At 43.6% G+C, this 72,089-nt stretch overlaps 2 protein-coding genes, 1 long non-coding RNA gene and 1 pseudogene across 3 annotated transcripts; 2 read left to right on the top strand and 2 right to left on the bottom strand.

The window, feature by feature from the left end:
• Positions 1-20,420: 20,420 nt before the first annotated feature.
• Positions 20,421-23,048, top strand: LOC121848119 (annotated as a pseudogene).
• Positions 23,049-24,266: 1,218 nt separating this feature from the next.
• LOC121848132 lies at positions 24,267-25,269 on the bottom strand. The gene is made up of 2 exons (XR_006084863.1): positions 25,131-25,269; positions 24,267-24,687 (listed from the first exon to the last, which is right to left on the bottom strand). It is a non-coding gene; the product is annotated as an uncharacterized LOC121848132 (long non-coding RNA).
• Positions 25,270-35,558: 10,289 nt separating this feature from the next.
• LOC103174520 (acetyl-CoA acetyltransferase, cytosolic-like) lies at positions 35,559-40,892 on the top strand. Its single transcript, XM_042331831.1, has 7 exons — positions 35,559-35,576; positions 36,730-36,847; positions 38,139-38,282; positions 38,995-39,117; positions 39,214-39,368; positions 39,801-39,911; positions 40,354-40,892. The coding sequence occupies exons 2-7, from the start codon at positions 36,748-36,750 to the stop codon at positions 40,522-40,524; spliced, it is 804 nt and encodes a 267-aa protein (XP_042187765.1). The 5' UTR covers positions 35,559-35,576; positions 36,730-36,747; the 3' UTR covers positions 40,525-40,892.
• A 372-nt stretch (positions 40,893-41,264) lies between these two features.
• On the bottom strand, positions 41,265-44,275 carry LOC121848103 (T-complex protein 1 subunit alpha-like). The gene is made up of 5 exons (XM_042331832.1): positions 44,145-44,275; positions 43,251-43,374; positions 42,490-42,682; positions 42,154-42,317; positions 41,265-41,858 (listed from the first exon to the last, which is right to left on the bottom strand). Exons 1-5 carry the CDS (start codon positions 44,242-44,244, stop codon positions 41,642-41,644), a joined length of 798 nt encoding a protein of 265 aa, XP_042187766.1. The 5' UTR covers positions 44,245-44,275; the 3' UTR covers positions 41,265-41,641.
• Positions 44,276-72,089: the final 27,814 nt, after the last annotated feature.

Genomic DNA, 72,089 nt, shown 5'->3' with positions numbered 1-72,089 from the left:
CTGCGGGGCTCGAAATTACAGCTTGGCTCAGGGTGAAAATGCTACCAGCTGAGCCCAGACAGAAATGAGAGGCTGGAAACATCTTTCTCACCAGTCTATTCAAATGGATATTGCACAGAAATTGGGTTGGAACAGTTATGTTGAAATCAAATGACAGTAGAGTGAGCTTGCAGAAGCTGATCGTGTTCATGCTGAGGTTTCTGGTCTCAGCCAGGAATGCGTGTGTTAATATATATATATATGTACATTATATATAATTATAGAAAAATATTAAATTATTTTCTTCCCTCGGGTTAGGTTCCATTTGTGAAAAACAAAATTCTTGAGTCAATGGGGCATGCTGGGCAGCAGACTTTCTCTCAGACCTGATTGGCATCGTCTGGTCTGCCCAAGAATCTCCCAGAATAAAATCAGTCGTTCACTTCACAGCTCTTTGTGGGGCATTGATGGGCACAAGTTGGCTGCCATGTTCAGCCAGTTCACTACACACTATATTTCACATTAAAATCCCGAGAAGCAATTTGAGACATCTCGACAATGAGCTAAAGCTATAAATCAAAAAAATGTAAGGAGTATCATCTTGAACCAACTGCAGAGAGCAACTCACATTCTCCTTTCACTTTACGGAGTTCTTCCTCCTTATACTCCGTGCTGAGAGAAAGAAAAACCAAAAGGTTCTTACTTAGACTAATTGTATATTACTAGGGTCCAATGTACAAATCAGCTCAGTGTAGTTAGAGCGGGCCCCTGCTGACTGATAATCATCACACAATTTACGGTGCGCTCAGCCAATGTTTACTGCTGGTGGTGAGCAGGATGTAGCCAAATCTTACTGAAACCTTTGCTCAACATATCCGTGTGTTGCAGGTCACAGAATGCACAAATACTGAGACGGCCAAAATTAATTTCTATCTGCTCCAGTCCTGTAGCTCAGTGGTTAGAGCACTCGCTTTGCAAGCGAGAGACCCGAGTTCAATTCCAGGCAGAGGGCGAAACCTTGGGCAAGTTTCCTTACTCCACACAGAGCCTAATAATAATCCCTCCAAAAAACTAAAAAACAATAATAAATTGGTCATTTTCAATCTACGACTGTTTGTGGGACATTGCTGTGCGCAATTGGCTGCCGCGTTCGCCCACAAATATACAGTCAATTCACTTTACAGTGTGTTCTGTGAAGCGTTTGGGACGTCCTCCCGACGTGAAAAGCGCTATATCAAATGCAAGGATTATTATTATTATTATTATAGTTGACAGCACCTTAACAATATCATCAGTGTGCTCAAAACACCTCGCAAAAAGAGAGGCTTCAAAATCCACAGGTTTATATACACAGCTCATTAATCCCACAGATCAGAACTTGAAGGATGAGACAATGCCATACACCAGAAGTCTGCAAACAGTGAGTGAGTGAGAGTGAGTAAGAAGGCAAGTGAGTCTCGACACAGGATTGGGAAAAACAGCAAGGTTGATTTCAATACCGAACCCATGCCATAAATTACAGCAGATCAAGCCCTAAACCCAGATTTTTAATGTGTACAGGAGAAAAGTATCCCCCCTCCCAAATCCCACAATAAAATTTACTATTAAAACTTAACAAATTTTGGAAAATACATTCAGCATAAAACAGCATTACAGTTTTGACCAGTCAGGTGATTCACTAGTGATCGTGTGTTGTGATAACCCGTTTCCTCATAATGCAGTCATGTGCTGTTAGTCATCCTGCAAATATCTTATGTTCTATATGTTGTTAAACGGTTGCTGGAGATACTGAGGAAGTGGATACTGTATTCTTAACAGATGCAATTTTGCAACGAACTTCCGATTTACCACTAGACAAATGAATTCAGGGCAGACTAGAAAAACATAACTAATACTGATAGCACTCAAAACAATTTATGGTGCAGTATACCTCAACAACTGTAGTCTTGAGAGATGCTGTGTAATTGAATCCCTACACTGAACATATACATCCTTATACCGCACAACACAATAAACTAATTAATTGGAGATAAAGATCAAGGACCTTGATAATTTAGTAAGATGTCTGATGTTGTTAAACCCATGTTGATAATGTGGAGCTGTACAGTCCCATTGATTTATAATGCTAGTGATCCTTGCACTCATCGCATCTTTGAAACATCTCAAAGAGAATTTACTTTCAAATCCAGTGACTCTATTTGTAGGCAAAATAGAGTCCTGTAGCTCAGTGGTTAGAGCACTCGCTTTGCAAGCGAGAGACCTGAGTTCAATTCCAGGCAGGGCGAAACATTGGGCAAGTTTCCTTACTCCACACGCCTAATAATAATCCCTCCAAAACCAAAAACAATAATAAATTGGTCATTTTCAATCTACGACTGTTTGTGGGACATTGCTGTGCGCAATTGGCTGCCGCGTTCGCCCACAAATATACAGTCAATTCACTTTACAGTGTGTTCTGTGAAGCGCTTTGGGACGTCCTCCCGACGTGAAAAGCGCTATATCAAATGCAAGGATTATTATTATTATTATTAAAAGTGGCCTTGCTCTGCCCTACCTCTGACTACTGCAATCCCACAAACTGGCTGCTCCCTCCATTCAGCCTTAAGAAGTCTTAAGAGTTATCTTTTTGACCACACATTCGGTCACATTCCACTCACCCACATGAGGGACATGATAGACACTGTAAAATGGAAATTGTAGAATTTACTAATTAATACATTTATTAATTTTAATGAATTAAAACACAGAGCAGCGAGCAGACCAGAGAGCAAACCTAGGACCTTTCAGGTCTGCTATATATACCTGACAAACCTGCATGGAAGCTGGAGCTGGTTTAAGTAAACATCAGAAAGATGATCACATTTTTTTAAAAAGCCACAACATGAGCAGAGTCTTATAGCAAACTGCTAGTCTATTCATTTAGAATTTTTTTTGATAAGAGCAGGACATTGGACAACTCGATTGCATAAATATAAATTGTATTGATGCACAGTCCAGCTGTTGACAAGGGTCAGAAGAACACAATATTTGGAAGAAACAAAGATTTAGACTATAGCTCCAATATAATAATAATAATAATAATAATAATCCTTGCATTTGATATAGCGCTTTTCACGTCGGGAGGACATCCCAAAGCGCTTCACAGAATATACTGTAAAGTGAGTTGACTATATTTGTGGGTGAACGCGGCAGCCAATTGCGCACAGCAATGTCCCACAAACAGTCATAGATTGAAAATGACCAATTTAATTATTGTTTTTGTTTTTTGGAGGGATTATTATTAGGCGTGTGGAGTAAGGAAACTTGCGCAAGGTTTCGCCCTGCCTGGAATTGAACTCAGGTCTCTCACTTGCAAAGCGAGTGCTCTAACCACTGAGCTACAGGACTCCACAATATAGAGAAATACATGAGAAAGAGTCCGATAGAATGTTTTTTGGACCTCTGATGGTGGATTGGCCTCATAAAGCTGATAAGTAAACCTACTAGATAAACAGACGAAACATAATAACAATTGGATTTTCTAGCTTGCAAAAAAATTAGATTCCAGGTACACGACAGATTAAGCTGCAAGACAAAGCAATGTAAATGCTAAACATTTTCAGGATGAATTTGTTTAAAAAAAACAGTGAATACCCTCGGACCATTTCCGTCACTGCAACAGAAACAGTCAATGCCCAGAGTAGGGTTGGTGGGTATCGACCAATTTCTGCGTAAAACTAAGAAATCAGTCTTATTTGTACAAATTTCCAATTCTCTCAATGTCTTCATTCTCTGAGCAGCTTTAAGGGTGTTATTTCCACACTTGCACACCAAAAAAAAATTCTGTGAAAGAATGTTTGTCACTTCCCCAGTGATCACTTTTTCGCATCTTTCCCTGAAACAGAAATTTGTTAACGTTGCCTCAGTTTTATTTAGAATAATTCTCACACTTGTTACAACACCTAGTATGCTGGAGCACCTCACGGCACTTCAGAGGATATTTGATGTCGAGTGTTGTGGCTGCATTTGTAAGCAAACGTGACAGCATAGGCCAAGGTCCAGTAAACAGCTGTGAAGTGAATGATCAATTATTTTGTAGGACTGTTGGCCAGGACACTAGGAAAAACTCACTTCTCTCTTCAAGCAGTGTCTTGGGACTTTTAATATTCACCTAAACAGGCAGACAAAACCTTAACCTTCAGTCTCAACTGAAGGACAGTACCAACAACAATCCAATGTTCCCCAGTGCATCGCAGCAGCTGCCGAGATTGCAAACTCAAAGTCTCTGAAGAGGTAGTGCAAGTTTCTGACCCAGAGTTGCTCTTTGAGCCACATTAATGCTTAACTATTACTTTACTTTATATCCAAGTAAAAGAATTGAAAGCTGCTCAGACTGATGCTAATATTGAGAACTGGCAACACAGCGCAAAAAAAATAAGATGATACTGAATCAAACAAGCATTACAAGGCTGTGAATACAACATTTGATAATGGATTCTCAGAAAATCATCCCCAGGGAACTGCGCTAACTGCAAACCTGCTTACTTCTGGGGGATGTATTAGGATCTTTGCCTGATCCATGATAGCAGAATCCCCGCCTGCTGAGTTCACCGCTGTGGTCTGCTTCCTCATTCTAGCAAGAAGCTATTAGAAAAGATTACTGCTCCGAACGTTAGCACCATTGCAATCAAGCTGCTCAGAACGGACCAAAGCAGTTTTACTTTATCTTGCAAAGTACAAATATATAACTTGTATTTATATAACGTCTTTCACTCAAGATAATGCCTTGGAACACTGAAATATAAAACGGGACGTTTAACTACTGGGTTTCAGAGTTCAAGATAATAGGGGAACTATGACAACAACAACAAAATTACATTTGTAAAGCGCCTTTCACGTCGGGAGGATGTCCCAAGGCGCTGGACAGACAGAGCTACGGACCTGAGCTGGGGGTGGGGGAGGGTGGAGGGCGGGGTGGGGGGAAAGCAGGGAGATTGAAAGAACGGTCGAAGAGGAGAGTCTTGAGATGGGTCTTGAAGGTTGCAAGGGAGGGGAAGAGGTGGAGGGACTGTGGGATGGAGTTCCAGATGGTGGGGGGAGTGGTGTAAGGCCCGCCCACCAACAGTGGAGCGAGCAAGGCTGGGAACGTGAAGCAGGCTGGAGCCTGCTGAGCGGAAGGAGCGAACAGGATGGGAGGGAGTTAGGAGGTCGCAGAGGTAGGGGGGAGCAAGACTGTGGAGGGCTTTGAAGGTAAGGACCAGGATCTTGAGCTGTATCCCCTGTGTGATGGGAAGCCAGTGAGGGGGTCACGGAGCCTGGTGCGTGAGAGGACACAGACTGCAGAGTTCTGGATGATCTGCAGCCTGTGGAGGGAGGAGTTGGGGAGGCTGACAAGCAAGGTGTTTGCATAGTTGAGCCTCGATGTAATGAAGGCATGCATGAGGGTTTCGGTGGTCTGCGGTGTGAGACGGTGGCGGAGCCGGGCAATATTGCGGAGGTGGGGGAAGGCAGAGCAGGTCATGGCGGAGATGTGGGGTAGAAAGAATAGTTGAGGATCAAACAAGACTCCAAGGTTCTGGACTGGCTTAGTAAGGTGGAGTGTGCAACTATGGATGGTGATACTGTCAGCGCCTGAGGTGAGGAGGCGCTGACGGGAGCCAATAAGAAAAGCCTCAGTCTTGTTGACGTTCAACCTATTCTACTCTGAGGGGAACCCAGTAACTCGCCAGCAAAAAGTAATCAAGTTCCTCCTTATGTACAAAAAAAGTGCCTTTCTATTGTATTTTGAGCTTGTGGAAGAGAATTCCATAATATCAGTTTAATGTAGGTGGTTGAGGGAAATGGTATTTCAGTTTCTGAAAGCTCTGGAGACCATGGAACAATAAAACTGGTCATTCACTTCATGACCGTTTGAGAGATATCGCTGTGTGCAAATTGGCTGCCATATTTGCAGTCACACCACTTTACAGTATGTGCTGTGAAGTATTTGGGGATGTGTTGACATGAAAGGCACTGTAGCAAATGGAAAAGTTATTATTATTAATTATTATTACTGCAGATTGGCCCTGCCATAGCAACAATTCCCCATCAAACAACCAATATGGGAAGACAATGTTTAACTGAATGATTGGGCAAAACAAAACTGTTAGTTACCATGGCATCAGCACCAATATATTGCTAAACTGCCAGTTCACCCAACCACAAACCACTTCCAGGGCTCTCTGGCTTGATGTGCAGGATTTTACAATAAGATAATTTTAAGAAGATGGTGAATGCTAACAGGAAGGGGAAAGTCTGTTCTCTTTTACTAGATAAACTGACTCAGCTAGACCATATTCATCATGGGAGAAGGGGAAAAAAAATCAGATTAATCACAGGACATCCATAACATTTATAGAAATGCAAACCAGCTCAGTGATGCAATGGATGGATTCTGCTTATAAAGTTTTCTGCCCGATTTAGTACTGAAAGTTTCCTTTGTTAAAAAAGCTACTATGAAGAGTGCGCAGAATCTATCTCAGCTAAGCCTGTGTCAACTTTTTTGATGCAAACAGATATTAAAGGCCCCTGTTTCAAAAGAGTTTTTCCATAGTGTCCTGGCTGATTGTCCTTCAGATGAACCTATCTTTCATGTCATAGCTTGTTGAGTTTCTTCTTTAAGCCTGATGGGCCAGTTTGTAAATGATTTGAGGTAACTATGAAAGGGGCAGGTCCACAGATACATGCTTCCGAAACAATGAATTCAACAACTCAGAGTCAAGTTTAGGCAATGTAAAGGTTTGATCAAAACCTGAAGTTACTCAACATCTGACTCCAAGTTAGAAATAAAAATATGTTCTCATATCTCAAGTAGTCCTTCTGAAAACACATTCCATAATCAGAACTGTCGAGGACTTTGGGACGTCCTCCTGATGCGAAAAGTGCTATGTAAGTGTAAATTGTGTTATATTTAAAAATGTTTAAGCTCAGTGCAAACTAAACAAATATTTTTTAGCATCATTTACATCATGTCGAATGACCAGCTAGTAACTATCCTCCTTGGGGGTCGGGATGGTAAGCGGGGTCTCCTTGGAGCTGAAATGGCTCCAAGGTGACGTGAATGACAACAGAATATGGGAATCAAGGCAACCCTCTGTGGCGGTTTCTGTCATCCGGTTGCTGAGCCAGTCGGGATCGCTGTACTCTAAAGCACTGGAAATGACAGTGCATCATCAAGACTTGGAAGGACAGAGCAGTCACTGGGGGCAGGGAATCATCCCATTCAGCTCTTGTAACCCTGCAAACCAAAGCCCTTCAGGGTAGAGTTGTCCTAACTGGACAAGCAGCAGGAAAGCATGCCAGACACCTATATCAATGGTAAGCTCTGCAGGTTTTGATGGTTTAACTCCCAGCAGTACCCAATGCACACTCTGGAATCCCCAAGCCTTGGCTCTTGCCAACCTGCACCTAATACTTTCCAGAATTAGGTAAGCAGGATGTGACCCTCCAGGAAGAGAGTTCGCATTCGATTCCAACAATCTCTCTCTGGGATTTCCATGTGTAGGTGGGTTGAATGGAATTCTCAATCTAGTTTGGATCCTCTTGAGCATGGGGATGAGTGTCAGACATGTGTCAGACACCCGGCTGACCGCCAAAACTCTCGATCATTTAACCTTGAATTTAACCCTTTTCATAGGAGACATTCCTGTGGTCCCATAGACACAGAGATTATGGATGAAAACCATTAAAAATGCTTTTTATCCACAAAACCATATATTCTTCTGTTAAAAAAAAGCACTAATTGTGGGAAAACATTTGACATATTTGGTGATAAAAAAATTTAAAATTTGGATTATTTTGGAAAGTCAAACAAAAAACAAACAAAAAAAAGCAAATGTTGTGCTCACATTGTATGTCAGAGAAGAGTACAAAGTTTTTCACAAGACAATTCCAATTAGCTCCTTGCATCCTTTGAGCATAGGCAAAATTGGGAGCGATTCTGGCGCCAAGCAACTCCATGTTTGGCAAAAAACTTGTCCTGACGTGCACTGCATACAAACAGTGCCACACGCAGGGTATCTATGCGCTATCGTAGGATTCAGAGATCATCCATGACATGATCTATTTTCAGAGCCGAGTTCTTGCAAATCATAATCTATTTAAAGCAAGAAATCCCAGCTTGTTTCCTTAAGCCTCAAGGAATCCCATTAGATTCCACAACTTAAACCCCATCTGGACTCCGCTGGACCATTCTTGCAGCCCATTAGACAAGATGAAAGAACCAAGTGCTCTCTTTTTCACATTATAACAGGGTCGCCTGCACGGTTCAGTTCGTCAAATCATGAATTCATATGTTCTGTAAACCCTGCTGGAGAAACTACAAAATAGTGGTTTCCATAAATGGCACTTAGCTGCTCATCCATAATAAAATGTACTTGTTACCAGAAGAGCAACCATTTAATTCTCCTGATTGCTTCCCATACCCATAATGTAACAAAAGTGTTTTAGAACATAACAAAATGCAAAGAAAATGAAACAATTTCTTGAAACAAAAAAAAATCTGTTTTAATTGTTCTTTTCAGTTTCCAATCTCAACTTTATTCCCAAGTTTTAAAGCTTATTTATCTCCCATTGGAATTGTGCCCTGTGAGAACTCATTTCAGCTAGACATGATTAACAAATCTAGCCTGCAGTCAACCCAGGATTCAGGAGCTCAAGAGAAGTATTGAATCCAAGTGTTTTCCATCCTCCTGAAACTGTTTCACATGTACGGAGTTTACTACTAGTTTTCATTCAAGATTCATATTTTCAAATTGCTCTCAAATTCCTAATTGGTACATTCAGGACTCAAAACATCTTTATTAATTATGCCAAGTCACTGTGTAAATAAAGAATGCTTTCAATTTGGATTGATCAACAGCTCTGCAAACAGAACGTTGAAAATGCCACTTCATAAGCAATCTTCCCCAAGTAGTTAATAACAGAAATAAATAACCACTATTCTGGGTGAACAGTTAATCCTTTGTAAAGTTTCATATGAATCAGCTGACATTTGCAGGCAAAGTACTTACTTATAAATCTTGATCAATAGTTTACAAAACTAAACTTGTATAGCGACTTTCACATAAGAAGGACGTCCCAAGACGCTGGATGTAGTGATTATAAGATGGTGGGATCTAGTTAACTGGCAAATCACATTTTCTAGGACACCAGCATGATTTGCCTTTAATCCTTTAGTGCTTACCTAATCAGTACAGAGTTTAAAGAACTGCCTTGATTGCAGAAATGTAATAAAAACACAAAATAACTCCTTTAGAAACTAGTGACAACGTGGGCAATTGAGAAGGACAGAACACACCACAGAAACCTATGGAAATACATGGGTAAATTTCCAAAGCACACTGCAAAACGTCAGATGCTTAGAGACCACACTGCTGTGTTAATAACAATAATCTTTGCACTTGATATAGCTCCTTTCATGTCAGGAGAATGTCTCAAAGTGTTTTGCAGGATTTACTGTCAAGTGTAAGACTTTGTATTTTGTACTTGAAAAAAAACTTTTTGTTAATATTTGTTAATATCTGTATTCCTCTTACCTTAGACCTGCATTGCCAAACACAAATGTATTGGCAGGATCATCCCTCAATACTATAATTACACTTCAACGGATAGTTTTCTAAACAGGATTTGAAGGCAAAGCAGGAGCAGTTTTTATGTTTAATTGAATGCTTTATCTGGATTTTACTGATCTCTAATGTTTGTATTTTGCCATGTAAATTCATTCAAACTGGAGCCAACTTTTCAAATCCAGCTTAACGGGATTCAGTAATTTTTGTTGTCAATTTAATCACAGAATATATAATCATTTCTAAGCAGTGACAGTATTAAAAATCCTTGCATTTAATATTGAACCTTATCACATTGAAATGGCTCAAAGTGAGAAGCACAGACTAAGGTTTCTGTAAATTTCTGCGACTATTTGTAGACAAATGTGTCAGCCAATTTGCACACAGCAAAATACCCCCAATCTGCCACAAAGTCAATCTGGAGGATAAGATTGATAAAACACCAGGAGAAACTACTTTCTGTTTCGAATAGTGTCATGCAATTATCAACATCCACCTGAACAGGCAAGCAGGGCCTCTGTTTAATGTCTCACCCAAAAGATGACACTGGTTGTCAGGAATCGATCGCTCTGTCAAAGTGCACCAAGACCTCGAAACAGAGGTGTAGCTGTCAATTATATGACGCAGCCTGGACTTTGTCATTCCATATCTATTTCGAGGTGTGCTTGGAAGAATATTAATTTGATAAACCTGAACAATTGAAGATTTTTTTTTCCCACTATATATCAGCAGTGGATCTATGACCTTTAGTCAATATCCTGACAATGCAGCCTGCATTGCCCTTGACATGAGGCCAGGGCTGAAACAGCTGATTGTCCTGTGCTAATTCCTTGCAGAATGTCAATACTGTATTTACTGTAGTTATTTTGAAGCATAAAATCATCATCAGGTCACAAGCACGCTGCTGTTAATAAGACAAATGGACAATGTGGCTCGATATATAATTACATTTCCATGTATTACTCTGAGCTGGTTTTGTAATACGCAAACCACTGTTAATGAGGTAGGGCTACAGTAAGGTTTCTTGCTCTTGCAACCTCATTTACCACCTCCTGATTTTTAAAGTAAAACAAGAAAAAATTAGAAATGATCTTGCTCATACGATATATTCCATTCTATCTGGCATGTTTTCCACATTGCTAAAGTTATGTCTAAAAAGCATCTAAAACCACATTGAATTACATGGTAACTGTAAACTTGAAGCATTCACTTTGTCCAATTTCTTGGAGGAGAAAAGACTTGTAGCCTTCTCTGCCACTGCATCCAGAATCAGGCCCCACCTCTCTCCCCATGAATCATTGAGGTACAACAGCAAATGCCTCAGAGTTTGATGACCCTCACATTTAAAATGATTATTTCTAGTCAGTCTGTGCAGTGCAGCCAGTATCACAGGGTGAACTGGAAATACAAGTCACTGCTTATTTGGTTAGATTGTGAACTGTGCACTGTGATAACTAACTTATGGACAGATTGGTATCAGACCACTGCAATCACCGGGGCAATTTTTTTAAAAAATATTCTTTAACCTACTGAACTTCAGTTTTCTTTTGAAGTTCTTTAATCCTGAAACTGAAAGAAATATTTTGTTGGTTGTTGCTTTACCTATCCAGAATAAGTCAAAAAGTTCTAATCTGCATGAGGTGAGCAAATATGGTTTGGATGAACCAAATGCATTGTGTGACCAAGTTGAAAAGTGCTTTTCTCTTGCGAGCTGGAGCTTGAGTAGCATGGAAGCCCCTCCTCACAGAAAGCGAAAGGGATCAAACTCGCACACATTAATGCAAAGTCAAGTAATCATATCTTAAGACAAGAAGTAAAGCAAGGTCAGTATGATGCTCCTTTTTCCTTCGCCCCCTTTCGAGCCCCAGAGAACTTCCTTTCTGTTATCTAAACTAACACAATATTAGAATGAATGATCCCCTGATTTTCTTTTCACTCCCTGTGTTACATAAATAAATGCACCGAACATTACCTTCCAAAACTTTGGAGGTTAAACTCCTAAAGAATAACTTTGAAGTACAAAGGTGAAATGTGGAAATCAGAATTCCTAGCAAGTCACTGCACTGGGGCGGGTGACACCAGTAGTTGTGCTTAGTCACAAAGAAACACACAAAAAGAGGTGATATCTGGGAGTGACTGGAAGGTACTGACTCATTCCCCCACCCTCTTGAACAAGCACAGGTTCACAATAAAACAAAGGTCCACAGATATTGCTGGCCTCCCAGGTCTTGCTCAAATGGTCAGATTTGAGCCAAGATCACACACTCTGGAAAACAATGTAATTGTTGTGGTGAAGGGAGGGGTCACCACAGTCGAGTCAATTGACTTTACCCAACACGTAGCTGCTACAAGCCTTGGCTGATGCACGAACAGAGCAAAGTTCTCTCCACCAGCTTTCTCCTTTCTGGTTCCAAGCTCCTAAGAAACCGTTGGAGTCACTTTCTGTAACCCATGTGCGAAGTCAAGGATCAAGCAGTGAGGTAGATTTGTGGTAAACAACGGAAGCAACTGTAGAAAGTTAGGGCTCCAGTCTGCACTCGTCTGTTGCTGAGCACTCTGAAGGTGGAATCAGCTAGACAGTCGGGCAGTCTATTTGCCAAAGCCATGAGGAACCTGGATAGATTAAGCAGCTAGTGCTGATATGCAGCATTGGACTTGGACCTCCATGAACATTAGGGTGGCTGGCATATCACTAGCTGTCCTGTGTAGGTTTCTCCCCTCCACCCTGAAGGCTGATGTCCCTCAGATAACTGATAAGGAAGCTCCGAGTCTTGGAACAACAGTTCTTGGAAGGTTTTAACTGGAGTCTAAGTCTGTGAATACACACTCATATCTAGGGTTTAGAATCCACCTTGATTGGTTTGCAGAGAGGTACATTGCTGCTCAAGCTCTGCACATCCAACTAGTGAAACCATGATTCAATGGAAAGGGATCTATGGCTGAGCTGTTGGCAGGAAGATGGTAACAATGCTCTCATGCATTTCATGCTGAGCTCTGTTTCCCACCAGGAAGGTCACAGGAAGTTTCTGGTACCATCTACTTTGAGGGCTCAAACCCACGCTTGTCAGATGTTAAATGACCAACTAGTGATGACTCCTGGAGTGCCAAGAGGGTTTCGAGCTGAACTGGGTCCAAGCTGACCTCTTGGAGCCAGACAAGAACTCTAGTCTAGTTTCTGAGCCAGGCGTAGCCCACTGTCATCAGCTGGGCTTGGAGGGCCACATCAATCACTGCAGAACAGCTCCTATTAACCCCGCAGACCAAGGATTAGGAAAGATTGCTTTCGATGGCAAGTTTTGCGTTGTAGCTGTATTGCTGTTAAATTCCAGCAGCCCCCCAAAGCACAGTCTGAGGTCCCCAATCCTTGGCTCTTGCCAACCTCTGCCTAATACTGTCTGGAATTAGATAAACAGGATGTGTCCCTCCGGAAGGACAGTGTATTCCATTCCAAAACAGGAGAATTTCTATGTGTAGATCTCACGCATAGAAATATTTGGTTTGGATATGTTTAAGCATGATGATGAGATTCTACACGTGTTCACACAACCAACTAATGAAAAAAATCTACCAATAATGTGGCTCTGAAGAGCATCTCCAGCTGGATATTGGCCTATATTACAAGTTCTCTGAACAAGATTAGCAATTTAGTGCCCGCTTGTTCTTATGACAAGTTTTGAAATGTGGACTCCCATCTACTTAGACCTAAGTGAAACCCACCCACACTCATTGTAATACAAAGTAAACAGCTGTGGCTTTGTAAAACTGTTTTCAAAAATATCACACATCATAACTTTCAATTCTGGATTACATTGCAAACTTGCATTACATTTTTTCCAGTGACACAAATCTGAATCGAAGCCTCCCAAGTCCTCACCGTCAGTCCTGAAGCAGCTCTAAAGCATAAAAAAGGACAAATTTTACATAACGCAATCTTTACCATTCTTTTATCAGAGCAGTTTTAGTGAACTTTGCACAAGCATACAAAACGTTAGCATTTTGTTATCAAACCAAATACTGATTTGATGCTTTGTGAAAGAGAACTTCATCAAGGTCATTGGCCTCACAGGCTCAATGGTCATTCACCCTCGGACTCACAATGGCAAATGAGAAGTAATGATATTAAACAGCCTGCGATATGTTAAGCTACACAAAAATTGAATGCTCTTCTCTGGTGAAAAAATAAGTAAATGTTGCTGCCTACATTTTGGAGAACAGCAAACGCTCCAAAACTTACAAGACATGGATTCATTCATCATTATCAACCTTTAGAATCCCAACATGTCACACTTCATAACACGTTAATACCTCTCTCCACAAAATATCTGCCCCAACTGGCATTCTTTGTTTGCACGCCTAAATGGTGATTCAAGAGGAGACTGTGGGACTGGGTATCAAAGCTATGCCCAATCCTGTCCTCACACAATGTCCATAAGGGCTTTGCGCTAGGGGTCACCAGATATTGAACCAAGTGAAAAGCATGTTATTTTTTTATCCCTCTCTCTGCCACTTAACTTGGAAACAAATCACGACATCTGGCTCTGTGAACCAATTCATGCTCACACACAGCAGAATGACCTTACAGCATCCATTACATTGTCAAGTTTCCTTTGATTTGTAAAGTGTTCTGGGACGCTACACCGTATGAAAGGTGCTATGTAAATGCAAGTTGTTGTTGTAACCAGGTATGTCTGTGCTTCTCCAAAGCTAGTGACATGTTTAACATTAGCAAAGTATAAATAAATAATCATTGCACTTGATATAGCTTCTTACCACGTCATTCAGACATCTCAAAATGCTTCACACAAGCTTTTGTGTATATTTTCCCTGCTTCTCTGTCAAAGGCCTACTGTAAAGTGAATTGACTGTATATTTTGTTGGAGAAACATGGCAGCCAATTGCACACAGCAATGTCCTACAAACAGTCATGGAATGAGTGCCCAAATTTATTTGGGAGATTTATTGGCTAGGACACCGGGCTCTGTGAACCAACCTGCCCCCTTCACGTTCCCCACCCTCTGGAACTCCATCCCGCAATCCCTCCGCCTCGCTCCCTCCCTTGCCTCCTTCAAGACTCGTCTTAAGACTCTCCTTTTTGACTATGGTCACCCTCCTTCCCCCCTGAAAAGTGCTATACAAATGTAATCTTGTTGTTGTTTTCAAACAATGCAAGGGACCTTTAATGTCCATCTGAACAGGCAGACGGACCTTGGTTTAACTTACCATCCGAAGGACAGAACCTCTGACAATGCAATACAACCCCAGACCTGCGTAAACTTGCCTTTCTTAACACCACCCTGAACATGTACTATCTTGTCATGCTGGCTTAGCGTTACCTGAAACCATTATAAGGTTTGCTTTCTCTATCATATTTACCATCTATGCCTTGCATAATGTTTCTTCTAAGATTTATTTGAAGATTAAAGAGCAAATTTAACTATCTTATAATGAGTCTGCAAAAATGTAATTTACGTGTTGAACAGGATTTATCCCAGCACGCAACTCCGAGGTACCCCACCCCCATTGGCGGGGGGGGTGCCTTCTGGCACACTACCCCCACTCTCTGGAAATCTATCCCACAGTCCCTCCGTCTTGGCCCCTCCCTTGCCTCCTTCAAGATCCATCTCAAGACCCTCCTCTTCAACCATGCTTTCAATCACCCTGTTTCCTCCCCTGTCCCCCACGCTCCCCAATGCCGACTGCTCAGCTCCAGTCTGAAACACCGACTGTCCAGTGGGACGTCCTCCCGACGTGAAAGGTGCTTTACACAAATATACTTATGTTGTTGTTCTTGTGACCAAACTCCCTTATTAACAGCTTGCAGCTTCTTTCCCTTTGACCAGACACGTGTCCATCTCTCACCCTTGATACCCAATGACATCATGCTTCACTGTCAAAGGCCTTTTGGAAGTCTAGCTGCACTACATCAAAGTCCAAGGATGGCCAAACAAGACCTACCATTTCTGAACCCTCATTGGTCATGATTTATTAGGTTATTTGCATACCGTTAGTCTTCCATTTTACTTGAAATTATTCCATTAGTTTTCCAATTATTGAGTTTAATCTGAGCTTCAGTTGTATCCACACTAGATTGGAGAAAGTTAATGCCCATCCAGGACTTGAAGGCCTCCAGCCTACAAGCACGCACAAAAATTGGCTGATCAATGAAAGTGAATGTCTTTCTATAGACAAATATTGACCACTTGAAAACCAGCACTCAAGATCAGGGAGGAGCCAGCTGAATACCTTGTTTGTTAATAAGTCATCTGGTCCTTGCCCTCAACAAAAAAAAATTACATTTACCAAGTTTTTTTGTGGTCAGCCGGGTGTCTGACACATGCGGAAACCCATGCTTAAGAATGTCCAAACCAAACTGAGAATTCCATGCTTCCCACCTATACATGGAAATCCCAGAGATAGATTGTAGGAATGGAGATTAGTACTTTCTCCCAGGAGGGACACATCCTGTATACCTAATTCCAGAAGGTATTACGCACAAGTTGGCAAGAGCCAAGCTTGGGGACCCCAGGGTGTGTGTTGGGGTATTGCTGGAGTCTAACCAGCTAAAACTGTATAGCTCGCCATCAATATCGGTCTGTGTGTGAAGCTGTCTGTGAAGCTTTCCGCTCCTCGTCCAGCTAGGACCACCCAATCCTTTAGGGCTTTGGCTTGCAGGATTAACAGGAGCTGAGTGGGATGATTCCCGGCCCCCAGTGACTGGTATTGAAACACTACTACAGGTCTAAAATGACTAAGCACAGGTACTCCTCATGCAGCCCTATGCTTAGTTGAATAAAACACGAATATTCACACAACTCTTCAAATCCTGTCTGACTCCAGTATTCCCAACAATATATCCCACGTACAGCAACTACATTACATCTCCAAGCACGTAGACACAAGACGCCTAGTATTGAGCAAAATGTTACAAGCAGCAACGTCAGCATGTAAATAATTTAAGGATATGGTAAAACATTCATGGCCAACAACTCTCACATGGGGAAAAGTGGTGAAATGGGAGTCAGTCAGTCAGCCAGAGGGTGGGGGTGTGGGGGTTCAGGGTGTTTTGCCAGTTGTTGAAAGTGGAAATCTTCATTCAGAGGGAGAGGGACAGATAGAGACAGACAGATACGAGAGACAGAGAGACACAGAGAGACAGACAGACAGAGACACAGAGAGACAGAGTCACAGAGAGAGAGACACAGAGAGACAGACAGACAAAGAGAGAGATAGCGGGAGTCACAGAGAGAGAAAGAGACACAGAGACATACAAAGAGAGACAGACAGAGTCACAGAGAGACAGACAGAGAGAGACAGAGACACAGAGAGACAGACAGAGTCACAGAGAGAGAGACACACAGACAGACAGACACAGAGAGACAGACGAGTCACAGAGAGAGAGACACACAGAAACAGACAGACACAGAGAGACAGACAGAGTCACAGAGAGACAGACAGACAGAGACACAGAGAGACAGACAGACAGAGACACAGAGAGAGACACACACACAGAGACAGACGGACACAGAGAGACAGACAGAGTCACAGAGAGACAGACAGACACAGAGAGACAGAGTCACAGAGAGACAGAGAGAGAGACACAGACAGACAGAGACACAGAGAGACAGAGTCACAGAGAGACAGAGAGAGACACAGACAGACAGAGACACAGAGAGACAGAGACACAGACAGACAGAGACACAGAGAGACAGAGTCACAGAGAGACAGAGAGAGACACAGACAGACAGAGACAGGGAGAGACAGGGTCACAGAGAGAGAGAGACAGAGTCACAGAGAGATAGAGAGAGAGAGAGAGACAGACAGACAGAGTCACAGAGAGGCAGAGAGACACACAGACAGACAGACAGACAGACAGAGGCTGTGCAGCCAGGCAGCCCTGCAGAGAAAGAGAGAGAGAGAGCAGTAGAGCCGCAGTGAGTGAGTCTCTGCTCCACACATCAGTTAAGTCACTCAACCTGCAAAAAGCCACCAGTGTAACCAGCACCAGCACTCTGCAGGTTTTTCTGCTGCTTTTATTTTATTCTCTTTCCTCTCTCCTTTCCCCCCCTCTCTCTCTCTATATCTTCCTCTTTCTTTCTCCTCGCTCTTTCGCACACACACACCACACACAGATGTGCAACACCACATCCCCCAGACACACACACAGATGTGCAACCACACCATCCCACAGACACACACACACACACAGATGTGCAACCACCACCACCCCCACAGACACACACAGACACACAGAAATGTGCAACCACCATCACCCCCACACACACACACACAGACACACATACACAAATGTGCAACCACCACCACCCCCACAGACACACACACACACACACACACAGATGTGCAACCACCACCACCCCCACAGACAGACACACACACAGATGTGCAACCACCACCACCCCCACAGACAGACACAGATGTGCAACCACCCCCACAGACACACACAGATGTGCAACCACCCCCACAGACACACACAGATGTGCAACCACCCCCACAGACACACACACAGATGTGCAACCACCACCACCCCCACAGACACACACACACAGATGTGCAACCACCACCACCCCCACAGACACACACAGATGTGCAACCACCACCACCCCCACAGACACACACAGATGTGCAACCACCCCCACAGACACACACACAGACACACACAGATGTGCAACCACCCCCACAGACACACACACAGACACACACAGATGTGCAACCACCACCACCCCACAGACACCCCCACAGACACACACAGATGTGCAACCACCACCACCCCCACAGACACACACAGACACACACACACAGACACACACACACACAGCCCCAAAGCTGACTGTAGTCGTGGCAGTGGCTGATCTGCTCTGGAAACAACAGGCAGCACACAGCCCGGTCGAGGTGTTTCCAGGGAGAAGGGAAGGGGATTAAATCCCGGAAAAGCAGCTGATGGGTTTGCCCCTCACCTCTGGTGAGATGAAATCGCGGAACAATTAATATTTAAGTGGCCGCCGTTTCAGGGAGTTCTTGGCCAAACGCTGAGGGGCAACTGGTGCCCTGCGCAGGGCAAGGCGAGGCAAGGCAGGGCAAGGGCAAGGCAGGGCTAAGGGCAAGGCAGGGCAAGGGCAAGGGCAAGGCAGGGCAATGCAGGGCAAGGGGAATGCAGGGCAAGGGCAAAGCAATGCAGGGCAAGGGCAATGCAGGGCAAGGGCAATGCAGGGCAAGGGGAATGCAGGGCAAGGGCAAAGCAATGCAGGGCAAGGGCAATGCAGGGCTAAGGGCAAGGGGAATGCAGGGCAAGGGGAATGCAGGCAAGGGCAAAGCAATGCAGGGCAAGGGCAAGGCAATGCAGGGCAAGGGCAATGCAGGGCAAGGGCAATGCAGGGCAAGGGGAATGCAGGGCAAGGGCAAAGCAATGCAGGGCAAGGGCAATGCAGGGCAAGGGCAATGCAGGGCAAGGGCAATGCAGGGCAAGGGCAATGCAGGGCAAGGCGTGGGGAGGGGGGTGAGGGCTGGGTCTCCAGCCTCAGGTTGCTCTTACCTGGGCTTCTCTCTCTTGAGTGGCAGCTGCTCTGTGCACCCACAGCAGCTCAAGGCACTTCCCCAACCTCCTCCCTCCTCCAGCGCCCTCTGCCACCCCCACTGTGTCCTGGACAGCCTGGCAGGTCCCTGCAAGGGCCGGTCCCTGCAAGGGCCGGTCCTCTTCCCGACGTGAAAGGCGCTCTATAAATGCAATCTTGTTGTTGTTGTGTTGTTGTTTTCAGGTGATCCTTTGCTGGGTTACAGTTCTATAGGCACCAGCTACCTTCCTGCATCTCCAGTAGTGCTCATTCTTTATGAGTGAGCCTTGAGAGCGAGAGTGATTGTTGTCAATCCAGACCAATCTTGTGATAAGGCTGACCCTAAAATTACCTGACATCTTGTGACCATGCTCAGGTTCCAGTAGGGGAAGAGAGTCAGTCAGAAGCATGAACTCTCCCAAGCCAGGGACTCTGAGACCAGTCATAATAACCCAAAGCAACAACAACAACCTGCATTTACATAGCAGCCTTCACATGGTATTGCATCTCGGAGTAGTTCTTTTTGAGATCAAACTTGTGACATTCCTGAGATTCTATATTAAATGCACTCTATCAAATGCAAGGTTTAGTGCTACGGCAGTTGGTACTTTTACCCAGTGGGCCGTTAGAGCATCATCTGACTTCGGTTTTTAAATACCTGTTTTCCATTCTTTGTCATTTGACTGCCAGCTGCTCTCGAGATCTCAGTTCAGTCACTATACTTTAAAATAAATCCTGTGAAACGCTTTGTGACAACCTCCCGACATGAAAGGCATGATATCAAATGCAAGGATTATTATAATTATTTAAACTCTCAGGAGTAGCTTTATTCCTGTAAAGTAATTACAATAGTTACTTTACTTTCAAAGAATTCTGTACCAAAACTTAAAAACATTTCTGGCCTCTATTTATTATTTGTCAGCTGAGCTCAGTTGGTAGCAATCTTGTCTCTGTGTCAGAAAGATGTTGCAACTATTTACAAATATACAGTCATTACATTTGACAGCAATTATATGTGAAGTGCTTTGAGATGTTTCAGTGTTCTAACCACTATATCAAATGCAACAATTATTTGGGCGATTATTTATGGTATGAAAACATTTCCATCCCTATATATTTTTTACAAGTTCAAATTTATTATATTTTTAGGACAAACTAGTTTTAGGAAATAAAGTGGGAACTCTTTCCAGTACCAAAGGTATATCTATGATAATCGTAGATATCTGTTGGAACTCTGCTCTAAATTTAGAGTTCCTGGGGTTGGATGATGTACTTCCTGCTTGATATATTGGATATATTTAGAATTAGCTTGATGCTGTGATGGGAGGATGTAGGGCAGGTCCCTGCAGCGCAGGTCCCTGCAGGGCATTACGCCGTTGTCTGAAGAAAGACCTCAGACGAATTGCTAAGGCCAGTGGAGGTAAGTGCAGCAATTTTTTTTACTAGGTTACTGTTTTGAATTATATATACTTTCAAACTAGTGATCCCCTGCCTTATTGGACTCCAGTTATCCGGAATTCCGACCTGGTTGGACGAGGCCCAAAACCAAAAACATTAATTTTATTCTGTGGGCCCAACTCCTAGCGCGGATCAATGGTGCACTGAGTAGCCTCTGTCTGTGCTGACATTCATAGTGGCCAGTGATAGCCACTATGACTGACTCAGATTGTTTGAATCCAGCGAGCAGAAAATAGCTTATTCGCTATCTTCTTAGTCGAAAATTGATCTGATAACTCGTTCTGTAATATGGCATCTTGCATTACAAAGGCCTCCAGCCCGATGCTGTGATTGGTAGCGGAGGTTGGGTGCCTATGCTCAGATGCGTTGCAGGGGCTAAGCCGTGGCCTCCTACGCTGTCTTACATCTTATCGTGTGACAGGATAGGGCCAAAAGCCACGGAGCAGCTGGGAGGACCTTTATCAAACTCGCTACTCCGGATAACTTATTGCTCAGCTCTTTACCCTTGGAGTGACAAGCTATCGAGTTTAATGTCCAATATTAATGTCATTCAATTTTGAAAGGTTGGCATTCGGAATCAGCTGGAATTTTCCTAGTGATTCTGACGTCCTCCCGACATGAAAGGCGCTATACAAATGTAATTTTGTTGAAGTGTTAAAAGTACGTAAATCAGAAAAGGGTGTCTTGGACTGAGAAACCTATTCTGATGATTTTTACCTGTTTTTGTTTATAGCAACTATCTGTTCAACACTTGCAAACTTGGAAGGAGATGAGAGTTTTGATCCCTCTTTAGTGGGCCAAGCTGAGGAGGTGGTTCAAGAAAGGATATGCGATGATGAACTGATACTTGTTAAAAAGTAAGAAAAACATGTACAACTTACTGAACTCCCATTTATTTGCTGCCCTGCTAATATCTGTGGCATGAGCAGTTGTACGCTTGGGATAGAGAATATTCAGCCTTGTGTGACTGAAGACCTTGCTGATGTCTTCTCAGTAATGCATTAGCTGAACATAAAAAATTATCTCCAATGTATACAGTGTAGTATCTTGTAATGCTACTGTTAGTGTTGCAGAATTGAAAAAGATGTTGGGATTGTAATGGTGTTGAATTTTTTTTATATTGACTGCACAGATGCAGATTAAATTTGTTGTGCATATAAATATAATCTAAGCAGTTTCCTGATGAAAGTAGAACTGTCACATCTATTCCTGGTTTAAGTCGGCAATGAATATTGTTTTGCATAACAGTATATAAGCAATAGGTATTGTTCATTCAGGAGCAGTGCACACAAAGTTTGTGATTGAAAAAGGGATCTAGATTCTGATTTCTAAAAGTGAGGTATAAATTGATGCTGACATTTTAAAATGAGTTTAACCCAACCCTCACAAGTACTATTGTTGTAAAGTTTAATTTGTATTTTTCAGTACAAAGGCCCGTACTTCTGCATCAATCATTCTGCGAGGAGCAAATGATTTCATGTGTGATGAGATGGAGCGCTCCCTACATGATGCACTCTGTGTTGTGAAGAGAGTGCTTGAGTCCAAGTCTTTAGTTCCAGGAGGTGGGGCTGTGGAAGCTGCACTCTCCATCTACCTGGAAAACTATGCAACTAGTTTGGTATGGGTTTAATTGTATTTCAAGATTATTGGGGGAGGGCACTTTTACCGTATGCTTTGAGCTGATTAACCAGGGATTACTGTCCCTATTAATTTGCAGTATTAAAAATTATTTTAAGAAAATAAGTTAAAAGTACTTCATGTATTTAACTGTTGGTTGTCTTTTTGTTTAGGGATCACGTGAACAACTTGCCACTGCAGAATTTTCCCGGGCCATGTTGGTTATTCCTAAGACTCTGGCAGTGAATGAATGCTGCTCAGGATTCTACAGACCTTGTTGCAAAGTTGCGTGCCTTCCACAACGAAGCTCAGGTCAATCCTGATCGCAAAACTTTGAAATGGTAAAACTTTTGTTGTACTGTGGTCTGCAAAAGATTGTGACTTGAGACCCATTGTTGTTTGAATCAGCGATGAAACTAAATTTGAACATTGTTGCAATTCATGAGCAATCATTGATTTTTGGTGACCTGGTGCCCCAGATAGCAGTAAAGTGAAAAATGGATTTTCTCCATCTTGTTAAAGTAACTTTTATGGCTGAGTTGTCGGAATTCAATCGGAAATTATGAATGTTTTACTAATATTGTAGTGACTGGCTATTAAAACAGTGTTAATCAAATTCACATTTTGTTTGTGCAGGATTGGTCTTGATTTATTGAATGGGAAGCCAAGGGACAACAAACAAGCTGGTGTCTTTGAGCCTACTATGGTTAAAGTCAAGAGTCTGAAGTTTGCAACAGAAGCTGCTATAACCATCCTGCGAATTGATGATCTCATCAAACTTTACCCAGATGAAAAGCAAGACAAAGGAAAGAGTTACCAAGATGCAGTTCAAAGTGGAGAGCTTAATAATAATAATAATAATAATAATAATCCTTGCATTTGGTATAGCGCTTTTCACGTCGGGAGGACGTCCCAAAGCGCTTCACAGAACACACTGTAAAGTGAATTGACTGTACATTTGTGGGGGAACGCGGCAGCCAATTGCGCACAGCAATGTCCCACAAACAGTCATAGATTGAAAATGACTAATTTTTATTATTGTTTTTGGTTTTGGAGGGATTATTATTAGGCTCTGTGTGGAGTAAGGAAACTTGCCCAAGGTTTCGCCCTCTGCCTGGAATTGAACTCAGGTCTCTCGCTTGCAAAGCGAGTGCTCTAACCACTGAGCTACAGGACTCCACAGCTTAATGGCTGAAGCACCTGAGTTCTAATATCAGCTATTATAATTCATGTTTAACTCTTGGCATCCATCAGGTGCTTCTTGTACTTCTGTTCTAGATTGAGCAGCTTGTCATACTTGTCTGAAATTCAGTGCCACTTGTTTAGTGCTCTGTTTAATTTACTATGCTTGTTTAGTGCTATTTGGCACAAACCGGATTTAAAAGACCTCTTACTTTGTTACCTATAGTCAACTCTTTCAAGTTATTTGTGCAAAATTATTTCCTGTACATTGACACTTGTGCTTCAAGCTCCTTCAGAAATAAAATGTGACAGTTGTCAAGTGATCAGCCCATCTATGTAGGGAGCTGTTAAGAGACCACCTTAATTTCATGAATAAACGTTGATGTTGTGCTTCTGGTCTTTTCAAATCTAATTAATTGTGTATGTTATTTCATTGTGGACATGATTTCTCCCTCACACAAATTCACTGGGGAAAACATTCATTAAAAATACTACTGGGGAAGGATGTAATAAGGCACTATATCAAATACAAGGATGATTATTATCTCCCCAAATAAGTAACCTCTCTGATTCTTGGTTGCTGATCTTACCATGGGGAATGATAAAATGCTCAAAAGTATTAGGGCAGCATTTGTAAATCAATTAAAGCAAAATTAAAATACAATGAATGTTCCCCTGCTTTCTCACATGTATTCAACCATCTTGCCCTTCTCTAAATACTGGCACTTGATGTAATTTGAGAGTCAGGTTACAAGATTCAGCAATGGTACATTGAGCAGTTTATTTCATAAAGAAAAAAATGGTCAATCTGAATTGAGAGATAATAGGAAGGAGTTTATGGATTTTAACAAAAGTATGGATTCCACATACACAATATTACTATGATTTCAAACTTCAGTACTTTTAATCAAATATTTAAAAGTTACACTAATTTTCAGAACCATTTTATGTGGACTGAAGTTTTGAATAGTTTTAAAACCTACCTACTTTACACATTCATTATAAAAACAAAATGCACCTACATTTCATTGGAATCAGGCTGTAACCTCTAAAATAAAAGCTCAATTTTATCCAGTCAGTAGCTTAGCTGCAGAGTATCTTCAGTTCTTGTAGTAAAATTTAGGTGTATTTTATTGCCTTTCAACACACATAGCTATTCCCATTCCACCTCCTATACACAAAGAAGCAATGCCACGCTTTTTTCCTGTTCTCTCCAGTGCGTAGAGAAGCGTAACCAGAATGCGGCACCCAGACATTCCCAGAGGGTGACCTAAAGCAATAGCACCACCTTGGATGTTTACCTAGAAAGACAAACACAAAAAATGCATTTTTTTTAAAAAAGAGGGAAAACCTTTTCCCTAATTTTCTCCTTACTCCACTGGCCTGCTTCAGGTCCCCTGCCTATCCTACCATCAGCAGTCAGGCTTTCAGCCTATCTGCTCTCACTTTGTGGAACTCCAACGAGAGCCCTATCACCTCAACTCTCCCTTACCTCCTTCAAGGTCCTCAAAACCTTCCTCTGACCGGTCATCTTCCTGGCCCCCCATCCCTCCCGAATCCAACCCCAGCTTGGATGCAAACCCTCGACTGCAGTGGCTTGGGACATCCTCCCGACATGAAAGGCGCTTTATAAATGCAATTTGTTGTTTTATTACATCCCACATTGACCCATTGGGTGAATCAGGAAGTAAAAGGATCAATTGCATTTAGTTGTAGTGCCAATTTTTATATCTACATTTCTCACCTTCTCTGGGTTTATACCCAGTTCCTTGACAACAGCTACAGACTGTGATGCAAAAGCTTCATTGATTTCGAAGAGATCAACTTCATCCAGCGTCCAGCCGGCTTTTTCTACCTAGAATAAATAGTAAATCTAAGTCATTACCCTCGAATCTGAAGACGAGGGAATGCACTGCGGGTGAATCATTGGTTGAAAAGAAAACAATCTGCTTGACCCTACTTCAGGGGGGACAAAATTTGACCGCTCCTCAGTCAATGATATCAGCCATGTGAGGAGTGACCGAGCAGACCTTTTCCAAATGGGAAAGGGAGATACCTGGAGTTGAGCCATGACCCCAGTCTCGTCTCCTGCAGGTGCTTAAAAAACAATAGCAGAGTCCTGGGGGCAGAATAGCTGCCAATTCTCTCACTTGCAGGATAGCCCATTCCCAAAACAGGACACACCATATAAAAGTAGAGTTGTGCTAATAAATCAACATGTCTGAGTCTGGTTAAGGCTCACGTTCTCAGCTGCATCGAGAGGACGAGAAAAGTAATTCGGGAAACGTTCTGTAGCTTCAAACCTTTATACAAATATGTGCATGGCCAAGAGACCGTAGCTATGCATAATGATGGCTATCAAGTAACATGCTACTTTACATTTACGTCCGTTCTATGAGCTTGCACAGCTTTGGTTCACACATTCACACCCTCCAAGGTGGTTTTAGGATAACACACACCTTCCTGGCTTCTGTTAGGCCAGTCATCACAGTGTAAAAGTACTGCCCTCGGGTGACTTTGCTTATCTGTCACCACAGAGGATAATTTTAAAGATATATTGTTGCTCTAAAAAGGTTAAAAGCTTGAGCTTCCAAGGAATTCAACCACAGAATCTTTTGGTCTTAAGTTGGCTGAGCCATGTAGGATGCCTGGGTCTCCACCAAGAATAGTATGTTTCTATTCGCGAGGATGTTTAAAGTGCTTCACAACTATGAAGTGTGTAGTGACTGTGTATTTTGTAGGAGCATCTTTAGTCAACAGTCATGTTCCCTTTACAGTTCAGAACAGAATTAACCTCCTCCATATTTTGAACTTCAGAAAGGATTCAGGTTTGTTCCAGTAAATTTGTTCACATTTTTCCAATCATCGATGAGCACCTCCACAGCTGAGGTAGTTAATACACGACTGTGTCTTGGAGGCTGGGAACAGGCACTTTGGATTGCAATCTGAGCTCAAACACATTTTGCCCATTATTTCAGTATCTAATTTTAAGAAATGGTTACAATACATGATTAAATAGAAACAAAAAGAACATTTTCTATTCAAATGACGCCCCCCATTTTTAATCAGAACAATACTATCTTATAAATTTATCAAACCCTGCATATAGATTGCTCCATTCCCAAGCTGCTCTCTTTGAGCACTTGGTTGACAAAGGCACTGCCTGGCGTTGAACTGAGACTTGGAAGACCCAGATTTGTGCCAGGTTACCTGGTCTCAGCTTGGCAGCAGATGGGATGTTACAATTAGTTTGTATAAGTAGGAGGAAAAATACAGCCAGTGTTCCCACTTCTTATCACATTCAATGGTCCTGGCTGGAAGGTGCTTGTGTGTGGACAGGAAGAGACTTGTCTGTGATATTCCATCTCCTCTCATGGTCAAACAGCCCAGTGACCCTTTACCACTCGGATTCACACATGAAGTACGGCCACTTTAATGAGATACTGGAGGGCAGCTGGTAGCCTTAGAACTAAACACCACAGATCCTCAGAGAGGTTAGAAAACAGAGGGAAATGCAATTAATTTCCAGTTCTTAAATGCAAACCTTGTATTTATTCAGTGACAGTTCTTACCTGTTACACCCACGTGGTAGTTATAAAAGGCGTCCATTAGGCCATCACACAGAATGGTATCCTGAAGGAACATATCTCCTACTTTGACCCCAACTCGCATTGGAACCACATGTGGAGCCTGTGATTAAAAGAAGCAGGTTTTAGCTAAGTGTACTTGCTGTGTACTGGGACTCCACATGCAACAAGATCTGGCTGGAGAAAAGGAAGAACTTGCATTTGTATAATGCCTTATTTTGTGGACCACTGGCACCAGTATCGGTGAAAGAGGGAGCTCTTCCATCAGGATGTCATTGAACATATTCAAGACTGAGATTGATTTTGAAAAACTAAAGGGATTAAGGGATATGAGGATAGGGCGGGTAACTGGAATTAGGTTAGAAGATCAGCCATGGTCTTATTAAATGGCGGGGCAGGCTTGAGGGGCCGAATAGCCTACTCCTGCTCCTATTTCTTATGTTTTTAATGTTGACAAGACAAAGGCTTCCCTGCTTGGCTCCCGTCAGCATCTCCGCACTTCAGGCATTGGCTCACGTCAGCTCACGGAGACAGTACAGAATATCAAATCAACCATTTATTCAAACCTCATCTTCAACCTTTCATCTGTGGGGTCTGATCAAGTTGATGTTCTTCCATCTTCACAACACTGACTGCCAACTTCAGCCACAGCCCCCCTTTCCCCACCCCCAGCCACCCTTAACAGCATCTTTTGCCCTATTATTATGATTATTATTTATTATTATTATTTCTCAAATCCCTCAACCTATCTCCCCGGCAGGGGCTGGTGGGGGGGGGGGCAGGGGCAGGGAGGGGGGGTAGGGGGCTGCAGGGAAGGGGAAGGGGCTGGGGGGGCAGGGGGCGCAGGGGGGGGGCAGGGGGTGCAGGGCGTGGTCAGGGGCTGGGGGTGGGCAGGTGCAAGGGGGGGGGCAGGGGGCTGGGGGGGGCAGGGGGCTGGGGGGGGCAGGGGGCTGGGGGGGGCAGGGGGTGCAGGAGGGGGCAGGGGCCTGGGGGGGGGGGGGGGGGGGGGGGGGGGGGGGGGGGGGGGGGGCGCTGTGGTGATGGTAATAGTGATGGTGAAGGCACAAACAGCTTCAATTATCCTTCAGCTGTTTGCAGGAAATCCGCCTCCAGAGCAGCGCCTCCACACACACACACACCCCCAGTGTCCGGGGGTCCCCCCCAGTGTCCGGGGGTCCCCCCCCAGTGTCCGGGGGTCCCCCCCAGTGTCCGGGGTTCCCCCCCAGTGTCCGATGTTCGCCGCCCCCAGTGTCCGGGGGTCACCCCCAGTGCCCGGGGGTCCCCCCCCAGTGTCCGGTGGTCCCACCCCCAGTGCTCGGGGGTCCCCCCCCAGTGTCCGGGGGTCCCCCCCAGTGTCCGGGGGTCCCCTCCCCGCTGTACGGCTGTGGTGCTGCTCGCTCTGTGTTACCTATTGGGGTTCTCGCTGCGGACAGGAGGCGGGGGGGGGGGGGGGGGGGGCACCAGGCAATCCGCCCCGCCCCGCCCGCCCTCCCTGCCAGTCACCCCACCCCTGGGCCGGTCCCTGCAAGGAAAAAATTTCCCCACCACTCTCGCCCCCCACCCCCCATCCCGCTCGGCTGCTTTGGAGTCATCTGAACTTCTTCCCCTCTTGGCTTCCTCCCACAATGACCTATCCTCCTCGGTCACTGTTCTCCACAGCTCCCTCTCCTCCACTTTCGATTCCCCTACTCCCCTCTCTTCCCGAACCATCTCCTATTCAGATAAGTCACCATGGTACACCAGCCACCTCCACTTCTTGAAGACAAGTGCATGCCGCTGAGAGCACCGGGCTTAACTCAAACTTAATGATCCATCAGCAGATCTGGCTGGAACTTTTCAAATCCTACCACCTCGCTCTCGCCCCCTCTAATTCATCTTTCTACTCCAAGACAATCTTGGAGGCTAAGGGCAACCCCAGGCTCCTCGTCTCCATCACCAACCAGCTCATCCGTCCACCCTCTCATGCCTCACCCATCCTCACCTCAATGCCAACTGTGAGGCGATGTTGGACTTCCTCAAATCCAAGGTTGATGGGATCCACCCAGCTGCCTTTGCCCTTCCTTCTGCTACCCCCATCCACATCTCCCCCTCCCGCCCCGGCCCCTACCCATCCCTCCCTCCACACCTTTGAACCTGTCTCCCACTCCTCTCTCATCGCCACTATAACCACCATGAAACCGACCACCTGCTCCCTCGACCCCATCCCTACCCCTCTCCTTCCCTCCCAGCTACATCTTCTTGCCCCTCTACTCACAGACATCATAAGCCTCTCCCTGTCCACTGGTACTGTTCCCACCCCATTCAAAACCGTCGTCATGACTCCTATCCTCAAAAACCATCCCTGGACCCATCTGTGTTCTCAAACTACCGCCCCAAACTCCTTTTCCTCTTCAGTATCCAGGAATGAGTTGTTGCTTCCCAGCTTCTATCCGTCCTCTCCCGCCACTCTATTCACGAGCCACTCAAATTAGTTTTCTATGCAGCCCACAGCACAGAAACAGCCCTGGTCAAAGTGACAAATAACATTCTGTCCATCTGCGTCCAAGGCTCCTTCTGCCCCCTCGTCCTTCTTGATCTCTCTGCTGCCTTCAACACCGTTGACCACTCTATCCTCATCCACCACCTCTCCTCTCACCTCAACCTTCATGGCTCTGTCCTTGACTGGTTCAGATCGTACCTCTCACACTGCCTCCACTTCATCTCCACAAACGGTTTCGCCTCTAGCCCCTGCACCGTCTCGTGCGAGGTTTCTCAGGGCTCTGTCCTTGGTCCCCTCCTCTTCAATATCCATATGCTCCCTCTTGGTGACATCATCCACAGACATGGGATCAATTTCCACATTTATGCAGATGACACCCAACTCTACCTCTCTGCCTCCACCCTTGACTCCAGGACCACTGCTTTCCTGACAGAATGTCTGGATGAGAGCTAACTTTCTTCAGTTGAATGTCTCCTGATTGGCACCTCAGGCTCTGACAGCATCACCATCCATGGTTGCACATTCCACCTTACTAAGCCAGGCCGGAACTTTGATGTCTTGTTTGACCCTCAACTATCCTTTCTACCCCACATCTGTGCCATGACCCCCTCTGCCTTCCCCCACCTCCGCAACATCGGCCAACTTCATCACTGTCTCACACTGTCTAACTCCTTGCTTGTCGGCCTCTAACTCTGCAGCCTGTGTCCGCTCCTGCATTAAGCTCCGTGACCCTATCATCCCCGACTCCACTGGCTTCCCATCACACAGAGGATACAGTTCAAGATCCTGGTCCTCACCTTCAAAGCCATCCATGGTCTTGCTCCCCCTACCTCTGTGACTTCCTAACCCCCTACCATCCTGCCCGCTCCCTCTGTTTAGCGGGCTCTGGCCGCTTCACATCCCCCACCTCATGCGCCCCACCATTGGCGGGTGATTCTTCTGCTACTCTGGAACTCCACCCCGCAATCCCTCCACCTTGCCAAATCCCTTGCCTCCTTCAAGACACATCTCAAGACCCTCCTCTTCGACCTTGCTTTCAATCACCATGCTTCGCCCCCGCCCTCCATCCTCCCCAATCCCGACCTCCAGCTCGGGTCCGAAACTCTGACTGTCCAACGCCTTGGAGTGTCCTCCTGACGTGAAAGGCACTATACAAATGTAATTTTGTTGTTGTTGTTACCTCCAAAATCCTGGACTACCCTACAACAACAACAAAAACAAAATTACATGTATAGAGTGCCTTTCATGTTGGGAGGACGTCCCAAGGTGCTGGGCAGTCAGGGGTCAGGACCTGAGCATGGGGTGAGGGAAGGCAGAGAGGTGGGAGGGCGACCGAAGGCACGTTTGAAGAGGAGGGTCTTGAGACCGGCCTGAAGGAGGCAAGGGAGGAAGCGAGGTGAAGGAACCGTGGGATGGTGTTCTAGAGTGTGGGGGCAGAGAGGCTTAAAACCCGGCCACCGATGGTAGGGCAGGTCGGGTGGGAGACATGGAGCAGGCCAGAACCTGCTGAGCGGAGGAGCGGGCAGGTTGGTAGGGAGTCAGCAGGTCAGAGAGGTAGGAGGGGGCAAGGCCATGGATGGCCTTGAAAGTGAGGTCAAGGATCTTGAACTCGATCCTCTGAGGGATGGGGAGCCAGTGGAGTCGAGCGAGGGTGGGAGTGATGGGGTCATGGAGCCTGGTGCGTGAGAGTACACGCATTTTGGATGATCTGCAGCTTGTGAAGGGAAGAGTTGGGAAGGCCGATGAGGAGGGAGTTCCCATAATCGAGCCTTGATGTGATGAATGCATGGATAAGGATTTAGACAGCCTGAGGGGTGAGGCAGTGGCGGAGTCTGGCAATGTTGCAGAGGTGGTGGTAGGCAGTGGATGTGGGGGAGAAAGGACAGTTCACGGTCAAACAAGACACCCAGGTTCCTGATTGTCATAGTGAGGTTACCCTAGAACTTCATCCTTCTCACTTTAACTTCTGTGGGAAAGCTTTTTGACAAGTAGAAAGAAAAAAAATATATAGATTCAAGGACCATTGCAATTGCAAGTCCTTGCAAGGGCCGGTCCTTGCAAGGGCCGGTCCCTGCAAGCTGCCTGTTGTTGACTATTCTTCCAACATTCGCTACCCAGGTTCGTACATGAATAATGACCACTTTATGAGTGTAGGTGAGAGAATTGGAGAAGAAAAGTTGCCATAGAAATAAAAATGAGCAACCCAGTTGTTCTAATTTCTCTAATTTAAAATCTGTAATTTAATGAAACACAGGAGATAAATCCTTTTCTCTCTCTCTCCTTCCCAAATGGAGTTCTAATGCTGTGAGTGCTCCATCTAGTGTATTATTCAAGAATTTAGCACAAGGTTGCTTTCAAAGAAGATAAAATACAATAGTTGAGGTTCACATGTTAGTCCCACCTTGAAGCTGTAAGATAAACGCAAAATGTGCAATTAGCAAACAGAGGTGGTGAGCACTTACTGTTTGATTTACCAGCTCAAACATTTACACTTTTCTTTTTGTCAAGAAATCCCGATTTTAATCATATCCTGATCTATACAATGAATTTGCATTCAGGAAAATCTTCATTTTAAGCTTCTAACTGAGTCACCCCAATGACTTAATGAGTTTAACTAGTGAGTACCTGAGTAGTGCAAACTAACAATCGACCAAAACTCGACCATTATATTAAAATTTAAGATGTGCAGAATTTTGAACACATTTTAAATTCAGTATTGGAAGCTAGTTTTTCACAAGATTTAAGTCAGAATATTAGGATTTTCCAAAATTCGGGACATTCTTAAGTTGCAGGACAATGGTCCTTGAATCTATATATTTTTTTCCTTTCTACTTGTCAAAAAGCTTTCCCACAGAAGTTAAAGTGAGAAGGATGAAGTCCTAGGGTAACCTCACTATGACAATCAGGAACCTGGGTGTCTTGTTTGACCGTGAACTGTCCTTTCTCCCCCACATCCACTGCCTACCACCACCTCTGCAACATTGCCAGACTCCGCCACTGCCTCACCCCTCAGGCTGTCTAAATCCTTATCCATGCATTCATCACATCAAGGCTCGATTATGGGAACTCCCTCCTCATCGGCCTTCCCAACTCTTCCCTTCACAAGCTGCAGATCATCCAAAATGCGTGTACTCTCACGCACCAGGCTCCATGACCCCATCACTCCCACCCTCGCTCGACTCCACTGGCTCCCCATCCCTCAGAGGATCGAGTTCAAGATCCTTGACCTCACTTTCAAGGCCATCCATGGCCTTGCCCCCTCCTACCTCTCTGACCTGCTGACTCCCTACCAACCTGCCCACTCCTCCGCTCAGCAGGTTCTGGCCTGCTCCATGTCTCCCACCCGACCTGCCCTACCATCGGTGGCCGGGTTTTAAGCCTCTCTGCCCCCACACTCTAGAACACCATCCCACGGTTCCTTCACCTCGCTTCCTCCCTTGCCTCCTTCAGGCCGGTCTCAAGACCTCCTCTTCAAACGTGCCTTCGGTCGCCCTCCCACCTCTCTGCCTTCCCTCACCCCATGCTCAGGTCCTGACCCCTGACTGCCCAGCACCTTGGGACGTCCTCCCAACATGAAAGGCACTCTATACATGTAATTTTGTTTTTGTTGTTGTTGTAGGGTAGTCCAGGATTTTGGAGGTAACAACAACAACAAAATTACATTTGTATAGTGCCTTTCACGTCAGGAGGACACTCCAAGGCGTTGGACAGTCAGAGTTTCGGACCCGAGCTGGAGGTCGGGATTGGGGAGGATGGAGGGCGGGGGCGAAGCATGGTGATTGAAAGCAAGGTCGAAGAGGAGGGTCTTGAGATGTGTCTTGAAGGAGGCAAGGGATTTGGCAAGGTGGAGGGATTGCGGGGTGGAGTTCCAGAGTAGCAGAAGAATCACCCGCCAATGGTGGGGCGCATGAGGTGGGGGATGTGAAGCCGGCCAGAGCCCGCTAAACAGAGGGAGCGGGCAGGATGGTAGGGGGTTAGGAAGTCACAGAGGTAGGGGGAGCAAGACCATGGATGGCTTTGAAGGTGAGGACCAGGATCTTGAACTGTATCCTCTGTGTGATGGGAAGCCAGTGGAGTCGGGGATGATAGGGTCACGGAGCTTAATGCAGGAGCGGACACAGGCTGCAGAGTTAGAGGCCGACAAGCAAGGAGTTAGACAGTGTGAGACAGTGATGAAGTTGGCCGATGTTGCGGAGGTGGGGGAAGGCAGAGAGGGTCATGGCACAGATGTGGGGTAGAAAGGATAGTTGAGGGTCAAACAAGACATCAAAGTTCCGGCCTGGCTTAGTAAGGTGGAATGTGCAACCATGGATGGTGATGCTGTCAGAGCCTGAGGTGCCAATCAGGAGACATTCAACTGAAGAAAGTTAGCTCTCATCCAGACATTCTGTCAGGAAAGCAGTGGTCCTGGAGTCAAGGGTGGAGGCAGAGAGGTAGAGTTGGGTGTCATCTGCATAAATGTGGAAATTGATCCCATGTCTGTGGATGATGTCACCAAGAGGGAGCATATGGATATTGAAGAGGAGGGGACCAAGGACAGAGCCCTGAGAAACCTCGCACGAGACGGTGCAGGGGCTAGAGGCGAAACCGTTTGTGGAGATGAAGTGGAGGCAGTGTGAGAGGTACGATCTGAACCAGTCAAGGACAGAGCCATGAAGGTTGAGGTGAGAGGAGAGGTGGTGGATGAGGATAGAGTGGTCAACGGTGTTGAAGGCAGCAGAGAGATCAAGAAGGACGAGGGGGCAGAAGGAGCCTTGGACGCAGATGGACAGAATGTTATTTGTCACTTTGACCAGGGCTGTTTCTGTGCTGTGGGCTGCATAGAAAACTAATTTGAGTGGCTCGTGAATAGAGTGGCGGGAGAGGACGGATAGAAGCTGGGAAGCAACAACTCATTCCTGGATACTGAAGAGGAAAAGGAGTTTGGGGCGGTAGTTTGAGAACACAGATGGGTCCAGGGATGGTTTTTGAGGATAGGAGTCATGACGACGGTTTTGAATGGGGTGGGAACAGTACCAGTGGACAGGGAGAGGCTTATGATGTCTGTGAGTAGAGGGGCAAGAAGATGTAGCTGGGAGGGAAGGAGAGGGGTAGGGATGGGGTCGAGGGAGCAGGTGGTCGGTTTCATGGTGGTTATAGTGGCGATGAGAGAGGAGTGGGAGACAGGTTCAAAGGTGTGGAGGGAGGGATGGGTAGGGGCCGGGGCGGGAGGGGGAGATGGGGATGGGGGTAGCAGAAGGAAGGGCAAAGGCAGCTGGGTGGATCCCATCAACCTTGGATTTCAGGAAGTCCAACATCGCCTCACAGTTGGCATTGAGGTGAGGATGGGTGAGGCATGAGAGGGTGGACGGATGAGCTGGTTGGTGATGGAGACGAGGAGCCTGGGGTTGCCCTTAGCCTCCAAGATTGTCTTGGAGTAGAAAGATGAATTAGAGGGGGCGAGAGCGAGGTGGTAGGATTTGAAAAGTTCCAGCCAGATCTGCTGATGGATCATTAAGTTTGATTTAAGCCCGGTGCTCTCAGCGGCATGCACTTGTCTTCAAGAAGTGGAGGTGGCTGGTGTACCATGGTGACTTATCTGAATAGGAGATGGTTCGGGAAGAGAGGGGAGTAGGGGAATCGAAAGTGGAGGAGAGGGAGCTGTGGAGAACAGTGACCGAGGAGGATAGGTCATTGTGGGAGGAAGCCAAGAGGGGAAGAAGTTCAGATGACTCCAAAGCAGCCGAGCGGGATGGGGGGTGGGGGGCGAGAGTGGTGGGGAAATTTTTTCGGCCCTTGCAGGGACCGGCCCAGGGGTGGGGTGACTGGCAGGGAGGGCGGGGCGGGGCGGATTGCCTGGTGCCCCCCCCCCCCCGCCTCCTGCACGCGGTGCAGCGCCGTGAGTCGGAGAGACGCTGTTGTGATCCTCTCCGCAGCGCGAACCCCAATAGGTAACACAGAGAGAGCAGCGCCACAGCCCGACAGCGGGGGGGACCCCCGGACACTGGGGGGGACCCCCGGACACTGGGGGGGACCCCCGGACACTGGGGGGACCCCCGGACACTGGGGACCCCCGGACACTGGGGGAGACCCCCGGACACTGGGGGGGACCCCCGGACACTGGGGGGGACCCCCGGACACTGGGGTGGACCCCCGGACACTGGGGGACCCCCGGACACTGGGGGTGTGTGTGTGTGTGGAGGCGCTGCTCTGGAGGCGGATTTCCTGCAAACAGCTGAAGGATAATTGAAGCTGTTTGTGCGGGACCTTCACCATCACTATTACCATCACCACAGCGCCCCCCCCCCCCCCCCCCCAGCCCCTGCCCCCCCCTGCACCCCCTGCCCCCCCCAGCCCCCTGCCCCCCCCAGCCCCCTGCCCCCCCACCCCAGCCCCCTGCCCCCCCCCAGCCCCCTGCCCCCCCCCAGCCCCCTGCCCCCCCCCCAGCCCCCTGCCCCCCCCCCAGCCCCCCCCCCCCTGCCCCCCCAGCCCCTGCCCCCCCCTGCACCCTGCCCACCCCCAGCCCCTGCCACCCCCTGCACCCCCTGCCCCCCCAGCCCCTGCCCCCCCCTGCCCCCCTGCCCCCCCAGCCCCTGCCCCCCCTGCAGCCCCTGCCCCCCCCGCCCCTGCCGCCCCCCCCACCCAGCCCCTGCCGGGGAGATAGGTTGAGGGATTGGGGAAATAATAATAATAAATAATAATAATAGGGCAAAAGGTGCTGTTAAGCGTGGCTGGGGGTGGGGAAAGGGGGGCTGTGGCTGAAGTTGGCAGTCAGTGTTGTGAAGATGGAAGAACGTCAACTTGATAAGACCCCAGATGAAAGGTTGAAGATGAGGTTTGAATAAATGGTTGATTCGATATTCTGTACTGTCTCCGTGAGCTGACGTGAGCCAATGCCTGAAGTGCGGAGATGCTGACGGGAGCCAAGCAGGAAAGCCTTTGTCTTGTCAACATTAAAAACATAAGAAATAGGAGCAGGAGTAGGCCATTCGGCCCCTCAAGCCTGCCCCGCCATTTAATAAGACCATGGCTGATCTTCTAACCTAATTCCAGTTACCCGCCCTATCCCCATATCCCTTAATCCCTTTAGTTTTTAAAAATCAATCTCAGTCTTGAATATGTTCAATGACATCCTGATGGAAGAGCTCCCTCTTTCACCAATACTGGTGCCAGTGGTCCACAAAATAAGGCATTATACAAATGCAAGTTCTTCCTTTTCTCCAGCCAGATCTTGTTGCATGTGGAGTCCCAGTACACAGCAAGTACACTTAGCTAAAACCTGCTTCTTTTAATCACAGGCTCCACATGTGGTTCCAATGCGAGTTGGGGTCAAAGTAGGAGACATGTCCCTTCAGGATACCATTCTGTGTGATGGCCTAATGGACGCCTTTTATAACTACCACATGGGTGTAACAGGTAAGAACTGTCACTGAATAAATACAAGGTTTGCATTTAAGTACTGGAAATTAATTGCATTTCCCTCTGTTTTCTAACCTCTCTGAGGATCTGTGGCGTTTAGTTCTAAGGCTACCAGCTGCCCTCCAGTATCTCATTAAAGTGGCCGTACTTCATGTGTGAATCCGAGTGGTAAAGGGTCACTGGGCTGTTTGACCATGAGAGGAGATGGAATATCACAGGCAAGTCTCTTCCTGTCCACACACAAGCACCTTCCAGCCAGGACCATTGAATGTGATAAGAAGTGGGAACACTGGCTGTATTTTTCCTCCTACTTATACAAACTAATTGTAACATCCCATCTGCTGCCAAGCTGACACCAGGTAACCTGGCACAAATCTGTGTCTTCCAAGTCTCAGTTCAACGCCAGGCAGTGCCTTTGTCAACCAAGTGCTCAAAGAGAGCAGCTTGGGAATGGAGCAATCTATATGCAGGGTTTGATAAATTTATAAGATAGTATTGTTCTGATTAAAAATGGGGGGCGTTATTTGAATAGAAAAAGTTCTTTTTGTTTCTATTTAATCATGTATTGTAACTATTTCTTAAAATTAGATACTGAAATAATGGGCACAATGTGTTTGAGCTCAGATTGCAATCCAAAGTGCCTGTTCCCAGCCTCCAAGACACAGTCGTGTATTAACTACCTCAGCTGTGGAGGTGCTCATCGATGATTGGAAAAATGTGAACAAATTTACTGGAACAAACCTGAATCCTTTCTGAAGTTCAAAATATGGAGGAGGTTAATTCTGTTCTGAACTGTAAAGGGAACATGACTGTTGACTAAAGATGCTCCTACAAAATACACAGTCACTACACACTTCATAGTTGTGAAGCACTTTAAACATCCTCGCGAATAGAAACATACTATTCTTGGTGGAGACCCAGGCATCCTACATGGCTCAGCCAACTTAAGACCAAAAGATTCTGTGGTTGAATTCCTTGGAAGCTCAAGCTTTTAACTTTTTAGAGCAACAATGTATCTTTAAAATTATCCTCTGTGGTGACAGATAAGCAAAGTCACCCGAGGGCAGTACTTTTACACTGTGATGACTGGCCTAAAACCACCTTGGAGGGTGTGAATGTGTGAACCAAAGCTGTGCAAGCTCATAGAACGGACGTAGATGTAAAGTAGCATGTTACTTGATAGCCATCATTATGTATAGCTACGGTCTCTTGGCCATGCACATATTTATATAAAGGTTTGAAGCTACAGAACGTTTCCCGAATTACTTTTCTCGTCCTCTCGATGCAGCTGAGAACGTGGCGATGCAGTGGCATGTGAGTCGAGAGGAGCAGGACAAGTTTGCTGTACAGTCCCAGAACCGAACTGAGGCAGCACAGAAAGCTGGCTATTTTGAAAAAGAAATTGTTCCTGTCTCCGTCCCTTCCAGGAGAGGTATGTGCTGTACTCCTAGGAGGAGAGATTTTGAGACTGACTGGTTCATCTGCACGAGCGCGTGTGAGTGCGTGTAGGAGAAGGTTTCAGAAAGTTGCATATTCTAAGCTTTTTCAAGCCTCAAAAACAAATGTCATAGAGGGGACCTCTATAGAGGTATATAAGATGCTGAATGAGATTGAGAAAGTAAACCTACAATAATATATTCAGATATACCAAGCCAGCAGAAAACAAGGTACAGGTTCAGAGTTGTAAAGGACATTATTTAGGACACACAACAAGAAGTGTTTCTTTACACGTTGCTGCAACTGCAGTAGATTACCAGGAGGGATGGCAGAAGCTAGGTTGCTGGACACTTTTTAAAAAAAAACTATGCGGTAATGAGAGATGATAGCATGGATATTCTGGAAGGCTCAGATTGAATAGGCCGAAAGGTTTTATTTATCCAAACCTCTTTTGTGATCTTATGTCATCCAGTCTGCCCTAAACCCTATGGGCTTGCAAGAGGTCTTCCAAACTATTTGGCACTCAACCAGACAGAGGCCAACATTATTCACTTCGACTAACATATGTGCCACACTTGTTTTTAAATGTATAACACTTATAATGAAATTAAAATTTTATTTGGTACTATTGTGTCGCCTCGAATTGCTACATTTTAATTAGGAGCCTTAATAATCTAACATCATCCTCTCTCTCTCTCTCTCTTCAGGGCCTATCGAGGTGTCAACCGATGAGTTTCCCCGTCACGGAAGCACCTTCGAAGCCATGTCTAAACTAAAGCCGGCTTTTGCAAAGGGCGTATCTGGCACTGTCACTGCTGCTAATGCTTCAGGTCAGCAGAAAGAATCACTTTTGTAATTTGCTTATAAAGTCGTTGAAAAGAAGGCAGTAACTTTACTGACAGCACACTCTGTTTGCTGTTCTGCAGGAATAAATGACGGGGCCGCAGCTGTGATTCTGATGAAGAAATCAGAAGCTGACAAGAAATGCCTGAAACCTTTGGCTCAGATTGTATCCTGGGCCGAGGCTGGTTTGGATCCTGCCATTATGGGAGTCGGGCCTATAGCAGCAATAAGGAAGGCCGTAAGTAATACAAGAATATTGTTAATACTTATACCTCTTCACAGCATAGAGCCTTAACCAGACTCAGACATGTTCATTTATTAGCACAACTCTACTTTTATATGGTGTTTCCTGTTTTGGGAATGGGCTATCCTGCAAGTGAGAGAATTGGCAGCTATTCTGCCCCCAGGACTCTGCTATTGTTTTTTAAGCACCTGCAGGAGACGAGACTGGGGTCATGGCTCAACTCCAGGTATCTCCCTTTCCCATTTGGAAAAGGTCTGCTCGGTCACTCCTCACATGGCTGATATCATTGACTGAGGAGCGGTCAAATTGTGTCCCCCTGAAGTAGGGTCAAGTAGATTGTTTTCTTTTCAACCAATGATTCACCCACTGTGCATTCCATCATCTTCAGATTCAAGGGTAATGACTTAGATTTACTATTTATTCTAGGTAGAAAAAGCCGGCTGGACGCTGGATGAAGTTGATCTCTTCGAAATCAATGAAGCTTTTGCATCACAGTCTGTAGCTGTTGTCAAGGAACTGGGTATAAACCCAGAGAAGGTGAGAAATGTAGATATAAAAATTGGCACTACAACTAAATGCAATTGATCCTTTTTACTTCCTGATTCACCCAATGGGTCAATGTGGGATGTAATAAAACAACAAATTGCATTTATAAAGCGCCTTTCATGTCGGGAGGATGTCCCAAGCCACTGCAGTCGAGGGTTTGCATCCAAGCTGGGGTTGGATTCGGGAGGGATGGGGGCCAGGAAGATGACCGGTCAGAGGAAGGTTTTGAGGACCTTGAAGGAGGTAAGGGAGAGTTGAGGTGATAGGGCTCTCGTTGGAGTTCCACAAAGTGAGAGCAGATAGGCTGAAAGCCTGACTGCTGATGGTAGGATAGGCAGGGGACCTGAAGCAGGCCAGTGGAGTAAGGAGAAAATTAGGGAAAAGGTTTTCCCTCTTTTTTAAAAAAATGCATTTTTTGTGTTTGTCTTTCTAGGTAAACATCCAAGGTGGTGCTATTGCTTTAGGTCACCCTCTGGGAATGTCTGGGTGCCGCATTCTGGTTACACTTCTCTACGCACTGGAGAGAACAGGAAAAAAGCGTGGCATTGCTTCTTTGTGTATAGGAGGTGGAATGGGAATAGCTATGTGTGTTGAAAGGCAATAAATTACACCTAAATTTTACTACAAGAACTGAAGATACTCTGCAGCTAAGCTACTGACTGGATAAAATTGAGCTTTTATTTTAGAGGTTACAGCCTGATTCCAATGAAATGTAGGTGCATTTTGTTTTTATAATGAATGTGTAAAGTAGGTAGGTTTTAAAACTATTCAAAACTTCAGTCCACATAAAATGGTTCTGAAAATTAGTGTAACTTTTAAATATTTGATTAAAAGTACTGAAGTTTGAAATCATAGTAATATTGTGTATGTGGAATCCATACTTTTGTTAAAATTCATAAACTCCTTCCTATTATCTCTCAATTCAGATTGACCATTTTTTTCTTTATGAAATAAATTGCTCAATGTACCATTGCTGAATCTTGTAAACTGACTCTCAAATTACATCAAGTGCCAGTATTTATAGAAGGGCAAGATGGTTGAATACATGTGAGAAAGCAGGGGAACATTCATTGTATTTTAATTTTGCTTTAATTGATTTACAAATGCTGCCCTAATACTTTTGAGCATTTTATCATTCCCCATGGTAAGATCAGCAACCAAGAATCAGAGAGGTTACTTATTTGGGGAGATAATAATCATCCTTGTATTTGATATAGTGCCTTATTACATCCTTCCCCAGTAGTATTTTTAATTAATGTTTTCCCCAGTGAATTTGTGTGAGGGAGAAATCATGTCCACAATGAAATAACATACACAATTAATTAGATTTGAAAAGACCAGAAGCACAACATCAACGTTTATTCATGAAATTAAGGTGGTCTCTTAACAGCTCCCTACATAGATGGGCTGATCACTTGACAACTGTCACATTTTATTTCTGAAGGAGCTTGAAGCACAACTGTCAATGTACAGGAAATAATTTTGCACAAATAACTTGAAAGAGTTGACTATAGGTAACAAAGTAAGAGGTCTTTTAAATCCGGTTTGTGCCAAATAGCACTAAACAAGCATAGTAAATTAAACAGAGCACTAAACAAGTGGCACTGAATTTCAGACAAGTATGACAAGCTGCTCAATCTAGAACAGAAGTACAAGAAGCACCTGATGGATGCCAAGAGTTAAACATAAATTATAATAGCTGATTTTAGAACTCAGGTGCTTCAGCCATTAAGCTCTCCACTTTGAACTGCATCTTGGTAACTCTTTCCTTTGTCTTGCTTTTCATCTGGGTAAAGTTTGATGAGATCATCAATTCGCAGGATGGTTATAGCAGCTTCTGTTGCAAACTTCAGACTCTTGACTTTAACCATAGTAGGCTCAAAGACACCAGCTTGTTTGTTGTCCCTTGGCTTCCCATTCAATAAATCAAGACCAATCCTGCACAAGCAAAATGTCAATTTGATTAACACTGTTTTAATAGCCAGTCACTACAATATTAGTAAAACATTCATAATTTCCGATTGAATTCTGACAACTCAGCCATAAAAGTTACTTTAACAAGATGGAGAAAATCAATTTTGCACTTTACTGCTATCTGGGGCACCAGGTCACCAAAAATCAATGATTGCTCATGAATTGCAACAATGTTCAAATTTAGTTTCATCGCTGATTCAGACAACAATGGGTCTCAAGTCACAATCTTTTGCAGACCACAGTACAATAAAATTTTTACCATTTCAAAGTTTTGCGATCAGGATTGACCTGAGCTTCGTTGTGGAATGCACGCAACTTTGCAACAAGGTCTGTAGAATCCTGAGCAGCATTCACTGCCAGAGTCTTAGGAATAACCAACATGGCCCGGGCAAATTCTGCAATGGCAAGTTGTTCACGTGATCCCTAAACAAAAAGACAACCAACAGTTAAATACATGAAGTACTTTTAACTTATTTTCTTAAAATAATTTTTAATACTGCAAATTAATAGGGACAGTAATCCCTGGTTAATCAGCTCAAAGCATACGGTAAAAGTGCCCTCCCCCAATAATCTTGAAATACAATTAAACCCATACCAAACTAGTTGCATAGTTTTCCAGGTAGATGGAGAGTGCAGCTTCCACAGCCCCACCTCCTGGAACTAAAGACTTGGACTCAAGCACTCTCTTCACAACACAGAGTGCATCATGTAGGGAGCGCTCCATCTCATCACACATGAAATCATTTGCTCCTCGCAGAATGATTGATGCAGAAGTACGGGCCTTTGTACTGAAAAATACAAATTAAACTTTACAACAATAGTACTTGTGAGGGTTGGGTGAAACTCATTTTAAAATGTCAGCATCAATTTATACCTCACTTTTAGAAATCAGAATCTAGATCCCTTTTTCAATCACAAACTTTGTGTGCACTGCTCCTGAATGAACAATACCTATTGCTTATATACTGTTATGCAAAACAATATTCATTGCCGACTTAAACCAGGAATAGATGTGACAGTTCTACTTTCATCAGGAAACTGCTTAGATTATATTTATATGCACAACAAATTTAATCTGCATCTGTGCAGTCAATATAAAAAAAATTCAACACAATTACAATCCCAACATCTTTTTCAATTCTGCAACATTAACAGTAGCATTACAAGATACTACACTGTATACATTGGAGATAATTTTTTATGTTCAGCTAATGCATTACTGAGAAGACATCAGCAAGGTCTTCAGTCACACAAGGCTGAATATTCTCTATCCCAAGCGTACAACTGCTCATGCCACAGATATTAGCAGGGCAGCAAATAAATGGGAGTTCAGTAAGTTGTACATGTTTTCCTTACTTTTTAACAAGTATCAGTTCATCATCGCATATCCTTTCTTGAACCACCTCCTCAGCTTGGCCCACTAAAGAGGGATCAAAACTCTCATCTCCTTCCAAGTTTGCAAGTGTTGAACAGATAGTTGCTATAAACAAAAACAGGTAAAAATCATCAGAATAGGTTTCTCAGTCCAAGACACCCTTTTCTGATTTACGTACTTTTAACACTTCAACAAAATTACATTTGTATAGCGCTTTTCATGTCGGGAGGACGTCAGAATCACTAGGAAAATTCCAGCTGATTCCGAATGCCACCCTTTCAAAATTGAATGACATTAATATTGGACATTAAACTCGATAGCTTGTCACTCCAAGGGTAAAGAGCTGAGCAATAAGTTATCCGGAGTAGCGAGTTTGATATAGGTCCTCCCAGCTGCTCCGTGGCTTTTGGCCCTATCCTGTCACACGATAAGATGTAAGACAGCGTAGGAGGCCACGGCTTAGCCCCTGCAACGCATCTGAGCATAGGCACCCAACCTCCGCTACCAATCACAGCATCGGGCTGGAGGCCTTTGTAATGCAAGATGCCATATTACAGAACGAGTTATCAGATCAATTTTCGACTAAGAAGATAGCGAATAAGCTATTTTCTGCTCGCTGGATTCAAACAATCTGAGTCAGTCATAGTGGCTATCACTAGCCACTATGAATGTCAGCACAGACAGAGGCTACTCAGTGCACCATTGATCCGCGCTAGGAGTTGGGCCCACAGAATAAAATTAATGTTTTTGGTTTTGGGCCTCGTCCAACCAGGTCGGAATTCCGGATAACTGGAGTCCAATAAGGCAGGGGATCACTAGTTTGAAAGTATATATAATTCACAACAGTAACCTAGTAAAAAAAATGCTGCACTTACCTCCACTGGCCTTAGCAATTCGTCTGAGGTCTTTCTTCAGACAACGGCGTAATGCCCTGCAGGGACCTGCCCTGCAGGGACCTGCCCTACATCCTCCCATCACAGCATCAAGATAATTCTAAATATATCCAATATATCAAGCAGGAAGTACATCATCCAACCCCAGGAACTCTAAATTTAGAGCAGAGTTCCAACAGATATCTACGATTATCATAGATGTACCTTTGGTTACTGGAAAGAGTTCCCACTTTATTTCCTAAAACTAGCTCGTCCTAAAAATATAACAAATTTGAACTTGTAAAAATATATAGGGATGGAAATGTTTTCATACCATAAATAATCGCCCAAATAATTCTTGCATTTGATATAGTGGTTAGAACACTGAAACATCTCAAAGCACTTCACATATAATTGCTGTCAAATGTAATGACTGTATATTTGTAAATAGTTGCAACATCTTTCTGACACAGAGACAAGATTGCTACCAACTGAGCTCAGCTGACAAATAATAAATAGAGGACAGAAATGTTTTTAAGTTTTGATACAGAATTCTTTGAAAGTAAAATAACTATTGTAATTACTTTACAGGGATAAAGCTACTCCTGACAGTTTAAATAATTATAATAATCCTTGCATTTGATATCATGCCTTTCATGTCGGGAGGGTGTCACAAAGCGTTTCACAGGATTTATTTTAAAGTATAGTGACTGAACTGAGATCTCGGGAGCATCTGGCAGTCAAATGACTAAGAATGGAAAACAGGTATTTAAAAACCGAAGTCAGATGATGCTCTAACGGCCCACTGGGTAAAAGTACCAACTGCCGTAGCACTAAACCTTGCATTTGATAGAGTGCATTTAATATAGAATCTCAGGAATGTCACAAGTTTGATCTCAAAAAGAACTACTCCGAGATGCAATACCATGTGAAGGCTGCTATGTAAATGCAGGTTGTTGTTGTTGCTTTGGGTTATTATGACTGGTCTCAGAGTCCCTGGCTTGGGAGAGTTCATGCTTCTGACTGACTCTCTTCCCCTACTGGAACCTGAGCATGGTCACAAGATGTCAGGTAATTTTAGGGTCAGCCTTATCACAAGATTGGTCTGGATTGACAACAATCACTCTCGCTCTCAAGGCTCACTCATAAAGAATGAGCACTACTGGAGATGCAGGAAGGTAGCTGGTGCCTATAGAACTGTAACCCAGCAAAGGATCACCTGAAAACAACAACACAACAACAACAAGATTGCATTTATAGAGCGCCTTTCACGTCGGGAAGGCCCTTGCAGGGACCGGCCCTTGCAGGGACCGGCCCTTGCAGGGACCGGCCCTTGCAGGGCAGGTGTTCCACAGTTCTTTCACTCTTTATATATCTATACCTATTTATCTATAGATAATAATCCACTAAACATTTTGCAATCCTTTTATAATAATAAACCTTGCATTTGATATAGCGTTTCCACGTCTTCTAGACGTCCCAAAGCGCTTCACGGAATATACAGTAAAGTGAATTGATTGTATATTTGTGGACGAACGCCACAGCCAGTTGCGCACAGCAATGTCCCACAAACAGTCGTGGATTGAAAATGACCAATTTTTATTATTGTTTTGTTTTTTGGAGGGATTACTTTTATTATTAATGTTAGCATTATTCCCACTCTGAGGGAACTGGTCTGCAACTCCCAAGTCTCGCTGATGAGTACTGGAGTACCAAGACCATCTCAGAGCATTGACTAAATTCCGCTATTCCATTACCATACAATCAACTTGGAGCCAGCTCAGTTCAACAAGACACCCCCCACCCACCCCCAGTTATCTCTCCTTCTCCCTCCTGCAGGAGATTAGTCTCTAGTTGGTCATTTGACAATCAGCAACTGCATGTTTGAGGAAATTTCCTGCCAGCTTCCTGGTAAGCAGCATACGAAGTGTGTGCAAGCACTGTCACCATCCTCCTGACCACAACCACACGTATCATTGAGCCACCGTGACATTCTGGAATCCATGCTCAATAATCCATACAAGGTTTACTCAACACCAGCTCCGTAATTTGCTTTCTCCATGTCCCCCACCCCGCCATCAGTGGTCGGGCCTTCAGCCTTTCTACCCCATCCTCTGAAACTCCATCCTGGAGTCCCTTCACTTTGTCCAGCTCATCTCAAGGCTTTCCTCTTTGACTGCGCCTTTGGTCATTCTCCCACCTCTACCTGCCTTGCTGTCCAGCCCTCTTGATTTCAACCCCCAACTCAGGTGCAAACCCTTGCCTTGGGACGTCCTCCCGACATGAAAGGCACTATATAAACGCAATTTGTTGTTGTAATCCAGGTTCTCACTTGAGGGGCTTCAACAAATAACTGTGGCAGCTGTGAAGCTGACTATCTCCAGGATGCTCAGCGCCAGGTCAGTGTTTGCTGAAGCTCTTCCTCCCTGCAGCCATTTCCCCTTTTAAATCCACCTCCGCTGCTTGGATCTGGACTTCGGAAATGAACCCAAGGAAACCCATGGAATCATGAGGAAGACACATGTCATGTATGCTACAATCTTAACCTGCATTGGGACCCTGTTACCAGTGAAAAGAGACAAAATCAGTATCCTTCGTCCCTTCTCAGCACAGTCCTGAAGGGTAGTGTCCACCACAATCCCCAGACACCAATATGAATGAACAGATGGGATGGAATCCGCTTGTACTATCTAATCAATGATAATTCTCTCAAGCTGTGTGGAGCTATAATACCACTCTGACTATCACATACCACTGACATCCCAGTTTTCAAGATGGTGAGAGTAGCACACTCCCCAGCACATCATCATCTGCAAACAGATTTGCAGCAATTCTGAGAAATCATGTGCAGTGATGTAGTGATGGCGGTGGGTCAAGTCGGACGAACCAGGAGTGTGTGGTTCCACTAAGGTGGATGAGGAAGGAGAAGTAGTGGAGGAGGATACATTATAGACTGTCCTGAAAGCAGCGGAGAGGTCCAAGAGGACAGGGAGGCAGATAGAGCCCTGGTCACAGAGAAAGAGGACGTAATTTGTGACGGGCAGAGTGATAATCAGACTGGAGGGGTTCGAGTAGGGAGTGGAGGGAAAGGTGTGAGCGAGGTTGATTGGCAACAGCGTGTTGCAGAACTTTAGAAATAAACAACAACAAGATTTCATTTATAGAGCGCCTTTCACGTTGGGAGGACGTCCCAAGGCGCTGGACAGTTGGGTCAGGACCCGAGCAGGGGGGAAATGGTCAGGTTGAGGGGAGGGAAGGGAGTGAGGAGGGGGTAGAGAGTCGAGAGGGGAGCTGAAGGCGCGGTCAAAGAGAAAGGTCTTGAGACCGGCCTTGAAGGAGGAAAGGGAGGAAGCGGCGAAGGCACTGGGGGATAGAGTTCCAGAGCCTCGGGGCTGAGAGGCTGAAGGCCCGGCCACCAATGGTAGGGCGGTTGGGGCGGGGGATGTGGTGCAGACCGGAGCCAGAGGAACGGAGGGTACGAGCAGGTAAGTAACAGAGGTAAGTACGGGCGGGCATAAAGAGCAAGTTTGAGATCGGCCAGCTGTTTACAAAATTAGTAGGATCAAGGGTTTTTTTTAAAGGAGGGGGAGATGATGACAACAGTTTTGAGGGGGGAGCGGGATGGTATGTAAGGAGAGGGACAGGTTAACTGTGTCTGCCGGCAGGCGGCAGAGGAGAGGGTAGTGGCTGGTCAGCTAATAGGTGGGGAGCAGGTTCAGATAAAGACTGAAATTATGAAAGGGTCTCCTGGCCAACAATTCCACCCCTAAAAATAGTCATTCACTTCATGCTGTTATTGTTATTATTTCACAGCACTGATTTCATTCACCATGAATAGACGACAGCCTTCTTCCAAAAATTAAACCATTCAAAACTTTCTTTTGTCAAAAATAAAATGACCTTTGTAAACTGATGTTTTCAAAAACTACTTAAGGTAATTTCTGAAATTTACTGATGAACAAACACAATTGAATGTTCTGACTCTAATCCAGGAAGTATGAGTAACTGTTCTGAGCTTGTATTTGATATAGTGTAAGACTGCTCCCTCTTCCGGTAGGCATATAGATTATTTCAGGTGGAAGCAATTAAACATCATCACATTGGAGTCCAGAAATTTACCAATAGATTGAGTTTGGATGTGGAGAATTATGGGCATAATAAAAGGCTCGGAGGCAAACTGACTTGAACATCTCAATTCCTTTGAAATAGCCCGAATATTTTATTTATTTAAAGTAGGTAGGCTATCTGAAAGAAAATAATCCTCCTTGGGGTGAGTCTCCTGGGAGCTGAGCTGACTTCAAGGTGACATGCACGGCCACAGAATGGCAGAATTGAGCCAGCCCTCTGTCCGCAGTATTCCAGGGCACTGCTGATAACAGCACAGCGATCCTGGCTCATCAGGAGGACTTAGAAAGGCAGATCAGTCACTGGGGGAAAGGAAACATTCCAGTCAGCTCCTGTTAACCCTGCAAGCCAAATCGCTAACGGGAAGGGTGGTCCTAGCTGGACACGCAGTGAGAAAGCTTGCTAGACAGAAATATCAATGTTAGGCTAGATTATACTCCACTGGTTCGACTGTTAGCTGGTTAGACTCCAGCAGTACCTCAACACACTCTCTGGGGTCCTCAAGCCTTGGGTCTTGCCAACCTGCACCTAATACTTTCCAGAATTAGGTAAGCAGGTTGTGTCCCTCCAGGGAGAGAGTGTGCATTCCAATAATCTCTCTCTGGGATTTCCATGTGCAGGTGGGATTCATGGAATTCTCAGTTTAGTTTAGATCCTCTTGAGCATGGTGATGAGTTTCCGCATGTGTCAGACACCCGGCTGATCGCCAAAAATCTAGATCATTTAACCTTGAATTTAACTCTTCTCATAGGAGACATTCCTGTGGTCCCATAGACACAGAGATTATGTATGAAAACCATTAAAAATGCTTTTTACCCACAAAACCATATATTCTTCTGTTAAAAAAAAAGAAGCTTTAGTTGTGGGAAAACATTTGACATATTTGGTGATTAAAAAAACCTAAAAATTTGGATTATTTTGGAAAGTCAAACAAAAAACAAACAAAAAAATCAAGTTTTATGCTCACATTGTATGTCAGAGGACAGCACAAAGTCTTTCACAACACATCTCCAATTAGTTTCTTGCATCCTTAGAGCACAGGCAAATTGGGAGCGATTCTGGTGCCAAGCAACTCCATGTTTGCCAAAAAATATGTCCTGAAGTATACTGCGTACATACAGGGCTTCCGCATGTGTGAGACACCTGGCTGATCAAAACAAGAAAGAAGACTTCCAAAAGTTCTGTAATAATCCAAAGTACTTCTGTTAATCTGGATCTTTCAATCCTTCAAATGCAAATCTTATTGTCATCATGTAAGCTGTAGTGTAAGTACTTGTTTGTGCAGACAAGGAGCGATCTACCCTGAGATAGGATTCAAGTGGCTGTATGGCATTGGTGTGACATTGGCATCATAATCTGGGCTTGTAGTGGGCAGCCACTGTACTGCTGATAAAGTAATTATAATCCTTGCATTTAATATAGCGCCTTATCACGTCTTCGAGACATCTCAAAGCGCTTCACGGAATATACTGTAAAGTGGATTGACTGTGTATTTTGTAGATGAAATGCGACAGCCAAGTGCGCAATTGTCTTATCAGATAAGACATTAAACAGATCTCATCTGCCTGCCCTGATGGTTCAGGTAAATGTTAAAGATACAGTGGCACAATTTCAAAGAAGATCACTGGCATCTCGCAGGGCATGGGCTAGCATTCCTCCTTCAACCAAAATTCACCAAAAAGGAATAGATTAAATTAGGTCATTTCTTCTCATTGTATGTGGTTCATTGCTGATGCAGATTAGCTGCTGAGCTTGCATTTGTAACAACATTCCCAATACTTCAAAGTAACTCATTGTATGAATTTGAGATGCTTTGAGATGATAAGGCATTATATCAAATGCAAGGTATTATTATTATGGCATGTCACTATGATTCTTCTTGGTTCTTTTGTGCCCTTCCCCCAAAAAGCGTTGGCACAATTTCACCGCATTTCACTGCTATACTCATGTTGTCATTTTCATCATGTAAAATATGTATAGAATAATACATTTTAGATACTGTACAAGCTATTAGGTAAATAGTATGTCTACAAACTGCATAATAGTATATCCCTTAAAAAGAACCACAAAAGCACTTTCCAAAAGAACCTTGTGGAACCTTTGTTTCATGTCGTTTGCTTGTAGTATTACAGCATTTTGCTCTTTTATCTGGAAGATTGAGGTTTACTTCATTCTTTGGCCATTTCATTATGAGGAGATGACTTGAACTTGTAAGAGTGAATAAACATGATTATGTTAATTAGTTGTTGTGATCAATAAATTGTCTACAACAGGAAATATGCTAAAGATAGTTTTGAAACAGCAACACCTGTAGCTGTTTAGATCCACAGTTTAAATTTAGATTAAAACATGTCATAACTCTCTTTGATACCAAATTCACTCTTGTCATATTACCTAACACATTTAGTCTATTTTCTTCCATTGTTATCTATTAAATGCAAGGATTATTATTATTAATTGCACATTTTTGGAGGACACCTCCCAAAACACAATGCACTTCAAGCAATGCATTGATTGGAGTGTCAGCCTGGACTGTGAGTTATTCTCTGTTGATTTCAATACGTTGCTGTATTAGGTTTAATTTTGTGCCTTCAACAAATTAAATAGAACAAACATAGGGATAGGAATTTAAAAAATCTATCAGATTTTACCTAATATATACATAAATGTAATTAACATAAAACCTTATACTGTACAATTAACAAATAGGAATGGTATGTTACTATGTTATTAGAATCAGCGCCTTGGGACATCCTCCCGATGTGAAACGCGCTATACAAATGTAATCTTGTTGTTGCAGAATCCAAATATTGCATAAACAACTAATAATGTTGTTCCATTTATTCTTTAAGGGAAAAATGCAAACTGGTTATTAGAGTATGAAGAGAGAAAGTAAAAATCTGAGAACTATTACCTGTAATGGCTCCAGTTTAGAAATGTAGAACAGGGAATCTGAGGTGAAATTTTCTGTGCGCAAATTATTTGCTATTTCTGCCACCCACTCAGGTACAGTGGTGTTTACATTGCAACTGTTCCCTTATGTTTTGTGTAGTACATGTGACCAGTGTTTAACAGGTGTCACCAAGGACACAGTGCTGAATCCATTACTGGGACAAAGGTTAACTAATATAATAATCCTTGCATTTGATATAGTGCCTTGTCACGTCTTCGAGACGCCTCAAAGCGCTTCACAGAATATACTGTAAAGTGAATTCACTGTATATTTTGTGGGCAAAATGCGGCAACCAATTGCCACAAACATGTGGATTGTGTAATCAAATTGTTAAAGCGCTCTGGGACGCTATCCTGCATGAGGGGCGCTATATAACTGTAAGTTGTTGTTGCTGTTATTATTATTTTTGAAGGGATTATTACCCCCGGAAAAGTGATCCGCCAATCGAATAACAACCAGGTTCCTGCTTACTGCTAGGTAAAGAGAGGGTGTGGAGTAAGGAAACTTGCCTTTTCGCCCAGCCAGGAATCAATGTCTTCTTGTGTTGCAAGGAGAGTGCTCTAATCACTAAGCTACAGGACTCCAGGACTCACTAAGGAAGAATTAAAATGAATGTGGTTAATATATGTATTCTTGTCTGCAATTCGCTACATGATTGAGATTGGTGCATCTGAGGAGGTACCAAGCAGGGGATCATCCTTTTCCCTTAAGGCGTGAGAGGAAATTGGTTGGCAAAATATCCTGTGGCACCTATGCCAAAGCAGCAGAATTAAGAGGGCCCAGTTAATGGTTGCAAAGTGCTATTTCAGTACAGACACTAGGAAGTATTTAATTTTGCTCTTCCCTGTCTTTGGCATCTGTGTAGATACATGGAGAGGGAAGTGTTAGCCTGGCTCAGTTAGTAGCACTCTCACTTCTGAGTTAAAAAGTGTGGGTTTGAGCTGCTTGTTAGAACTTTGAGCTCATAGTCTGGGCTGACACTTTAATGTGGTACCAGGCAAGCACTTCGCTTATAATAATAGAATTTAAACCAAGGTCCTATCTGACTGTTCAGGTTATGGATGTAGAATCATAACAAATTACAATGCAGAAGAAAACCATTCAACCCATCAAGTCTGCACCAGCTCTCAGAGTAAGCTGTCTATTCAATCCCTTCAAGCCTTTACCTTTCATATACCTGTCTACCTCCTTCTTGACACATTAAATCCTATGGTAAGTCTTTATGCTGGCCTCAATGAATACTGTCGAAAACAGACATTATAGTCTTCCGCCAGTGAGGAACAAGACTCAAAACAATGTTCAATTAGGAGTCTGCATATCACAAGGAAAATAAATACTGCACTGTGGTCCAGATTCCATTGACGTTTGGGAGAGATGTTACGAAAATTAAAGCACAATAGCTCATAACTCTCTGACACTGGTATCGCCAACACCCGGAGGATTAGTGGTCATGCATCCCTATTTGTGTCCCATTTATCTCCATGACAACAATCACTACACTCCAAAGTAACTCATTGTGTAATATGCTTTGAGACATTTTGGCTTGATGAAGCACTACTTATCAAATGCCTATTAATTTCACTATCCAATTGCCTTTTGGAATGGCTAGCCTGGGCTAAAAGGTCTCTACTCCCCTTGCACGAGAAAGAAGGGAAAGATGAAACATGGTAAATGCTCTGTTCTTACCATTACCAAATGGTTAAAATTCATAATTTGTAATGATAGTAGCACTGTACCTTGCTAACATCAGCAATGGAATCTGGACCACAGAAAAGTATTTATTTTCCTTGGGGTATGCAGACTCCTAATTGAACTTTTTCACGCACAATTGCCTTTGGCATTGGGAATTAATATTGATTTATTTTGCTTATAACCTTTGCTTTTGAAATTTATAAATTTTTCTTTCATAATTTATCGTGTATCGTTAAAGTGACTCTAAAACACAATTTATTTCTCCAAAAATGTTGATCTTTACTACCTAATATATTCACCTTAACATTAACCGTGGCTTTTTCTTAAGTGACCTGCCAAAATAAAGTTTGCCAAAGGTTTTCGTAATTGTTGATATTATTATGTAAGATCTCTGTCATCTTTGATTTGTGACAGGAATTCACAAATTAATCTGAGACCTTTCTTTGCTCAACAATGTCTTTGATCTGCTGTTCCAGAAAGATCAAGCATGTTAGGAAATCTTGCAGTGGCAGGAATATGCTGTTAAATTGGTTCTGTAGTGCACAGGGAAATAACAGCTCACTAAAAGAGAATAGGCAATTTAAAATATTAATTAGGCATTAAGACTTCAAGTCACGGCTCCACTAATGACTCAGTTTGTATAGCTGCTGCCGAATGGGCAACCAAACAATACAGACCCAGAAAACTCCCAGGTTCAATCTCCAGGTTGTGCTGTTAGTCAATCTCAGCCAGAGAACCAATTTGGGTGCTGTAATTAGCCCCAGGGTTCCCGAGTTAGTGAGTTTCCAGCCCTCCCTACTGTCCGGTGACCGCTGCTAAAAATTGTGTATGTGTGGATCTCAGGTGAGATCAGGAGCAGGCTTGTTATGATGCCACATGGCCATATAGTCTGACTGACAAGGCTCACTCCCACATGAAGAATAGTCACAACAGGGACCATCAATTCAGCTTTCAGTACACAGAATAAACATTTTGCTATTCACCTAAATGGGAAGAAATGAGTCTATTCCAAGAGTAAGTCTGAGTGTCATTGTTTCTTTCAGGAGATGGAAACACAGAAATCTTCAGCACAGGAGACCATTTGATCTATCGAGTTTGCGTTTAGTGACTACAGAACTTTTTCTCGGCGGGTGGATAGGCGTTTGATAAATCCAATACAATTTATGTTCATAAAGCACCTTTTGTGTTGCAGACATTTTAAAGCACTTTAAATTGCTCAAATAGTTGTGACAGGTGATAAGCCTGCCTAAGTTGTGAATTTATGATGGCCATCAGTTTTGTAAAATGAATGCAAGGCAGAGGTTTAGTTATTAATGTAGAAGTTACAATTGGTTGTACAGGTGACTTTGTTGATGTAATGTAAAAGATGGAATTCTGTTCCACTGAGGACAAGGCTGCAGGCATTTGAGAGGTACTGGATTTTTTTTAAAAAAATGGAAAATAACCCAATAATTGGAAAGTAAGGCCAGCCTCCAATTGACTTTATTTCTACTGGCATTTAATAAAAGGAAATTCAGGAGATGGGTCAGTGGTTCCGCTGACTTGAATTTGATTACCCTTTGCTGTCACTTTGATAGTAATGGATTGCTTTTTGCAAATACTGCCAAAAGAAAAACATTTTACATGCTGGTCATTCTCAGCTCCAGGTAACACACTGAAACGTGAGTGTTACATGAAAAGGAATGGAAGAGTCTAGGCATATATTTCACTAGATGTAGTTGCTAACAATGAGAGGGAGAAGAGGCAGATTAAAAATAAAATGAACAAAATCTGTCTGGCCAACCTGATGATCCATATGATGTGGATTGTGTTAGCCAGGCTGGAAGAAATACAGTTGCAGAGGTTTGTTTCAGGACTTATTTTACAAGATTAAAAGGTTTAACGAGGCTGGAAAGATGCATTTCTAAATATTTTAAATTATTTTCTTTTAAATCCTGCAAGTCCTCACCAATTTAACTTTCTCCCTTAACAGTTCAGCATACAAACTGTTCTGTGCCACTAGACTGGGATATATTAGAGGGCAGTGGAAGAAGGAAGTTAAGAGGGTAAACTCAACTGAGAATCAGCTAGATTAATTTGAGGGACAAAATGAAGAATCAACCAAGAGTAGCTGGGATGGTTACAAAGGCAGAACACACTATTGGCGTCAATTTGCATTGACAAAGGGTTGATGTATAGTGATTAGTTTTCTATAATACAATAATGTTAAGTAACCTCAGACATTTTCATAACTTCATCAAAGGTAAACCTTATGCAAATAAAAGTTAAACTATAAAACGTGTTAATTTAGAATAAGAGATTCAACATCATAGGTAGAGAAATAAACTGACACCTGCAGCACTACTTATGTAGTACACCATTCTCATTGATTTCACCCACTGTAATCTCTCTTCAAAATACTGTTTGTGCTCGTGGTTCCTGGGTGCTTGGATTGTTGCTATTCCTCAAGTTTAATTTTTGAAGCAGGTTTTGAAAAATCACTACAGTATATAGTGGTATTGATTGTCAACAGGGGGCACTATGCAATCAGTTTTGGGTCATTAGAGCAGAAGGTTGAGAGGAGATTTAATAGATGCGTTCAAAATTATGAGGCATTTGATAGAGTAGATAGGGAGAAACTGTATCTTCTGGTGGGTGGGTCAGTAATCAGAGGACACAGATTTAACAACAACTTGCATTTATATAGCGCCTTTCACATGGAGTAGCATCCCGGAGCGCTTGACAGTGGCGGAATCTGACCCCAATCCAGGAGGAGAGAGAGGAGGGAGGGGGTAGATGACTGTAAGCAATTTAAGATAATTGGCAAAAGAACCAGAGAGGAGATGAGGAGAATTTTTTTCCCAAGAGTTGTTATGGTCTGGAATGCACTGGCTGAAAGGGTGGTGGAAGTAGATTCGATAATAACTTTCAAAAGAGAATTGGATAGTTACTTAAAGGAAAAATTTGCAGGGCTATAAGGTAAGAGCGGGGGAGTGGGATGAGTTGGTAGCTCTTTTCAAAGAGCTGGCACATGTACGATGGGCCAAATGGCCTCCTTCTGTGCTGTAAGATTCTATGATTAGCTACAGACTGGGAGGCATCAAATTGGCTTTAGGCCATGTGTGTGTGAGAATTGTGTGTTGTAGATATCCTCTAATGTCCAATAATTAATCAAAACTCTTTGTTACTTACATTTGTTCGTTTCATTCCTGAATCAAAGTAATCCACTCATTTTGAAAAAAAATATACATGAAGAAAGGAACAATTCCTTACAGTCATGCTCACTACCTGACAGATGTGAATGTGTTGAATCAGACAGGCTGTAATATACCTAAATAATAACAACACTATATGCTTCCATTTGATATAGCGCCTTATCATGTGATTGAGAGTCTCAAAGCGCTTCACAGGATATTGTAAAGTGTGTATTTTGTGAATAAAATGCTTCGGATGATAGCATTTAACGAAATAAAATTACCTTAACTGCGAGTTAGTAATCTGCCGTCCGGATACTAACCCGCACAAAATTCCGGACCCCCATCACACCAGTCCTTGCCAGGCTGCACTGGCTCCTGATTACTGAATGGATCGATTTCAAGATCCTTTCACTCGTTTTCAAATCCCTTCGTGCCCTCACCCTTCCCTACCTGACCTGCTTAGCCCCCACTCCACCACCCGCTGCCTATGCTCGGCCGGCTCCGGCCTCCTGTTCGTCCCTCACCCACTCTTGTCCACCATCAGTGGCTGTGCCTTCAGCCACTGTGACCCGAAGCCCTGGAACTTCCTCCATCTCCACCTTGCCCCTACCTCCCCACCTTCAAATCCCGCCTAAAGACTTTCTTTTTTTATCACGCTTACAGTCACCTCACCCCTCCTCTGCCCGTGGCTCGGGGTCAGACTCTGCCACTGTTAAGCGTTCCGGGACCCTATCTCAGGTGAAGGACGCTTTATAAATGCAAGTTGTTGTTGGTGTTGTAAAATGAAGATCCAGAATTCTTTTTTGCCGTTAACCTCCTAGAATTGTCTCGTATGTGGACCTTTATCAGACGGCATGTGGTGTCCCAGACAACGGCCCTCAAACAGAATGTTATTTCTTCAATTAATTCTAGATTAATAGATTAGGGAGACCAATGCTTCTAAACCCATGATTGGTTACTCTGTATATTGTGTGAAGTGTACCGATCGAGGTCTCAAATTACTTCTGGTTTTAACCTTAAGATTATTTTCTTATAATTTCAGAAAGTGTTATTTCTGACATATTCTTAAATTCACTTTTAATTTGGGAGCTGGTTACAAATAGTTCTTAAAAAGATACTACGGATACTGTTTTTTTTTCTATTTTCAACCTAGCGGAGTTCATATTATCAAACATGATGGAATACAAAAACACTGTGGTGGGCTGAAATGTTTCATACAGCGTTCTGCGATTGGTTCAGACATTAATACTGTGTGTCAACCTTAATGGCATTACCACAAGCTTGAATGGTACTTGACCTGTACTGCTCCCACTAGACAGTGACAAGCAAAGTGATAGAAACCAGAACATTCATTTTCCTTTCCATGCTCTAACAGCAATTTTAAGTGCTTAAATCCTCTATTTGTGTTTGGCAGCACACCAGCATAACTTGTGAACATTTAGTAGTGCAGATACCTGCGTGAACAATCATTGCAGAGATAAAAATTGTTGGTCCAGTTAAAATTTGAGCGTACGATTGTGCAGTTCTAATCGGAATTCTAACCTTAGAATAACCTTAGTGGAGTCCTGTAGCTCAGTGGTTAGAGCATTCGCTTTGCAAGTGAGAGACCTGAGTTCAATTCCAGGCAGGTCAGGGCGAAACCTTGGGCAAGTTTCCTTACTCCACACAGAGCCTAATAATAATCCCTCCAAAACAATAATAAAATTAGTCATTTTCAATCTACGACTGTTTGTGGAACATTGCTGTGCGCAATTGGCTGCCGCGTTCGCCCACAAATATACAGTCAATTCACTTTACAGTGTGTTCAGTGAAGCGATTTGGGACGTCCTCCCGACGTGAAAAGTGCTATATCAAATGCAAGGATTATTATTATTATTATTATTATAAAGACCTCTATCAGGACACCCCTGATTCTCCTCTTTTCAAGAGAAAAGAGTCCAAGCTTGTTCAGCCTTTCCTGATAGGTATAACATCTCAGTTTTGGGATCATCCTTGTGAATCTCCTTTGCACCCTCTCCAGTGCCTCTACGTCCCTTCTATAATGTGGGGACCAGAACTGCACACAGTATTCAAAGTGTGGTCTAACCAAGGTTCTGTAGCAGTTTACCATAATTTCCTTGCTTTTCATTTCTATCCCTCTAGAAATGAACCCCAATGCCTGGTTTGCCTTTTTTATGGCCTTATTAACCTGCGTTGCTACTTTTAGTGAATTGTGTATGTGTACCACTAGATCCCTTTGCTCCTCTATCCCATTTAGATTTTTATTTTCCAGGATGTATGTGACTTCCTTATTCCTTCTGCCAAAATGTACTTTTTTACATTAAAATGCATTTGCCATTTAAATGCCCATTCGGCAAGTTTATTAATGTCTTGCTTTAATTTGTTGCAGTCCTTTTCTGTATTAACTACCCACCCCCCAACTTGGTGTCATCTGCAATTTTTTAAATTGTACTGCTGATTCCCAAGTCCAAATCTAATGTATATTGTGAACAACAGTGGTCTCAATACCGATCCTTGTGGAACACCACTGCCCACCCCCTGCCAGTCTGAGTAGCTACCCTTTACCCCTACTCTCTGTTTTCTGTTTTGTAGCCAGCTTGCTATCCATTCTGCTATTTTTCCCCTGACTCCACATGCTCTGACCTTATTCATTAGTCTATTATGTGGTACCTTATCGAACACCTTTTGGAAATCTAAATATAATACATCTCGCGCATTACCCATGTCTACTCTTTCTTTTACCCCTTCAAAGAATTCAATGAGGTTGGTGAAGCATAGCCTTCCTTTTTGAAATCCGTGCTGACTATTCTTTATTATATTTTCTGTTTTTAGATGTTTTTCTATTACCTCCTTCAGTAAGTCTTCCATTATCATTCCTACCACCGATGTTAAGCTGACAGGTCTGTAGTTCCCTGGGCTTGTTATATTTTTTAAATATAGGTTTAACATTAGCTATCCTCCAGTCCTCTGGCACTACTCCCTTTTCTAATGAGTCATTATGTATGTGTAATGACTCTGCTACCTCTTCCCTCGCGGATGCGATCCATCTGGACCGGGGGTTTTATCCTCTCTGAGTTTCGTTACTTTTTCGATTATATCTCCCCTTTGTATCTTAAATGTATTTATATTATTTTCGATCTCTTCTTCTACTGTGATGTCCACCTGATCCGTCTCCCCGGTGAATACTGAGGCAAAGGAATTATTTAATATTTCTGCTATTTCACTGTCGCAGCCTGTGAGCTTATCTTGTCCATCCCTTAGTGGCCCTATTCCTATATTTCTTTTATAATAATATTGTTATTTATATGTCCGTAGAGTATTTTACTATTTCTTTTTATATTCCTTGATAATTTAATTTCATAATTCCTCTGTGCCCTTCATAATTCCTCTTTGCTCTCTTTACTTTCAGTTTTTATAACAAAATACAGAAGTCTAATTATTTTGCTTTGCTATACATGAGATATTTTTGGTTTATACAGCCAGTAAACAAGAGTCTCACAGTTTCCTTTTAAATGTGTAGTTTAAATTGTAAGTGCTCTGAGCCACTACTCTGTGTGCTATATAGGTTCAAGTCCAATTTTGCATAAGCCTAAATTCTGATGTCACAGAGAGTTGAAAAGTGCCTTATGTAAGAGGGAATTTACATTTTGAAGTGTGTTTTGGATGGAACGGATGAGGTTAACCCCTGTCTTATTTGCGTGCACTGTAAAATACCGGGTAATTGTGTGCATTTGTAGTTTTATTATGTTGAATCTCCAAAATACTTCATAATTAATTTATGTTAAGTAGCAACTATTTTCTTAGGCAAATTCTAAGCAACCATTTGTACCTGCAAGATTCCAGGAACAACCCTGGGGTGAGTGACTAATTAATTAGGAGGATTGTTGTTCAGGACACCAGTAGAAACTCCAGGACATTGCTTTAACGCTTCATGTAAAGGACAGGACTTCTGACAATAAAACACTCTGCCCAGGACTGTACTGGTGTTACCCTAGTCTAGGGCCTAGACCAGGAATATTTCTTGATTTATGTCATAAATTGAACACAGACTTACTTAGATTTGTGCACTTCTTAATGGCCCTGTGGCCCACTGGCCTAGATTACGGTTCCTATATGGAGGAAGCTTGGACCCACAACCTTTGCAAACTAACCGAACCAAACTGGTATTTATTGTAAAGAAATGCATAGAATTACTCTGTTTTACAATGCACGTAAGGCAGGAGCTAACATCATCAGTTCTACACAGACATTTGTGTGACATCACTACAAAAAACTGTGTTCATTTAGAAAAGAGTTTCACTATTTCTGTGCTTCACGGACAACCTCTAGTGGCAATAATCAGTACTACACAGTATTGGAAAAGGCAGAACACCTAACGATCTGTCCATCCTTATGTCCCACAGCACTGTACCTACAAAATCTGTTTAACAGTACAGGCATTAACAGTACACAGGGATCAGTAACTCTGTCTAAATGGAAGACAAAATTGCAAATCCTAAACTCTTACATAGATTAAAAAAATACTTTTGCCCATGTACATGTGCAGTCATTTTCCTGAAGAGGATTTATTCCCCAAATTCCTCTTTTTAGAATACCAAAACATCTCATATGAGGAATTCATCTTTTTCTAAAACTACTGATTCAGTACACACGGATGATTCAATAGAACCTCATTACAACCCACTCCATTATAACGCAGATGTCCCCTATAACATGGGTGCGGGAACCACGGGGCAGCTTCCTGCTCCGCTAAGAAATAGCTAATTTCCGGTCACCACATGGAACACTGACCGGTGACCGTGCCCATTACAAGATGGGCTGGAATATTACGGGCCCCAACGACTGCATTACAGTGGGTCTTAACTCAATAGAACCTCATTATTAGGGGGCCCATTTATAATGTCATTTGCTTATCAAGTGGATGGTCTGTGATTGGTTTTGACACACAGACCCACATAAAAGTGACAATAGTGATGACCTGATTACCTAGACATTGGCTTTTTTTAATGTGCTTGCTTCTGCTTGTATCTCCTCTGGATTTCCCATTTGGACTTGTATCTCCTCTGGATTTCCCATTTCTGCTCGCATCTCATCTGGATTTAAAATTTCTGCTTGTATCTCCTCTGGATTTCCCATTCATGCATTGTATATCCTCTGGATTTTCCATTTCTGCTTTGTATTTCCTCTGTATTTCCCATTTCTGCTTGTATCTCCTCTGGATTTCCCATTCATGCATTGGATCTCCTTTGGATTTCCCATTTCTACTTTGTATTTCCTCTGGATTTCCCAATTCTGATTGTATGTCCTCTGGATTTCCCATTTCTACTTGTATCTCCTCTGAATTTCCCCTCTATGCTTTGTATTTACTCTGGCTTTCCCATTTTTGCTTGTATCTCCTCTGGATTTCGCATTCCTTTTTGTATCTTCTCTGGATTACCGATTTCCGCTTTGTATCTCATCTGGATTTCCCATTTCTGCTTGTATCTCCTCTGGATTTCCCATTTCTGCTTGCACCTCCTCTGGATTTCCCATTTCTGCTTGCACCTCCTCTGGATTTCCCATTTCTGCTTGCATCTCCACTGGATTTCCCATTTCTGCTTCTATCTCCTCGGATTTACCATTTTTGCTTGTATCTCCTCTCGATTTCCCATGTCTGCTGGTATCTCCTCTGGATTTCTCATTTCTGCTTGCATCTCATCTGGATTTTCAATTTCTACTGATATATCTTCTGGATTTCCCATTTTTGCTTGTATTGCCACTGCATTTCCCATGTCTGCTTTTTGTATTTTCTCTGGATTTCCCATTTTGCTTGTATCTCTTCTGGATTACCGATTTCTGCTTTGTATCTCCTCTGGATTTCCAATTTCTGCTTGTATTTCCTCTGGATTTCCCATTACTGGTTGCATCTCCTCTGGATTTCCCATTTCTGCTTGTATCTCCTCTGGATTTCCCGTTTCTGCTTGTATCTCCACTGGATTTCACATGTCTGCTTGTATCTCATCTGGATTTTCCATTTCTGCTTATATCTCCTCTGGATTTCCCATGTCTGCTTGGGTCTCCTCTGGATTTCCCATTGCCGCTTTGTATCTCCTCTGGATTGATCCTCTGTCATATTGTGATTCTCTAAGTATCCCATTATGACATCCTTAATTAAGGATTCTAGAATTTTCCCTACCACCGATGTCAGACTGACTGGTCTATAGTTCCCCATCTTTTCTCTCCCACCCTTCTTAAATAGTGGTGTGACGTTTGCGATCTTCCAATCAATGGGAACTGTTCCAGAATCCAAAGAATTTTGGAAGATCAAACACAAGGCCTCCACTATCTCATGAGCTACCTCTTTTAAAATCCGAGGATGCAAACCATCAGGTCCAGGGGAACTGTTGCATTTTAATGCCAACAATTTCCCTAGCACCAATTCTTTGCTAATGTAAATTTCCCTAAGTTGTTCCCTATCATTAGCCCCTTGGTTCATCTCTATTTCTGGTAAACTTCTTGTGTCTTCTAACGTGAAGACAGAAGCAAAGTATTTGTTTAGGGACTCTGCCATATACTTATCCCCCATTATAATTCCTCCTGTCTCTGCCTGTAATGGACCCACATTTACTTTTGCTAGCCTATTCCTCTTAATGCCGAAACCCTTACCCATGCATTAGCCACATCAAGGCTTGATTACGGAATCCCCCTCCTCATCGGCCTTCCCAACTCTTCCCTTCACAAGCTGCAGATAATCCAAAACTTTGCAGCTCGTGTACTCTCACGCACCAGGCTCTGTAACCCCATCACTCCCACTCTCGCCCAACTCCACTGGCTCCCCATTCCCCAGAGGATCGAGTTAAAGATCCTTGTGCACATTTTCAAGACCATCAATGGCCTTGCCACCTCCTTACTCTTTGACCTGCTGACTGCCTACCAACATGCCCGCTCCCTCCGCTCATCAGGCTCCGATCTGCTCCATGTCTACCGCCCGACCCGCCCTGCTATCAGTAGCCGGGCTTTCAGTCTCTCTGCCCCCACACTCTGGAACTCCATCCCACGGCCCTTCGCCTTGCTTCCTCCCTTGCCTCCTTCAAGGCCGGTCTCAAGACCCTTCTCTTCGATCGTGCCTTTGGTCGCCCTATCAACTCTCTGCCTTCCCTCACCCCTACACTAGCCCTACCCCATGCTCGGGCCCCGATACCTGACTGTTCAGCGATTCAGGACATCCTCCCGACGTAAAAGGCGTTCTATAAATGTAATTTTGTTATTGTTGTTGTTGTAAACAGTGATTGGAACAGGTTGCCAAGAAAGGTGGTAGAGGCCAGCACACTGGACTCATTCAAAAAGTAGCTTGATGCAGTAATGGGGTGAGGGGTGGGAGAGGAGATGGTACTTTGACTTGGGATCCTTTAACTGAAGAAAGAGAACTTCATTCCACCCGGTCTGGGCTGATGCAGTCGTAATATGCTTTGCTTTTATTTTCAAAATTTGTACAAATGTGCTAATGTCCAATTAAGAAGTGTTAAACAATTTTGTAGCTTTATTAGGACTCATGTAAATGATTCTAATAGAAAGATTAAGCAATATAATTTAGTAGTTACCAAGATGGGTCAAGCAGATAAACAATTATTTTATATAGAAATCGCAGAGATACTGGACTCTGCAGGTAAAAGAAAACACCCATCTTTCAGGCCATGTTAATCAGCCATGCAATGGATTCAGATTATTGCATTAAAGAATTTTCCTCTGACTTTATGGCATGAAAAGACTTCCAAGTAGATTTTCACAATCACAACCTGGGAAAGTTCAACTCAATCTTTTTGATCAGCTCCAGCTTTTGTTATTGTTTATAGCATCTCATTTCACGAGTGGTTTATGTTGTAGATTCCAATAAGTTTGAGATGACTCATTTCACTTTTTTATGTTCAGCTTCCCGTCCAACACATTAGGAAGCCAGTACCTCATTTGGCTGCTCTATGGGCAGTTAGAAACACAATGGCAGTCTTCACATCACAAAAACAGTCAGCCTGTAGGTTTTCAGATGGATCAGACTGTCTTTACAAACAGCAGTGCCGCTCGTTTACTTTTAATGCTATGGATCAAAACCCCACATTCTAATGGAATTGCTCTGTACTTCTTCCCATTAGTTTACAATAGTCGCAGAAACAAATCTTTTCATGTAGTTAAACAGTACGTGATCATTCTCTGTATAGAAACTGCTAACGTTTAACAAGAAGTAATTACAAAGTCACCGTAGCCATTTGAGCTGCAGTTTCACCTTTTGCACCGAGATAAAGCATAGCCAGAGCCGCTGATATGCTTATGGAGACACAAAGACATTTCCACTTTCATCAGCTTTGTTCAACTCCTTGAAGAGCTCCAGAGCAAAATTGGTATTTGCAGCACATAAAGGATCCATCGCCAAGGAACCTGAAAAAGAAACACACTTTGATAACATTTGCTTTTTTCTTCTGATCCTTATCAAAAAAGATGATTTTGTTTGGAGGCGTTTGCCGAACTCCTGCGGAGAACAGGTTCCAATCAGCCTGGCAGGAGGTGCACTGATGGTTTATATGGTAAAGATACAAACATTAACTTCCAAACAACTGGAAAACCAAATTGACCTGACAACCCAACTTACAATGTTGGTAACAACTGCAAGATTGAAGTTGTGCCAAGTTACTGACAACAGGCACAACTGTCATTACCTTTTGTGTAAACAGTTAGGTTTTATATATAAAAAAAACACGACGACTCCCAGCTCTGGTCTCTATGCATGAATCCATGAGACATGAGGAGACCAGACTTGAGCTCAGCTTGGAGGAATTGCACGCCGACACACATTAGCAAATGAACTGCTTAAGGCAAGGATCACGGAACCAACCTCCAGCAGCGATCACGGGCTTGTATAGTGTTGTAAATAAACAGCAGCAGCCGTGCGGGGAAGGGCAGGGGCTCAGCTCAGCGTCAGTGTGTGGAATGGAAAGGAAAGGCTGAGAGGACAGAGTGGTAAGAGACGCAGTCCCTGCAGCCCCGCCTGTGCACACACTGACTGCAGCCGCTGTGCACACACTGGCTGCAGCCGCTGTGCACACACTGGCTGCAGCCGCTGTGCACACACTGGCTGCAGCCGCTGTGCACACACTGGCTGCAGCCGCTGTGCACACACTGGCTGCAGCCGCAACCTGCAAAAAAAAATCATGTTTGCCATGAAACCAAATTTGTTATCTTTTATAAATTAGTCTTTTCATGCCAATAAAATGTAATAATATTTCAAATCATAATAAATCATTGCATTTGATACAATGTCTGCAATGTTGAAACATCTCAGCATTTCAAAAGCAATTGTGTCAAATGCTCTGAATCAACTGTGTAGATTATGGTCTGTAAAATACAGCAAAGAACCTTTGGTAGATACTTTTATTGTTGTGCGTGTTTGTTGCAATTGTTAAGCAGAGCTCTTCCAGGCTGGGATTAACTTAATACCTACTTCACAAGCTCATGGCCCAAAGAGAAAACTCTGAAGGTTGGGGCGACAGTTGCTGGAAGACATTACCTGGAGTCTGAGTTCGTGAACACACGTTCGTACGTCCAGCGCCTGGAATCCACCTTGATTTGCCTGCAGAGAGGCAAACAGCTTCTGCTTAAACTCTGTACCTCCAACTGGTGGAACCATCAGTCAATGGGAAGGGATGAGAGCTGTGCTACAGGAAGACGATGGCAATGCTCTCACACATTTCATACTGAGATACATCGCCAACCAGGAAGCTCGCAGGGGAATAAATCCTTCAAAAAATACAATAATAATTTGGTAACTCAATCCTCAATTGTTTGTGCAACACTGCTGTGTGCAATTGGCTGCCGCGCTTCGCCCACAAAATATACAGTTATTTCACTTTACAGCATATTTTGTGAATCGCTTCGAGATGTCTCAAAGATGTGATCAAACACTGTATCAAATTCAAGAATTATATTATATATTTTATACTAATAATTATTTTTATTTTAAAAGAAAGAACTACGTAGTACATCAATTGAGAATTGAGAAACATTACAAGGGACATAAGGGATGGAAAATAAATGCTAGGCTTGATCACTCGTGAAACATCACTTCAGTACCCTTAGGTTTCGTTAAACTGGTATCAGCAAGGAAGGGAACTCCAAGGGGCTGTTGCTAATAACCAGAATACAAATAATAATAATAATCCTTGCATTTGATATAGCGCTTTTCACGTCATCTAGACATCTCAAAGTGCTTCACAGAATAGATTGTAAAGTGAATTGACTCTATATTTTTGGGCGAAATGCGGCAGCCAATTGCGCACAGCAGTGTCCCACAAACAGTCGTGGATTGAAATGACCAATCACAATTTGATCCAAGAACCAGAGCAGGATGTGGAGTTTCACTGAATCTAAACAACAACCATTCCGTTGTTATTTGCAGACCATCTGATCTGGCCCCAGTTTTGTACATTCTTATGATTTAAAAACCAGATCAGTAAATCTATTATTTAAAGTGTTCCATACTCACTGAAAGGAGATGCCTTAAGCACTCAGACATCACTTATCCTGTGTGAAGGGCGTTTTATAAATGCAAGGTATTGATCAAGTTTCCTTAAATTGCTGAGATTAATGCAACAATTATTTACTCCCTGGAGAAATCCAGTGATCAGTTAATAGAAATAAAGAACTTTTATTAACTAATTGTATCGCATTGAAATATTTCAGCTAATATCTTTCAATTGTAGAAAGCTATATTATTTAGGTAGGTAGATACTTCTATGGTGTTAAATTGATTGAGAGATACATACTACAAAGAAATCTAATAAGAGTACTAAATATACAGTCAATTCACTTTACAGTGTGTTCTGTGAAGCGCTTTGGGATGTCCTCCTGACGTGAAAAGCGCTATATCAAATGCAAAGATTATTATTATTATTATTACAGCTGCAAAAATATTGTGGATGCAAGGTTCAATTGTACAAGTTTGAAAATGTGGAGTGAAACAGTGCTCTCTGGTGGCAATCAAGTGGACATTGGGTTGAATTGGTAAAGTTTCATGATATAGCTTTCATGCATAAGGATAATAAGAAACTTCAATAACACCTCCAGGTTTCGAAAGGCCAGGCCAGTATCCAAAGACTTTGAAACGATTATTGGGGTGGGAATGTGTGAATGTTCCAGAGTTTCGGGGCGTAGTAGCTGAATGCGCGACCTCCAATGGTGGAGCGGAGGGTGCGAGGGACAAAGCAGGTGGCCGGTGCCAGTTGACCGTTAAAACAATTTTGTAGGTGAAATATGGCTTTGAGACCAATTTTATTAAGTGTGAATATTGTAAATATATGAAACATCCAAGTTAATATTTTATAGATAACATTAGCTTCCTCCTCCTCCCCACACATCTAGCATCTTCTAGCACCCCTCCCTTGCCTTCAATAACACCTACTCCTTCTGCTACAGCTCCTACCATTGCCCCCACCCTACTCTCCATTGTCAGTTACACTTCCATTCCTTGTCTGCTGAGCCAACCGCTCTCAGCAACTCTGATTAAGATGGGGACATAGGGATCAATTCAATGTTAGAATCCATTCAATCCAGGAAGGCCCGGTATTCCGGTCTGTTGACAGACTAAGCAGCCTGGCTCAATGGCAGAAGTTAAGTGACTGGTCACTAGAAGCAGGAATACTTTCCTCTCAGCAAATGTTAACCCTGAATGCCAATGCCCTAATGGATAGAGATGGTCCTTAGTGGATAACAACAACAAATTGCATTTATATAGTGCCTTTCACATCAGGAGGACATCCCTAGATGATGGAAAAGCAGCATGTCCGGTCACTTTGCACTGATATTCTTCCTCTATCCTTCCGCCTCCCTCTTCTTTCCCTATCTTCAGGTACACCTGCAGTCCTTCTTCTTCGATGGTGCCTACGGTCACCTCCCTACAGCTCAGAATTGTGCTGCACCGCTGTCAAGTGCTCTGGGAAGCTGCCCTGCATGAGTGCTGCTTATATGAATGCAAATTGTTGTTGCTTTCAATAGCAAGTGAAGCTGATTTAGATGGTTAAATTCCAGCAGCACTCAACATATTCTGGTTCCCAAACCTTGATTTTTATTTGTGCCTAATACTCTTCAGAATTAGGTAAGCAGGGTGTATCTGTCCAGAGGATGCTTCACAGGGATGAGATTGTACACCAAGCAAGAGTGAGGAGGGGGAAAACTAGATGGCTGTAGGCATGTTTAAAGAGGTAATATTTGAAACAAAACTAAATTCATAGAATTAAACAGCACAGAAGGAGGCCATTCAGCCCATTGTGTCTGTGCCGGCTCTTCAAAAAGAGCTATCCAATTCCATCCCACTGCCCCACTCTCTCTCCTGCAGGGAATATAATAATAATAATGCTGTGTAAGGCTTGCTTTAGCCGGGCGCCAGTTAACACCGGACGCCTGGTAAGTCAGACGCCCGGCCCGATTCATTTGTATTCTCAGCTATTTTAAATATGCCGGTTGATTTGGACAAAAAGCCGGTTATTTCAGACAAAATGCCACACAGGTCAGCGCTGCACAACTCACTCTGTGTCTCAAGAGGCTCCAATCATCCACAAGCGGCTCCGGGATGGAGATGGGAGGAGTCAAAATGTGATAGATTTACAGCAGACTCCAGACATTCCCCAGCGACTGTGGACAGTCTTGGCATCTTTTTGCATTGTGTTTAAGGAGAGGAGAATCTCCCAAAGAACAGGATGTTGCGAGTTTTGCTGTGCCTGATGAAAAACAAGAATGGATGGTCAGCCACAAACTCCATTGTAATCGTTGCACATCGTAACATCATAATAGCTGCCGTGGCAGCTGCTGCTTCTGTACCTTCTTCATTAACTTCCACAGAGGTTTTGTGAACAACTTTTGACAAAACCAGGTCATTTTTCTCAGTCATTCCCGAGAAATTTGACTTCAAAGCATCAAAAGCATCAACCGGTCATCTTCAATCCATGACTGTTTGTGGGACATTGCTGTGCGCAATTGGCTGCCGCGTTCGCCCACAAATATACAGTCAATTCACTTTACAGTGTGTTCTGTGAAGCGCTTTGGGGCGTCCTCCCGACGTGAAAAGCACTATATCAAATGCAAGGATTATTATTATTATTATTATTATTACCACCAAGTGTTGAAGTGAAGTCGTAGCTGTTCTCCATCTTACATTCGGGGAACATTAGATCAACCTCATCATTATCCATCTTGTCTGGGTTGGTTCAATCTAACAGCTTATCAAAAGTCAGGCCATTTTGAAGCTTAGAAAAAAGGGGGAAGGGAGTAAAAACAGCTTATTATTTGCTGAAACATCAGATAAAGGTTAGGTCACCGTTGCGAGCATTCCATGTGGTTTTTGGATCCCCATTTTAAAGAAGCAATAGAGGAGATTCACAAGATTGAAAGGATATAGTTTGTAGTTTTATGGAGAGACTTAGAAAGGTGGGACTGTTTCCCCTGAAGCTGAGAAACAAATCTAATGGTCTCTCATAATTAGATATTTAAGCAAAGAACATCAGCTAATTGGTCAAAGTGGACCAGTTAGCAGAACGATGGGAGACAAAATCAACAATGAACCCTAAGAACATACACTAACTGCCATTTATAATGAACTTGAAGACATCTTCCTGTTTTGAAAGGTTTTACATCAAATGTACGGATTAATTATTATTCTTATTAGGATTATCACAGCAAAGTTACCATGGTCAGTTCTCCATCCCAGTATAAACTAGACACAAACTGCAGTGTAACATTCATTGAAACAAAACTAAAATATTTATCTTGCTTTTACTAACTCAGTTGCAAGAATCTGAGGTCATCAACCTAGTCACTGATCTCCACGTAGGTCTCTGCTGAGAAAGAGTCAGAGCTTCCAATGGTGAAAAGGAAACATTGACAATTCTGGTCTGTGACACTAGATGGAGCATATACTGTAAATTGAATTATCTGTAGATTTTGTGGGAGAATGCCATTGAAATGTGAAGTTTAATCAGATCAAACTATACAGGCGAACCCCGTTATAACAACAACAAATTACATGTGTATAGTGGTAAGATGTCAGTAGGAGTTGCACCATGGAGGGGCTTGTAACAAACAAGTGTGTCAGCTCACAACTCTGCTCAAATCGTAAGTGGCCTCCCAGCTTCGCTCTTTCCTCTCCTCTCACTCCCTCTATGAACCCCTCCAATTGGGTTTCCACGCTGCCCACAGCACGGAAACTGCTCTGGTCAAGGTCACAAATGACATCCTGACCATGTGTGACCAGAGCTCCCTCTGCCTCCTCATCCTCCTCGACCTCTCCGCTGCCTTTGATAACGTGGACCACTCAATCCTCCTCCACCGCCTCTCCTTCCACCTCAACCTTCAAGGTTCTGTCTTTGACTGGTTCAGGTCCTACCCTTCACACCGCCTCCACTTCATTGCGACAAACGGTTTCTCCGCCAGTCTCTGCACCGTCTCGTGTGGTGTCCCTCGGGGTTCTGTCCTCGGACCCCTCCTCTTCACCCTCTACATGTTCCCCCTTGGTGATGTCATCCGCAGACATAGGGTAAACTTCCACATGTTTGCGGATGACATCCAACTCTACCTCTCTGCCTCCACCCTGTACTCCAGGACTACTGAGGTCCTGACTGACTGCCTGTCCGACATCAAGTCCTGGACGAGGGCCAACTTTCTCCAACGTCAGCAAAATCCTCCTGATTGGCTCGCACCAGCGCCTCCACACCTTAGGCATTGGCAACATCAGCCTCCACGGCTGCACACTCAACCTCACTAAGCCAGTCAGGAACCTGGGTATCTTGTTTAACCCTGAACTGTCCTTTCTCCCCCACATCCGCACCATGACCAGCACTGCCTACCACCACCTCCGCAACATTGCCAGACCCCGCCACTGCCTCACCCCTCAGGCTGCCGAAACCCTCACCCAAGCATTCGTCAATCAAGGCTCGATTACAGGAACTCCCTCCTCATCGGCCTTCCCAACTCTTCCCTTCACAAGCTGGAGATCATCCAAAACTCAGCAGCTCATGTATTCTCACGCACCAGGCTCCGTGACCCCATCACTCCCACCCTCACCCGACTCCACTGTCTCCCCATTCCCCAGAGGATCGAGTTCAAGATCCTCGTCCACACCTTTAAGGCCATCCATGGCCTTGTCCCCTCCTACCTCTCTGACCTGCTGCCTCCCTACCAACCTGCCCGATCCTTCCGTTCCTCAGACTCTGGTCTGCTCCATGTCTCCCGTCCGACCCGCCCTACCATCTGTGGCCGGGCTTTCAGCCTCTCTGCCCCTACAATCTGGAACTCCATCCCACGGTCCCTTCGCCTCGCTCCCTCCCTTGCCTCTTTCAAGGCCGGTCTCAAGACCCTTCTCTTCGATCGTGCCTTTGGTCTCCCTCCTACCTCTTTGCCTTCCCTCACCCATACACCACCCCTCCCCCATGCTTGGGCCCCGACACCTGACTGTTCAGCGCTTTGGGACGTCCTCCCGATGTGAAAGGCGCTCTACAAATGTAATTTCGTTGTTGTTGTTGTTTATGTATTACAACTCTGACTTAATTTAAGGCTTTGGGATGTTGTCATAATATATGCTTGTATCCATTAAATGTTTTAAAGTTATTTTGAGAAGTGTCTATTTTAAATTTGTTGATATAAACGGGATACTGGTTTTGTTCTCCCAATTCGAGAAACCTCGACTCTAATCACTGAAACACTGGGTATAAACTATCAAACTCTGTGACATTTGGCACATTTTATAAATAAACTATTATAACTTGCTGCTTTGGATCCATAAGCCCAAACATCACATTCTAATGGGGAACAGTCAAATTGGCCATCACATATCATTTTCTGTGCACTGTGTCGGGAACTGATTTGCGGATCCAATGCACGACTGCGTTATACACAAAAACTGACTTAGCCTGATGTTCTTTACTGAACTATACAAATGTTCTTTTTATTAGGTGAGAGCTTGTACCAGGAAGAAAGAAAGAAATATTG

This window comes from Callorhinchus milii, unplaced genomic scaffold (assembly GCF_018977255.1).
Source record: "Callorhinchus milii isolate IMCB2004 unplaced genomic scaffold, IMCB_Cmil_1.0 Scaffold2, whole genome shotgun sequence".
In the NCBI taxonomy this organism is placed as follows: domain Eukaryota; kingdom Metazoa; phylum Chordata; class Chondrichthyes; order Chimaeriformes; family Callorhinchidae; genus Callorhinchus; species Callorhinchus milii.
The sequence above is the reverse complement of the archived record's forward strand: the minus strand, read 5'-3'. Positions and strand labels throughout refer to the sequence as shown.

What these genes read in the sequence shown, in the direction of transcription:
- LOC103174520 (XM_042331831.1), top strand. Translation starts at nt 36,748, where the DNA reads ATGCGAGTTGGGGTCAAAGTAGGAGACATGTCCCTTCAGGATACCATT. An exon ending in TAGCAGCAATAAGGAAGGCC is followed by an intron (nt 39,369 to 39,800) that starts GTAAGTAATACA and finishes TATTTATTCTAG; the next exon opens with GTAGAAAAAGCCGGCTGGAC. An exon ending in TGGGTATAAACCCAGAGAAG is followed by an intron (nt 39,912 to 40,353) that starts GTGAGAAATGTA and finishes TTGTCTTTCTAG; the next exon opens with GTAAACATCCAAGGTGGTGC.
- LOC121848103 (XM_042331832.1), bottom strand. Translation starts at nt 44,244, where the DNA reads ATGGGAGGATGTAGGGCAGGTCCCTGCAGGGCAGGTCCCTGCAGGGCA. An exon ending in AATTGCTAAGGCCAGTGGAG is followed by an intron (nt 43,375 to 44,144) that starts GTAAGTGCAGCA and finishes TTTTGTTTATAG; the next exon opens with CAACTATCTGTTCAACACTT. An exon ending in AAAACTATGCAACTAGTTTG is followed by an intron (nt 42,318 to 42,489) that starts GTATGGGTTTAA and finishes CTTTTTGTTTAG; the next exon opens with GGATCACGTGAACAACTTGC.